This window comes from Maylandia zebra, linkage group LG4 (genome assembly GCF_041146795.1).
Source record: "Maylandia zebra isolate NMK-2024a linkage group LG4, Mzebra_GT3a, whole genome shotgun sequence".
Taxonomy (NCBI): Eukaryota; Metazoa; Chordata; class Actinopteri; order Cichliformes; family Cichlidae; genus Maylandia; species Maylandia zebra.
Window position 1 is genome coordinate 18105401 of NC_135170.1, and position 54547 is coordinate 18159947.

General features: G+C 42.5%; 1 non-coding gene and 1 gene segment (V, D, J or C); both read left to right on the forward strand.

Annotated features, from left to right (window-relative positions):
- The first annotated feature begins 1804 nt into the window (after positions 1-1804).
- On the forward strand, positions 1805-9493 carry LOC101482834 (Ig mu chain C region membrane-bound form-like). The segment is given in 6 exon segments: positions 1805-2102; positions 3451-3657; positions 3979-4269; positions 7935-8258; positions 8564-8596; positions 8716-9493. Coding segments are annotated over 5 exon segments (849 nt in total).
- An 18626-nt stretch (positions 9494-28119) lies between these two features.
- Positions 28120-40681, forward strand: LOC112431614 (uncharacterized). Its single transcript, XR_013098188.1, has 14 exons — positions 28120-29796; positions 29975-30141; positions 30242-30464; positions 30646-30718; positions 30810-31054; positions 31360-31439; positions 32698-32799; positions 32905-33107; positions 33223-33322; positions 33398-33560; positions 34554-34651; positions 34781-34932; positions 35144-35270; positions 35542-40681. It is a non-coding gene; the product is annotated as an uncharacterized LOC112431614 (transcript).
- Positions 40682-54547: the final 13866 nt, after the last annotated feature.

Consider the following 54547-nt stretch of genomic DNA (forward strand, 5'->3'; position numbering starts at 1 on the left):
TTATATCTTATTTAAAGGGAATTCACAGATTTGAAAACATAACAGGCACTCTCTTATCACGAGTTACACAAAGCAAACACTCCTGTTGTTTATTCTCTTTGTTTTCCATTTTGCTGAAAGTGGGACCATAACAGAGTCTGAACCAACTGTTAAAAGACCTGGAGAGTCACACAGACTCACATGTACAACATCTGGATTTAACTTTGGAAGCTCAGAGTGGAGCTGGATCAGACAGACTCCAGGAAAAGAGCTGGGGTGGATTGCTTATATAGATATACCTAGTACTATTTCTTGTTACAGCAATGCACATTTGACTTTTATTGTATAAAATGTATAGCTGTGTTTATTTCAGTGAACAGATTTTGTTATTAAAATAATAATCCCTACTATTCCTAAAAGGCTTCACTGACAAAGTCTGGTTGTTAACACTTCAAAGCAAATAAGAAAATTATTTTGAACTCAGTTAATCATGAAACTCAAAACTAATATATCCCTGCTGGGCAAATGAAGGGTGAGTTTGAAAATAACCAACTTCATTAGCTGCTCTTTGTTTGTTCACATCCTCACTGTATAACAAGGAGCATGACAACCTTCAGTTACAGACATACAGCTGACTGAATGTCTTCAGATGGAGACCTCATCGAAATAATGTGCCCGGAAAAAGTGCAGGACTTAAACAACGTCAGCATGTCCAGAAATACAGTTGTGCGACGCACTGAGGACTTGTCAGCCAACATTAAACTGCAACTGTCTGATAAAGCTGTGCTTTTGATTTTTACTCCATCGCAAGCGATGAGAGCACCGATGCCACAGACACCGCACAGCTGCTAATTGTTTTGCGGGAAGTGGACGAGAGCACAAGCACTTTAGGTGAGTAAAAAATATATTCCACAGTACCCGTGTGTTAATGTGCAGGTACACATGCTTCAAATATCAATAATGCGCATCAATTCTGTCACCACCCTGCTTTTGCGCACCACTTTCTTATATGCGTTTATTTTGTTAACACACAGTACACACCGCTGTGCACACGCAAAATCAGCTGATCTCATCTGATGCATATCTGCTCCTTGATCAAGTGACATTTGTCCGGATTTTTGGCACGAGCGGCGTACGATCAGGACCGCAGTTGGATGGCCCGATTTACATACCGGGCGCAGCTGATACTCACCAGAATAATTTACTAAAATTAGTTATTAAGTCTGTTTTTAAGTCCAGTTCAATCTGTTAATGTTGATAACGGTTTCAAACGAACGTTAATAGGTGTGTTGCTAAGCCTAATACCGGTAACTTAAATACCAAGCTTGAAATGTACCCGTCCCATTTTCCCCTTTATTGTTTTTTTCTCTGTACTGTAAATCTTCCGTCTAAGAAGAAATTTGAGGCTGCTGTTCTGAGAATGAGCTACCAAAGCTTTTTCTCAATAAATCAATAAAGATCCATTTATGGAAAGCTGTAATGAAGGCAGTTTTGTCTTTAATTATATTCAACAATATAACATATTTGACCACTTTTAAGTGATTTTTCTAACTTTAATACACTAAAGTTAAGGTTATATACCTAATTTCTAGTAAGTGGCCCAGCCCCTCCTATATTTTTATGTATGTGGCCCTCAGTGAAAAAAGTTTGGACACCCCTGATGTAAACTATGATAATCCCTAAATCCAAAAGATTTCACAGCAGAGCACAAGAGGAATACCATCTGGACATCACTGACATGCACTATCTGAGAAGTGGGAGGAGATCACTGTTGTTTGTTTGCACATTGAACTGTTTACAGAACTTTCACCTTTAATTCCACTCTCTGTGACAAAAACAGAATCTGAACCAGCTGTCAAAAGACACGGAGAGTCGCATTGACTAGATAGACAGAAAGATTTACCTTTGGAAGCTCAGTGTGGAGCTTGATCAGACAGGCTGCTGGTAAAGGGCTGGAGTTTATCGCATTTATACACACAGATAGTACTCTTGTCCATTACTCCCAGTTAGTCCAGGGTAGATTAACCATCTCCAGAGATGACTCCAGCAGTAAATTCTTTCTACAGATGAACGATCTGAAGATCAAGGACACAGCAGTGAATTACTGTGCCAAAGGATACACAGTGAGTTGAGTACTAGAGGACTCATACAAAGATTTGATCCTTTCATTACAATGATAGAGAACATTTGGCTTTATCTGTATTGTATCAGGTAGAGTGCTTTTAATTGATTATAATAAATTAATATTTTAGTCTCTACAAGTAAAACTCGGATAAGCAAAAAAAAAAAATCTCACTTCATAACTGTGAAAGTAACTACATTTAAATCAAGAATGTAATATTTAATATGTATTATATCAGGTGTTTACACAAGCAAAAACTCTTAACTGTCAGCTCCATTAAAGCTGGGCTTACACTGTGCGATTTGTGGCCCATTTTGAGCCGATTTTTCAGTCATGTGACCGTTTTGGTGATCGGCCAGAGTTTGGCCTTCATCGTGTGTCGTGTAGTATACGTGGGGTAACGAGAAGCGATTAACACCTCACCACCAGCTCCCGATCATCAATCGCTTGGTCGTGAGGATTTCGAACCTGTTTGAAATCCTCACGACCGTCGTAAGGGTGTCACCGCAGCTTCTCACACTGCGCACGCGCAAACACATAAATGTCGGTGAAAAAGACGGAGTAGCACGGCAGTGCAGCGTGTGATCTGGACACAAGCGATGGAGGCACAACTTGTAGAACTATGGCAAGCTCATCCGAGCCTTTTCAATGTGGCCTCACAAAATTATCACGACCACAACAACCGTGAAAATAGTTGGATTTACATTGCTGCTCAATCACAGCTGCCTGATCAGTGTTTTTCATTAGCAATTTAGCAAAGTTGATGGTGGTGGTGTGCGTGTCTGTGTGAGTGAAAGACAGAGAGCGACAGAATTTCTGTTATAACCTTCATTTTATGGACGCACAGTGTGAGCACTCGGGTCGCATCAGAGCATCGGGCGTATAGTGTGAGACCCTGCATAGTGACCTACGAACTTCTAACCCCTGCGAGTCAAGCGTGCAGTTTGAGAAGCTGAATAACGCGACTGAAAAAATTCGCACAGTGTATGCCCAGCTTTAGTCAGAGTTGATTTGCTGATGCATCCTTCTCGGCTGCTTTCCACAATATGGTTTTCCTATGTCTATTTTTTTAGTTTTGATTTTTTTTCTCTTACATTTAATGACAGCGTTATGTACACTGCTGCCTCAAAGACAAAACACAGTCTCAGAAAAGGTAACAGGTATTCAAGGATTCACATTAATTCATAGCTGTAATTCAGCATTAAAATGCAGCTTAAATTTCAAGGTTCAACACAATAGAGATGAATGTGAATTCCATTCTAGTTCTACTTGTGTGACAACAGAGAAGAATGTGCACAAATTAATAATTCACAGTTTTCAACACAGTTTTTTTTTTCTATTTTTTGTAGGGTGGGGTAATTTATTCTGAGTGAAAACTCTTTAACTATTCAACTTTTCTGTCATGGGTTTGAGGAGGTGCAAATGCAAATATTCTTTCTTCCACCTCTACTTAATCCGAATGCTGAAACCATCCAGAGATAGTGGACCAAAGCACACACAGTTAAACAAGATGGACTGTAGGACAGTGCTGCTGCTTTTGACTGTTTGCCGTGCAGGTAAAACTTTTTACTAAAAAATAAATAAATACCACGGAAAATAATAATTTTTGTGGTTTTTAATTCCTGGTTAGGATAACTTTCTATAAAATCTATTAAATTTTCAAAGAAAAGGGTGGCTAATTTCAGGAATCTTACATATAAAACATATTTTTGATTATTTATCATTTTTTTCTTTGCTACATAATTTTGCTTTGTATATTTGATGTCTACAGTGTCTACTACAATGTAGAAAGTAGTAAAAATAAAGAAAAACAAGTAAATGAGAAGGTGTGTCCAAACTTTTCCATACATACATCTGTGTACATATTTGTTTTTCAGAGGTGTTTGAGCAGAATCCAAGTGTTAAAATACAGGGTATTCACACTACTGATGGCACCAATATGACCCACTGCTTTGCCAAAGAGTTTGCACCAAAGAAACATGACTTCAAGTGGCTGATAAACGGAAAAGACGTCACCAGGGAAATAGATCTGCCATTTAAAGTTACGACTTCCGTTTTTGAATCAAGAAAGGATGGAAAGAAAGTGTACAATGCAGAAAGTTTTCTCTCAGTATATTCAAATGATGTGAATGAAGACACTGAATTTAATTGTGTGCTGACGGGAGTAGGTGAGTACTGATACTTTCCTTGAGAGAAATGGACAGGTTCCCATCACAAAACCATGTAAGCCTTATGCTAAGTCATTTTTAATCTGTTTATTTCATTCTGTTTGGCTTATAACAACTTTGCATGAAAGCACTATTGCAAAGGCAAAAAAATTGAAGGAATTTAAAAGTTTACAGAAATGCAGAATAAGTTTGACAAGACCTGATAACTATAATGCATTGTAATGCATTATCAAATGCCGTAGCCGTTTTCAGTATATATTTATATATGTGTGTGTGTGTAAAAATTTATATATAAAAAAACACCCAGCACGCCCCTGCGGGCGGTTTATCCTTCAAGCTCGGGTCCTCTACCAGAGGCCTGGGAGCTTGAGGGTCCTGCGCAGTATCTTAGCTGTTCCCAGGACTGCGCTCTTCTGGACAGAGATCTCCGATGTTGTTCCCGGGATCTGCTGGAGCCACTCGCCTAGCTTGGGAGTCACCGCACCTAGTGCTCCGATTACCACGGGGACCACCGTTACCTTCACCCTCCACATCCTCTCGAGCTCTTCTCTGAGCCCTTGGTATTTCTCCAGCTTCTCGTGTTCCTTCTTCCTGATATTGCTGTCATTCGGAACCGCTACATCGATCACTACGGCCGTCTTCTTCTGTTTGTCTACCACCACTATGTCCGGTTGGTTAGCCACCACCATTTTGTCCGTCTGTATCTGGAAGTCCCACAGGATCTTAGCTCGGTCATTCTCCACCACCCTTGGGGGCATCTCCCATTTTGACCTCGGGACTTCCAGGTTATACTCGGCACAGATGTTCCTGTACACTATGCCGGCCACTTGGTTATGGCGTTCCATGTATGCCTTGCCTGCTAGCATCTTGCACCCTGCTGTTATGTGCTGGATTGTCTCTGGGGCATCTTTACACAGCCTGCACCTGGGGTCTTGCCTGGTGTGATAGACCCCAGCCTCTATGGATCTTGTGCTCAGAGCTTGTTCTTGTGCTGCCATGATTAGTGCTTCTGTGCTGTCTTTCAGTCCAGCTTTGTCCAGCCACTGGTAGGATTTCTGGATATCAGCCACCTCCTCTATCTGCCGGTGGTACATACCGTGCAGGGGCCTGTCCTTCCATGATGGTTCCTCGTCTCCCTCCTCTTTCTTGGGTTTCTGCTGCCTGAGGTATTCACTGAGCACTCGGTCAGTTGGGGCCATCTTCCCAATGTATTCTTGGATGTTCGTTGTCTCATCCTGGACTGTGGTGCTGACACTCACCAGTCCCCGGCCCCCTTCCTTCCGCTTAGCGTACAGCCTCAGGGTGCTGGATTTGGGGTGAAACCCTCCATGCATGGTAAGGAGCTTTCTTGTCTTTATGTCAGTGGCTTCTATCTCCTCCTTTGGCCAGCCTATTACCCCAGCAGGGTACCTGATCACGGGCAGGGCGTACGTGTTGATGGCCCGGATCTTGTTCTTACCATTCAGCTGACTCCTCAGGACTTGCCTGACCCTCTGCAGGTACTTGGTGGTTGCAGCTTTTCTAGCGGCCTCTTCATGGTTCCCATTCGCCTGTGGGATCCCCAAGTACTTGTAACTGTCCTCTATGTCTGCAATGTTGCCTTCTGGTAGTTCAAGCCCCTCAGTTCTGACTACCTTCCCTCTCTTTGTTACCATCCGACTACACTTCTCCAGTCCGAACGACATTCCAATGTCATTGCTGTATAGCCTGGTAGTGTGGATCAGTGAATCGATGTCTCGTTCACTCTTGGCATACAGCTTGATGTCATCCATGTACAGGAGGTGGCTGACAACTGCTCCGTTCCGTAGTCGGTATCCGTAGCCAGTCTTGTTAATGATCTCACTGAGGGGGTTCAGGCCTATGCAGAACAGCAGTGGGGACAGAGCATCTCCTTGGTAGATCCCGCACTTGATGGTGACTTGTGCTATGGGCTTGGAGTTGGCCTCTAGTGTTGTACGCCACATCCCCATTGAGTTCCTGATGAAGGCTCTTAGGGTCCCATTGATCTTGTACAATTCTAGGCATTCCAGTATCCAGCTGTGGGGCATTGAGTCATAGGCCTTCTTGTAATCAATCCAGGCAGTGCACAGGTTGGTCAGTCTGGTCTTGCAGTCTCGGCTGATTGTTCTGTCTACCAGTAGCTGGTGTTTTGCGCCTCTGGTATTCTTGCCAATTCCTTTCTGTGTCCCGCTCATGTATTGACCCATGTGCCTGTTCATCTTAGCCGATATGATGCCTGACAGGAGCTTCCATGTAGTACTGAGGCAGGTTATTGGTCGGTAGTTGGAGGGGACCGGTCCCTTCTTGGGGTCCTTGGGGATCAGGACCGTCCGGCCTTCAGTTAGCCATTCCGGGTGTCTCTCGTTAACTAGCAGCTGGTTCATTTGTGCTGCCAGACGCTCGTGGAGTGCAGTCAGCTTCTTCAGCCAGTAGGCGTGAACCATGTCGGGCCCTGGTGCTGTCCAACTCTTCATACTGGAGACCCTTTCTTGGATATCTGCCACTGTGATGGTTACTGGACCCTGTTCAGGGAGGTCGCTGTGGTCTGCCCTCAGATCCTCTAGCCACTGAGCATTGCCGTTATGGGTTGCATCCTTCTCCCATATGCTCTTCCAGTATTGCTCCGTCTCCAGCCTTGGTGGTGCTGTTCTCTTATTGTTCCCTTGCCACTGAGAGTACACCTTTGCTGGTTCTGTGGAGAACAGCTGGTTTATTCTCCTGCCTTCTATCTCTCTGGTGTACCTCCTCAAGTGGCTGGCCAAGGCTGTGAGTCTTTGCTTGGCAGTTTCCAAGGCCTCAGGTATGGACAGCTTGCTGTATTTCTTAGGCACCTTATTTGTCGCACCTTTCTGCAACTCCGTTAGTTGGCTAACCTCCCTCCGTGCTACTTTGATCTTGCCCTCTAGCCTCCTTCTCCATGGAGGGTACTGCCCCTTGTCGCTGTTCAACTTGTAGCCAAGCATCTCACTGATCACTGTTGCCGTATTGTAGATGAGCTTGTTAGTGTCGGTAATCGTGGTTGTAGGTATTGCCCGTAGTGCTGCATTAACATCATCTAGCAGACCTTCTGAGGGTACTTCACGTAATCTTGGTAACCGGCTACGGGGGATCCAGGTTTCAAGCTTGGCCATGATCCTATTTTTCAGGTCAGTTCCTCTCGCACTCAACGATCCTTCTCCTATCGCACTTGGGGCTATGTACCCAATCTCGGGTGATGATATCTCCCCCCTGACCTGGCGTCCTGACTCCTCCTTGCCGTAGCATTTGTGTTGTACCTCGTCAATCTCTAGCTGTGAGAGCAGTCCCTTCTTTCGAATGTTGGAACACTGAGCTACTAGTTGTTTCGCCGTCATTGTGGATGTTGGGTATCGAAGAATCCATAGGTCCCTCATCCTATTCATGTAGCCCCTTCCGCCAGGGTTACTTGCGTAGTAGCATTCCAACAATGCCCTGTTTTCGTCTCTTGCCCACCGATGCCTTCTTGTTCCAGTAGCCCACTTTTCGTCAGGGTGCCCTGGTTCCTCAACACCTGACGCGGACCTTGTTGATCCGGGCGACGTCCGAGCCGGCATGCACAGCCCTAGTATGAAAACAGTTACATATTTTTGCCTCAGTTTCTCTCGCTTTATTTTGCATACATACGTGTGTATATCTTTGCTTTTCAGTGGTGTTTGAGCAGAATCCAACTCTTAAAGTGATTTCCTCTCCTGATGAGGACGGTACCTATACTGCCTCCTGCTTTGCCAAAGAGTTTGCACCAAAGACACATGACATCAAATGGCTGAAAAATCGAGCAGAGATCACCAGCAAAATAGATCTGATCACTACAGTTTCTGAATCAAGAAAGGCAGATGGAAAGAAAGTGTACAACGCAGCAAGTTTTCTGACAGTAAATTCCAGTGAAGTGAATGAAGATACTGAATTCACTTGTGTGTTTACGGGAGGTCAAAGTGGATCTTTGAATAAAACTGACAGAGACAACACACTAGGTGGGTAACTGATACTTTTCTTTGAAAAAACAAAATACTTGTAATAAAACAAGATATAACCAGGTGAGCCTTATACTAAGCAACATACAATTGATTGTATTTGTTTATTTCAGTTCTCTTTTACTGACATTAAAGTGCTATAAAGTAATATATTTTAAAATTTAACCAAGCTTTTGAAGGGATTTAAAAAATGCAAAAAATGTAGAATCAGTTTGATGGGAATTAATAGCCAATAAGATGAGAAATGACATATTATCAAATACAGTAGTTTCATCTAAGTAAAATTGTTTTGATTTTCTCCTCAGCAGATGTTTCCACAACTGCCGATCTGACTAACAGTATGTTACAATTACACACACACATCAATCTATCAGTCTACATATATCCATAACTCAATGTATTCTATTTAAACTTGTACACAAATGTCTCTGTTTAACTGAGTATCTCTTTCTGACAGAGCCAACAGTGACAGTCCACATCCCCCCCCCCCCAGCTGCACACTGACCAGTTAAATCCTCAGGATGAAATCACACTGGTGTGTCTGGTCACCAGTGCTGTGAAAAAGATGTATAAACTCGAATGGACAGAAACTTCTGCAACTACACATGGACGTTATGTTACAGGCACCAACGTCCGTGCACAGCAGAGCAAAAATGACAAGAAATGGCGAAGCATGAGTCTTTACACCACCACCAATGAAAACTGGTACAAAAAAGGTCCAAACAAAATATTCACCTGCCATGTCCGATCTGAAAATATTCAAAAATCAGTGTCCAGTTTCTATGGTGATTTGAATGTATGTGAATGTGACTACTAAGCTTTAAGTGTGATATTTTGTGCTTGTGTCATTCTTTGTGTGTGAGAGGTTTTTGTATGAAAAACCTGTGCACTTGTGATGTCAGTCACTGTGAGACAAAATCTGTGCTTTTTGTTGTCATCATCTTGTTGTTCAGCCTGTGTGAGCCAAGTTTCCAGTTGCTTGACATGTGTGCTCTCCGTTTTACTCTTTGGTATATGTGTAGATAAATGAAATGAGAGTAAAAGCAGACATACATTTTTCACTTTTTCATTAAGACTATTAAACAAAGAGGAAAAATGTATTACTGGGATGACTAGAAAAGTTTGGTTTACAAAACCTTAACTGGCAAACGGTATGGGGACTGTACTTAATTTTAGATCATGTTGATAGCTAATTGCACTACTGAGGACTCGAAATAAAATGAGTTGAAAAGTTATTAATTCACATGATTTGAGAGTTGTTTGTGAGACTTAGTGGAAGGCTTTGTGCAAGAATGCGGGAGTGAACCAGTGCAAGGTCAAATAAAGGCTCTCACAGACAGATGCTGCCTCGGGCGTATGAAACTAGTGATGGTAAATTTGATTCGTTTTACTGAATCGAGTTTTAATGAGTCACTCACCAAAGTGAATCGGATTTTTGAGTCATTTGATTCACTGAGTCAGTCGACCAGAGAGTGCAAAAAATGTACATTTTCACTCAAACTTAATTTGTTTCTCTTTTCATGTAAATCCTACTGCTAAGATGAATGATTCTAAAAGAAAACAACTATTTTATAGAGCAAAAAAGAGCAAAAATATTTCTAAAATTAAGCAATTTTCTATCAAAATTGCTTAATAAATATTTATTTATTTTTATTTTATTTTAATATATTTTTATTTTTTATTTTATTAGTATTTTCCTTAAATGTGTTACATATATATTTTCTCATCTAAATGTCCACTGAGCTGTGAGCCAGGGGGCGGTAATGCGCCTTAACATTGGTTGCCAACCAAGAAGAAGAAGAAGCTGTGAGCCAGGAGGGAGGGGGTGAGTGAGTGATTCGTTCGCTCTATGATTTAGCACAGGAAGGGAGGGGGTGAGTAGCTCAAATGTGCTGTTAGCATGTTAGCAGAGCGATGCTACTGTGAACCAAGGAGCTATTTTCTTGATGTGAGCTTCTACTCAGGGTTTTTTCTTCCAGTTCAGAGCACAAATTTTTTTGTTACGATACTGGATGTTGTGTTTTTCTCCACAATTTTAATTATAAGCTAGATACATTGCTGCTAACAGCAACAGGGATGAGTCAGTGAGTCAGTTGGGCTTGTGAATCATGATTCATGAGTCAGTAAAGTGTTTCTCGAGTATTGAACGATTCGTTCATGATTCGCGCATCACTATATGAAACTAGATAACAGGTTAGGAAGAGACAGGCCAGTGTGTGTGTGAGAAAAGATAGTTTGACAGCGGCAGGTTCCCACCACTAGGTGAAGCTCCACATGAGTTGGAAATGAGGAGTGCCGAGACCAACCTGTGTGCCTACCGAGGGGGCTACATCTAAACCATGGCCGTCCCCAATGTTTTTTAACCAGGTAGTCACACATTTTTCATAGTTAAGTCTGTGTATGGTTAAGTTAGGGCGCTCTGTTTGCAGACTGTGTAGAGGATCCATATACATTAATTATTTTTGAACTGCTTGAGGCAATAAATGAGTAAAAACTTCGTCAAACTGAGACCCCCTTTTACCTTAAATAGAACACTCAACATTACCATAATAAAGAAAGAAAAGAAAACAGGTGCACATAGATCTCCTCTAACCAAGTATACTGTACATTCCACTTCTTGGTTTATCTTAGCGATCTGAGCTGTGGTCCTTCCTCCTTCATATTCCTCTTCATATTCTTTCTCTTCTATAGAATGATTATCAGTCTTCTTAAGGTAAACATGCAGATTGTGTTTTCTGCATTTCAGTTTTATTGAAGACTAAAGTCTGTGGGTTATCTTAAATGGCTGGCATATACAAATACATTATTCACACATTTATGAACTGTTGAAAATAAATTAATAAAATGAAACTGCATTACTTAAAATTAATATGACATCATTTTCCTACATTTTACTTAAAGTTATAGTAAATAACCAAATTAAATTACTGTTAGTTCCCTTTAAATGATTCATTAAATTCAGTAAATAATATTTGGCACTTTAAAACTTGAAGCGAGTATGAATGTGAGCATTTTCAACTGTTCTAAGAGTATAACAACAATCAAGGTCATTATACCGTAAACGTTTCTTGTCAGTTAGTGTCTGGAGTTTTTGAGTGTCTTTGTGAATCCCACAAGCCACACCTGCACAAGTAAAACTGTGCAGAAACCATTATAGCTGTGGATTTATTTCCTTTTTTTTTTTTTTTTTTTTTGGCCTGTCCCGTTTGGCTCTTTTGCCCTCAGAATTGTTGTCTAAAGGCAAAGAAAGATGCCCAACGGATTTACTTTACCAAACTGACCATCCCAGCCTTGCCGTAATGGTCCATTTGATTCACCTTTTATTGTTTATTTTATTTTCACTTACTGAATACGGGACAGACTTGACTGGGGGAAAGAAGGGGAGAAAGAAAGAGGGAAAGAGAAACAGCTGAGAAGAGGGACGGGGGAGAAGGGCAAAAGACAAAAACCAACAGAACGGGCAGAGAAAAAAAAATGCATATATCAATCACCTGGGTCACCTGCTGAGAAAGAAAAAAGAAAGCAAGCAGAAGAGAACAAGAGTAATAGAATAAACAACATCACAATGATATATGGGAATATGACAGTAAATACTAAATGTTAAACATTATTGTGCAGCACAACAGAACACAGTGTGCTTTGAGGTAGGAGCCAAAAAGGGTGTAGTTTGTGCTGTCTGTCTGTTGAAGAAAACTCAGGATGTTCTGGCAAACTCCAACCTGAGGCTCCACAAAATCGCCTCTAACAACAAAGAGGTCATGGAGGCTTTCCCACCTGAAGATCGCGCAAATGACTTGAAGGATTTGGATCTGAGCTCAGATATTCTACCTGTACAGCGCAGCTTGGGACTAAATTGGAACTTGGAGTCCGACATGTTTGTTTTTAAAGTCAACAAAGAAGAGAAGCCTTTCACACGCCGAGGCATCCTATCAGTGGTAAATAGCGTGTATGACCCCTTGGGATTTGTGGCTCCCGTGACCATTCAAGGGAAGCACATTCTAAGAGAGCTCACACAACAAAGATGTGACTGGGATTCTCAGCTCCCTGAAGGGATGCAGGAACAATGGAAGTCTTGGCGGGATTCACTAAAAGACCTAAGTGGCGTGATGATCCCAAGAGCCTATACCAAAGCCTTTCTTTCAACAACAAAGAGGAGAGAACTGTTTGTTTTTTCTGATGCATCAACAATGGCTATTGCAGCAGTTGCCTATCTCAGGGTGGTGGACGAAGCAGGGAATACTCATACTGGCTTTGTTATGGGTAAGGCGAAGCTGGCACCCAGACCTGAACACACAATCCCCAGACTTGAGCTTTGTGCAGCTGTACTTGCCGTGGAGTTAGCAGATTTCATATCATCAGAGCTTGACATGCGCATCGATGCTATCACCTTCTACACTGATAGCAAAGTAGTGCTCGGATACATAAATAACGAGACAAGACGCTTTTATGTGTATGTCAGCAATCGTATTGTCCGCATCAGAAGGTCCTCTCATCCTAAGCAGTGGAAGTACGTGTCTACAGGGGAAAATCCAGCAGACTGTGCGACAAGGTCTGTACCGGCTGCCTTTCTCTCAGATACCTCTTGGCTCACTGGACCTCCTTTTCTGACTGAGCCTATGCAAGATTCTCTAGAACCAGAATCCTTTGAGCTTGTGGATGCAAACATGGACGCTGAGATCCGCCCGCAAATCTCTACTTTGCAAACACAGGCTTCTCGCACACTACTTGGGTCCCACCGTTTCTCCAAATTTTCTTCCTGGCAAGCTTTGAAACGTGCCATTGCTAATCTCCTTCACATTGTGAACAGCTTTCACACACGTAAGGTCAAAGGGACCATGCAATGCAAGGGGTGGCATTTCTGTCAGAAAGCAGGTACACCTGATCAACTCAGTTTATCAGAGCACGTCATTATTCAAACTGTGCAGGAAGAGGCATATGCTGAAGAGTTGGCCTGTCTCAAAAAGAATAAGGTGATCCCTCAGGGGAGTCCTCTTAGGACCCTGGATCCCTTCATTGACGCACACAACGTCCTCAGAGTTGGTGGTCGGATAAGACATGGAGAGGTTCCTCATGAAGAAAAGAACCCTAAGATCATTCCTTGTAAGTACCATATTGCAACATTGCTGGTCAGACATTTCCATGAACAAACCCTGCACCAGGGACGCCACTTCACAGAGGGTGCCATCCGTGCAGCAGGCTACTGGATAATAGGTATGAAGCGATTGGTGAGCACTGTCATCCACCATTGTGTCACATGTCGAAAGCTCCGCGGCCTCCCTGAACAACAAAAGATGGCTGACCTGCCATCAGATCGCCTCTCTATGGAACCTCCATTTACCTACGTTGGACTGGACATGTTTGGCCCATGGAGTGTTGTTGCACGGCGTACAAGAGGTGGTCTCTCCCATAGTAAGAGATGGGCAGTTATATTCACTTGTATGGCCGTTAGAGCAGTCCACATAGAGGTCATAGAATCTCTGGACACCTCATGCTTCATCAATGCCCTCAGGAGGTTTCTAGCTATTCGAGGTCCTGTGAAACAAATACGTTCGGACAGAGGCACAAACTTCGTGGGTGCGTCAACTGAACTAAAGATTCCATCCAATATTGATTCCACGTCTGTTGAGAAGTACCTAGCTGGAAAAGGTTGTGCATGGGTCTTTAATCCTCCACATGCGTCTCACATGGGTGGCGCATGGGAGAGGATGATAGGAATAGCCAAAAGAATCCTGGATTCAATGTTCCTGCATCTTGAGACATCAAACTTGACGCATGAGGTCCTTACTACGCTGATGGCAGAAGTGGTGGCAATTATCAATGCCAGGCCTGTCATACCAGTATCTACTGATCCAAGTGACCCAGTTCTACTAACCCCAGCCACTCTCTTAACTCAGAAGATGGGCACTCCATCAGCTCCACCTGAAGACTCCAATGTCAAAGATATGTGTAAACAACAATGGCGTCAGGTGCAGCATCTGGCCCAGACTTTCTGGAGCAAATGGAGACGACAGTATCTTTCTTCACTGCAGCCAAGAAGAAAGTGGCAGGACAGTCACCCCAATCTGGAGCCTGGGAGCATTGTACTTCTCAGAGATCAGCAGCTCAAGAGAAATGAATGGCCTCTTGGAGTAATCACCCAAGTCTTCCCTAGCCAGGACAATAAGGTCCGCACAGCGGAGGTGAAGGTATCCAGGCAAGATGGGACAAAAGTATTTTTGAGACCTGTGTCGGAGCTCATTCTTCTGTTACATCCAGACAAAGACTGAACTGTTACTCTATATCTATATACATATATAACCATGTATAACCGTTCTGTATTGTGTGTTAGTTGTGGCATTCTAACATGCCAGGCGGGGAGTGTGCCGATAGTGTTAGGGCAGCTGTCCCTTTAAGAGTTCTGATACCTGGTGACATCACAGGAAGCAGGAAGTAGTAAGGTTTAGTGAAGTTTGCACATGGCCAAGGAGACTGCCATGAATCCACATGCATCTGCCTTCAATCCTTCGTCTTTTGGAGCATCGTCTGTATGTATATTGTTTATTTGATGCTTATCTGTAGTTCTGTGTTTGTATTTTGTGACATGAGGGAAGTTTAATGTGTAACTTTGATACGTTGTTGAAACCACATGTTTAGAGCACGGCTAATGCTTATTCTTGCAGCTAAAGTGCTACGCTATGTTGATTTAGATTATTGTAGACTTGTAGGTACAGTGTATATGTAAGATTTAAAGAATATACTGTAATTATAATTGTGTTATGTTTGTTTCAGTTTCACACTTTCTACATCATTAAACCTGTGGACAAAGAGTAATGGTCTTCAGAGTCTTGATGGAAGAAAAGTGTTGAACCTTGCTGCCCGTTCCTCTTCTGTGCAGTGTGAAGAGGGAAAGACAGTACACCATCTCTAGCTTCTTCTTCTATCCTGTTAATTGTAACGCACAGTACTGATTCGGTAAAAGTAATCAATTTTTTTTCTAAAACACATACTTACAAATAATGTAATCATTAATTGTTCATTTATTAATTACTAATATACAGTATGCATTTTTAATACATGGTAAAAATGAGGAAATAGGTGCAGCAATAGTGAAAATGAAAAAAAAAGAAAAAATTGCAAATTATAAGAATACAGCAAACAAAAAACTTTTTTTAAATGTGTTTGCTATAACTGCAAAGACAATGCATGCAATAGTAATAACTCAATAGTAAATCTTCTCATTAAGTTAGATTATTATTGCTGCTAGATTATTATTTTTGGATTTTCTTGTTGTTTGTTTCTTTTATTTGAATTAATGAATCCTGTCTTTAAACAGTGTGAATTTATATTCATGAAAATACAATGGTTACTAAAATAGCACTATATTTTGTCCCCTTTTAACATTTTTAATTGAAAAATTATTTGTCGTTCATAATGGGTGAAGGCTGCACAGTGACATAGGGTTTTGAATAAACATGTGTCACAGTGTGGAGTAGCCACATTTACAAAAACGTCTTTGAGAGACATTTGTACTTGTAGAATAGAATAGAATAGAATTCAACTTTATTGTCATTGCACATGCACAGGTACAGGGCAACGAAATGCAGTTTGCATCCATCCAGAAGTGCTTTAGTGATATAGATATTGTTAGAGAGTTATCTCTGGGATGCTGGGATGATAGCTCCCTCAGGACTTAAACTCCGGTCAGAGAGTAGGGCACAGAGAGTGATGTCCAGATATACTTTAATGGAAGTTAATAGCAGCTCAACAGTACAGCAGTAGGCATACTTAACGAATGTGGGAGGGGTGGACAGACGTGTGGTTCTGAATAACAAGAAACAAGGAGAAACAATGTTCACATGTAAATATAACAATCATCAGTTCCCAACATCATGCCAATATAATGAACTGTAACATAAATAATCAGCTGAATGCTCTGACATAAAAGTCCCACAATCCCATTTAAACAGGCAGGAAACAAGAATATCTACATATCTCAGACAACAGAAAAGACCTAATGCCCCCAGATTAGGAAAGGTCGGCAATTACATGGTCTTCAGTGCCCTCTAGTGGCTAAATAACTCAACCGTAGTACACAGATCCAACCCGCAACAAATGCTACGGTGGTAAGTCACATGCCTCTACCAATCTCGATAAATCTCCTAGCATAAACCCCCTGTAATCAACGTCAAAGTACAACCCGTGCTATAAGTGGAAATAGACTCGTAGAACTGGAGGGATTTTGACTCACATTTGCACAGGAACGCACACGGCTGGAGATCGCTATTCCCCCACACTCATGGAGAAAAACATGGCTAGTGCTCCTCGGACTCGTGATACGGCAGGAGCGTCGTAAAAGCATGTGACGTCATCACCGCAGCAAATAGTAAGAACAAAGTGGAACTTATCAGCAGAAATGAACACTGCACTTATAGCGATGCAATTGAAATATAAGGAGACTTTCGGACACAGCCGCCCCCAAATTTAAGTAATAAATTTTCCCCTCAACCGAAAGTCTAAGCATCATTGGGTTTACAGTCCTCATCATCCTCCCAGGCTGAGAGTCTGACTAATCTGGCAACTGGTCGAAGATATGTCTGTCCCTTGATTGTCACCTCAGCCGCTCTCACTCGACCGTCTGGCCCTGGACAGGCCTTGACCACCTTTCCGATGGGCCACTGCGCTCGCGGTAGTTGTGAGTCAACCACCATAACCACTTGTCCCATGGTCAAGTTGTCAGTTTCACCCTGCCATCTTTGCCTCCTCTGAAGATCCGGCAGATGGTGACGCAGGAAGTTGGACCAAAAATGGTCCGCCAGAATCTGACTATTGCGCCATCGCCGTCTTCCCAGCATCTCACTCGAAGCATAAATCACCTGGGGGAGTGATGCATCTCGTCGCCCCATTAGCAATAAGTTGGGTGTGACTGGATCCGGATCCGCTACATCCGAAGAGACATACCCGAGAGGCTTTGCATTAATGATCCCTTCCACTTCGATCAGCACAGTTTGCAAAACTGCCTCTGTCACCGTATGGCCTCCCAACACCACTTGAAGAGCTGTCTTCACAGACCTTATCTCCCGTTCCCAAGTACCTCCAAAATGGGGGGAACCTGGTGGATTAAACCGGAACTCAATCCTCTGCTCCGCCTGCTGCTCTTTAATGGGGGCTTCAAGAGCTGAGAAACTAGACCGCAGTTCGGTCTCTCCCCCCCTGAAGTTGGTACCACAGTCAGATAGGATCTCATATGGCTTGCCCCGGCGTGCAATAAACAGACGCAGAGCCATGAGAAAGGCATCGGTATCTATGCTGTCCAACAGGTCAAGATGCACACAGCTCGTAGTCATGCATTTGAATATGATACCCCAGCGCTTTTCAGTGCGCCGTCCCACTTTGATGTTGTAAGGGCCAAAGCAGTCGACCCCAGTGGACCAAAAGGGTGGTTTGTATAGGCGCAGCCTCGCGGGGGGTAGATCTGCCATCCGAGGAATATCAGGACTGGCTCGCCACCTTCGACACTCACCACAGCTGTGCTGGTGCCGCTTGATTGCCTCCCTTCCTCGGAGAATCCAATATTTTCTCCTCATCTCCCCGAACACTCGTTCTGGCCCAGGGTGCAACAGCTGCTCATCATATTGCCTGATCAGTAGTTTAGTCACCGGATGCTGCGGATCAAGGACTATGGGGTGCATGGCATCCAAGTCCAGACCTTCTGCTCTTCTGAGTCTTCCCCCAACTCTTATCAGTCCAATAGCCGGATCATACTCTGGAGCAAGTGTTAGCAGGCGACACTGCTTAAGAATTGCCTTACCAGCAGCCAGGGTCTGTAATTCTTCGGGGAAGCTATCATTTTGAGCTTGTTTCAGGAGATGCAGCTCAGCAGCTGATACATCTGTAGCAGTCATGACATGGTTTTCGTGATCAGCAGCCGCCCCATGAAGGATCCGATGGGTAGCCTTAACCGCTTCACTCCATTTGCCAAAATTGGAAATTGGCACCGTTTGCTGTGGACTGCATGTGGTGGTGGTTCCACAGAATGCTGTTCCTCTCAGCTCCCCATCGTCTTCTTGACCTTCACCTTCATGGAGAGTTGGCCAGGTATCAGGGTTCGTTAAAAGGAAAGGTGGGCCCTGAGTCCAACGGTTTGGTTGACTCAGCTCGAGAAGGGTTTTCCCTCGCGTGAGGTCATCAGCCGGATTGTCCTTGGTGTTGACATATCTCCAACTTGACACCTCAGTAAGATCTTGTATTTCGGCAATCCTGGTACCAACAAAGACCTTATAGCGGCATGAATCAGATTGGATCCAGGTCAAAACGGTTGTTGAGTCGCTCCATAGGGTGATGTCACTGGGTTGAAATGCCAGCTCGGTCTTCAGTACTCTAGCCAGTTGGGCTCCGGCAAGAGCTGCACATAACTCCAAACGTGGCATAGAAATCTGTTTCCGGGGGCTTACTCTTGACCTCGCCATCATGAATGCCACGTGGACGTCGCCTTGGGAGTCCTGTGTTCGCAGATAGGCTACTGCTCCATAGGCTCTTTCGGAGGCATCACAAAATATGTGAGCCCCTCTATCCGGTCTCCCGACGTCGGCTCTTGGTGGGACATAGCATCTTGGTAGTTCCACCTGTGGCAAGTTCACTAGTTCCTTCTCCCACTGTGCCCATCTGTCTAGTAAGGCCGTAGGATGGATTTGTTCATCCCATCCAACTCCTGCCTTCCAAATATCCTGAATTAGAACCTTTGCTCGAGTTGAGAAGGGTATGAGGAAGCCCAGAGGATCATATTGTGATGCCATCACCCGGTAAACATTTCTCAGTGTGGGCAGAGAGTACTCCACAAGTCGATGCCTGTATCCAAGGCGGTCAGTGAGACAGTTCCAACGAAGGCCCAGAGCCGGTTCTTCTGGGTCTTGGCTGTGCTGGGAGAGCCAAAGCTCTGTGCTGGCTGCTTTAGCTTCCATTGGTAGGTGCTCCACCACCGATGGAACATTACTGGCCCATTGCCTAATCTCGAATCCCCCTTTGGCGAGTAACTCCCGCATCCGATCTATGAGTGTCTTAGCCTCCTCTGCAGATTGGAGACTATGCAAACAGTTATCTACATAGAAGGCCCTCTCCACCGTGTCCAAGATATCTTCATTACCCTGGCTGTTGTCCCTGACATGTCTTTGGAGGGCATAGGTGGCACAACAAGGACTGCACGTTGTACCAAAAGGCAGAACCTGCCACTCGTACACGCTTGGCTCCTCATCCTTCCTCATAGACCTCCATAGGAAGCGGAGCAGAGGTTTGTCCTCGGGCAGCAACCGAATTTGGTGGAACATTGCCTTGATGTCACCACTTATGGCCACAGTATGCTCCCTGAAGCGGAGGAGGACCCCAAGCAGTGAAGGTCCCAGAATTGGACCCGGAAGCAACTGGCTGTTGAGGCTGAGCCCGTTGTATTGGTATGAGCAGTTGAATACAAGTCTAGCCTTGTTGTTGTGGTGAACTACATGTTGGGGTAGATACCATGACTCGCCCGAACAATCCACCTTCTCAGGTGATAGTTTCTCAACATAGCCTACCACCTCCAGTTTATGCACTTCCTGACAATAGGTTTCAGCCTGCCCTGGGTCTCTCGCTATCCGACGTTCAGTACTCCGTAGCTGTGGTAGCAAGGCCAGCCTGGGTGCCCAGAGGCGAGGACTGTCTTTGCGACGGAGGAGGGGCGTTGCATATCTTGTCACTCCCTCCACCTGCACTCTGGTTGTGCGCTGCTCAAGAGCTTCAAGTGCTTTCTGATCTTCCTTAGAACGTGTCGCGGTCTTCACATTTGTGTATGGGAGTACATCTGCCTTCCACAATCGTTCTACATGTTGAAGGAGATCATTGTTTGGGGACCCAGTAAAGAGACACCGTTGCTCTTCCACAGCGAACTGGGCTACGTTAGCTGGACCCTGCAGAGCCCATCCAAGGTGGGTACAGACTGCCAATGGACCCCCAGGAGGGCCAGACCGTACAGGCTTCGTTGGGACAAGCAGATGAGGGAAGTCTGAGCCTATAAGGACTAAAGGCTGCACCCTGTCGACCGGGGCAAGTGGGAGACCCTGCAGGTGTGCATATTTTTGCATGAGTGCCTTAACCGGATAACTGTGCTCGGAGAGGCCCAGTTTGTCAGCAGTGAAGGCATGATGGATGTGGTATCTCACCTTAGGATCATGGGCAGGGGAAATCTCAAAGGAGACCGAGGCCCCTTGCAGGTGAATCACATCCTGACGAACAGTTCTTAATGGAAGTGTCTCGCCTTCCTTCCCTAGATTGAGGTGCTGCACGGCTGGTGGTAGGATGATGGATCGTTCCGAACCGTCATCTAGTACAGCAAAGGTCTCCAATGAATACTCAGCATTGTACAGACACACCTTCACAACCTTTAGCAGGACCTTATGAGGATGGTTTGGGTGATCAATGTAGATGGTGGACGTATCTGGGGCAGTGCCAACCATCAGGACTTTCCTGGGCTCCTGTTGGCAAACCTCATGCAGCACTGTAAGATGTTGCTGTTTGCACACTTTACAGGGTGCCTTCAGGCTGCACACATCAGGTGCGTGATTCCGTCCACAACGCCAACAACCTTTATCTTTGATCCACTCTGCAATTTGGGTGGTGGACAGGGTCTTAAATTTGGGGCAGAGATTAAGGTAGTGCTCACGGGTGTCACAGTATGGACAGTAAGGTTTTGGCTTAATCTTCCCTTTAATGGGAGGTGTCCGATGACCTGGTTCCAGATGAGCTCCATCCCCCTTCCTGTTGTCTGTGTTGTAATACACAGTGGAAGGATATCTTTGGCTTTTCCTGCCTTTCTGACCTTGTTTGGTCTGGTCCTGAAACATGTCGGCTGCCCTACTAGATATGCGCTTGGCCTGCGACTTCACTTGGAGCCAGGCCGAAAAATCTGGCAGGGTATATGTCTTGTCAGTTCCAGTTCTCAGTATCCCACGACTGAGGCTGTACTCAACAAACCCATCTCTGTAGCTTGCTGGGAGCTTACTCAGTAACTTATCGACATGCGAGCCGCATCGCAGTTCGTAGCCGTTTTCACCTTCCAGTGATTGAAGCATACCTACTAAAGCTTGCACATCCAGAGCAAAATTGTCGAAGGCTTCTGGGTCCCCCACCCGGATTTGGGGAGAGTTCAGGATAGATCCAAGCTCACTCTGTACGAGCTGACGAGGTTGACCATATTTGTCTTGGAGAGCCTGGAGTGCTGTAGTATATGGCAGGGGATCATGCATATATGCTTGTGCTAGTTTGTGAGCACTTGGTAGTTTTAACTGCTCCAGAAGGATTCGATATTTGAACTGCTCTGTGAGATGAGTATGGCTGCCAAGCAGACTGTCCAGAGCCATCTTAAGAAGCGCAAAATCACTTTCCTTACCACTGGCGAAAGAAGGTAGTGCTGGCTTGGGGATCCCATACGAGCTGGCGATTAGCAGTTCCATCAAGTTGTTGCCATTGCTGTCAGTAGGTGGCAACGGAATCTCGGACTGTAAAGACGGCGCCGTGGGCCCACAGCCAGCTGGTCCAACTTTATCCCGCAGGCGGGACGGTAAATCAGGAAGCGGTAGAAACTGACTGGGTGTTGCGTATGGCACTGGAGGAAGCCATCCCTGATGTTTCACCTTTCCAGGAGGCTGTGATTGTCGGTTAGGGATATTAGAGCTGTCCTCTGCTGCAGGTCGGAGAGTCTGAGTCGAGTAGGTAATAGGGGGGTGATTTCCACCTGGCTGCTGACCATACTGATGACCAGCTGAGGGAGTGTCCATAGCAGGGCTGATATGTTGCGTTGGACACTCATGGAGAGGTTCAGACACTGGCTCCAGGTCAGCCGAGGAGCTGGTGGGATGTAAGGGCTGCGAATCTGGTACTGATGCATCCACTGGCAAGATCGAAGGTGGGAAGGCATTCGCATAGCTGGTCATATTACGTTGCTGTCCGTTATGTGCTGGCTGCTCTGACAGATTCACTTGGGAGTTTACCCCACTGCTGCAAGCCTGAAGGCCCGAGTCATACTCACAGTTATTTAAAGGTCTAGCTGCTGGCAGCCCATCTTCTTGATCCCGAAGAAAAGCAGCAATGAGGGAAGCTTTCTTCAGCTCCATCTCTTTCTCTTTGAGTCGACGCTGCATTGATAGACGTCTGCTAATAGATTCTCTGGTGTTGTGAGCAGTACGTGCCTCTTCGTCTAATTGACGTCTTTGCCTTTCTTGCTGCATGTATAGTTCTTCCTTCTTACTGAGGGCTTCCCGGGCCTGAGCATCCAAGATTAAACACTGTTCCTCAGCTAGACTCTCTTCCATCATCTGCCGCTGCAATTCTGCTAGCTCCATGCCCTTCATCTTCTCTTCCAACATCGCTGTCTGCAAATCAGTTAGCCCTGCGATGATAGAGCCTCCCGAAGGTGAGTGACCACTAGCCTGGGATCTAGGTTTACTGCATTGAGAACCTGAGGCATGTGATCGTGAAGAGGTCGAGCGCTGCCTGGCAGAGCGCTGATCTATAGCCATCCCTGCCTCTGCACCTGCTGTTGGTTTATCAGTAGATGTACCTGATCTGGGTTGATATTCAACTTCATAATCATCAAAGTAAGCCGGGAGATGTCTCTCTCGCTGAGTTTTCCATCGCACGGATATGTCAGGGATATCCTGGTGCTTAAACTCCATGTCGTCCTCAGAGTAGCTATCTCTCCGGCTCGAAGGACCACCTGTTAGAGAGTTATCTCTGGGATGCTGGGATGATAGCTCCCTCAGGACTTAAACTCCGGTCAGAGAGTAGGGCACAGAGAGTGATGTCCAGATATACTTTAATGGAAGTTAATAGCAGCTCAACAGTACAGCAGTAGGCATACTTAACGAATGTGGGAGGGATGGACAGACGTGTGGTTCTGAATAACAAGAAACAAGGAGAAACAATGTTCACATGTAAATATAACAATAATCAGTTCCCAACATCATGCCAATATAATGAACTGTAACACAAATAATCAGCTGAATGCTCTGACATAAAAGTCCCACAATCCCATTTAAACAGGCAGGAAACAAGAATATCTACATATCTCAGACAACAGAAAAGACCTAATGCCCCCAGATTAGGAAAGGTCGGCAATTACATGGTCTTCAGTGCCCTCTAGTGGCTAAATAACTCAACCGTAGTACACAGATCCAACCCGCAACAAATGCTACGGTGGTAAGTCACATGCCTCTACCAATCTCGATAAATCTCCTAGCATAAACCCCCTGTAATTAACGTCAAAGTACAACCCGTGCTATAAGTGGAAATAGACTCGTAGAACTGGAGGGATTTTGACTCACATTTGCACAGGAACGCACACGGCTGGAGATCGCTATTCCCCCACACTCATGGAGAAAAACATGGCTAGTGCTCCTCGGACTCGTGATACGGCAGGAGCGTCGTAAAAGCATGTGACGTCATCACCGCAGCAAACAGTAAGAACAAAGTGGAACTTATCAGCAGAAATGAACACTGCACTTATAGCGATGCAATTGAAATATAAGGAGACTTTCGGACAGATATATTACAATATATATTAGCAATAGTATAGATATGTAAGTATATTACAGAAATGGGTCTATTATGGTATGTTATAATGTACACGGTATGAAGTATGTTGTGAATATTCTATAACTATAAGTATGTACAGGCTGTAGTGAGTACAAGCTATGTACAGGCTATGAACAGGATATAAATATGAAAAACTATACAGAATATGAAATAAATAACTTTACAGAAATCTGAGATATACAGCTATACAGAAATGGGAACTATGCAAGTTGTAAACAGTTGTAGGATTAAAGATTATCGAATGTACAGAATGATTATTTACACAGAGCTATACAGTAGTGCAGTTAAGATAAGTGAGGGTGTAGATAATTTCTACAGAGGCTATATAAAGTGCTAGTGGTTGTGAGTGGTGATTCAGTCCATGTTATTATTGTGTGTTTGAGGGTACAGTTGTCCGTTGTGGGTGTGTGTATGTTGGCTCCCTATCGAAATTTAAAGTGAAGTCCTGATATGTGGCTCTCATTCTTCACAGAAACAAAAATCAGGTAAAAAAAAAACAAAAAAAAAACGTAATTCTTTGTTTTTACATTCATCAGGTCCCAATCAGCCGAAATAGCAAAGAGAAATTAAAAATGCATGCCATGAAGCAGTTCGGGTCTTAGGAGGTTAAAGGAGTTCTGCAGAGCTGTAAACAAACTCGACACACTTTCAATTTGGCTTACAGAAGGCTAACACTCCTGTTTCTTGCTGTCTTTGTTTCACGTTGTGTTAAAGGTCAGACCATAACAGAGTCTGAACCAGCTGTCAAAAGACCTGGAGAGGAGTGGATTGCTTATATAGATATACCTAGTACTCCTATCTTTTATTCCCAGTCAGTCCATGGTAGATTCACCATCTCCAGAGATGACTCCAGCAGTAAAGTCTATCTACAGATGAACAATCTGAAGACTGAGGACACAGCAGTGTATTACTGTGCCAGGAGAGCCACAGTGAGAGACAGTAACAGAGCAGTCACACAAAAAATACTTCCTCTTTTTATTACAACTACATAGCATATCTGACTTTGTATGTATTACATCTGGTCATATTTGTATATTTATCACTAAGTACATTTATATTTATGTGTTGCCTGGTAATACCCAAATCAATATAAAATAACCACTTTAAAACTCCGAAAGCAGGTTTCAGTCCATTACAAACAGGAATGTAATGTAAAGCTTATAAGGTGTTGATCCTACACTTAATGAAGATACAATTTCAACAGTGAAATACATTTTGTCAAAATTACTTACAATAAGTCTCAAAATCTTCATGGCTTGTGGTTTCAGCCCATGTGTGTTAATTTAAATGTGTACGCACAAAAACACAGTACAGTTTGGGTTTTTATGAAAAACACTAAGCATGTCTAAAAAATAGTTTTGCACTTCATATTATCAGAACTGTTAGCGGTTTTTCAGATGTTAAGGCATAATGTAATACTAAATTTTCTGTAAATTTTGTAAATGTGTTTTTGATGAGAAATCGATGAAAATGTTACATTGGATGATTTCAGATTAATTTGAAATGTAAAGTATTTGAGTACTCCTGTGTTTGAGGTCCCCAAAATATGCAAATATTTACATGTCTTCCACCTACTTAATTGGCTGCTTCGACTCTGGAGACAATAGTGGACTGACTAACTTAAACAAGATGGTCTGTAGCACAGTGCTACTAATTCTGACTGTCTGCTGTGCAGGTAAAACTCTTCACAAAAACTCTTTTCATGTACTTATGTTTGTTTATGTTGAAAATAATGTATTTTCTTGACGGCCTGTTTATTTCTATTGATAGGTCTTGATGGGCAGACTCTGGCAGAATCTGGACCAGTGGTTAAAAGGCCAGGATAATCTCATAGACTGACCTGTACAGCCTCTGGATTCACATTCAGCAGCTATGAAATGAGCTGGATCAGACAGGTTCCAGGAAAAGGGCTGGAGTGGATTGCTCAAATCTGGGAGAGCGGTAACAGAGCATTCTACTCTCAGTCAGTCCAAGGCCGTTTTACCATCTCCAAAGACAACAACAGACAGCAGCTGTATCTGCAGATGAACAGTCTGAAGACTGAAGATTCTGCTGTTTATTATTGTGCTCGAGAACAACAGTGATTGAAATTTTTTAAACAGCTGTACAAAATCCTACAGCCATCCATCCATCCATCCATCTTCATCCGCTTTATCCGAGGCCGGGTCGTGGGGGCAGCAGCCTAACTAGAGAAGCCCAGACCTCCCTCTCCCCAGCCACCTCCTCCAGCTTATCCGGGGGAACACCAAGGCGTTCCCAGGCCAGTCAAGAGATATAATCTCTCCAGCGTGTCCTGGGTCTGCCCCGGGGCCTCCTCCCGGTGGGACATGCCCGGAACACCTCACCCAGGAGGCGCCCAGGAGGCATCCTTGTCAGATGCCCGAACCACCTCAACTGGCTCCTTTCGATGTGGAGGAGCAGCGGCTCTACTCTGAGCCCCTCCCAGATGGCCGAACTTCTCACCCTATCTCTAAGGGAGAGGCCAGCCACCCTTCGGAGGAAGCTCATTTCTGCCACTTGTATCCGTAATCTCGTTCTTTCAGTCACTACCCACAGCTCGTGGCCATAGGTGAGGGTAGGGACATAGATCGATCGGTAAATTGAGAGCTTCGCTTTTACACTCAGCTCCCTCTTCACCACGACAGACCAGTGCAGCGTCCGCATCACTTCAGCCGCAGCACCAATCCGTCTGTCGATCTCTGGCTCCCTTCTCCCATCACTCGCGAACAAGACCCCGAGATACTTGAACTCCTCCACTTGGGGCAGGAACTCATCCCCGACTCGGAGTGTGCACTCCACCCTTTTCCGGCTGAGAACCATGGCCTCAGATTTCCCGCTGCTTCACACTCGGCTGCGAACCATTCCAATGCGAGCTGGAGGCCATCACCCGATGAAGCCAACAGAACCACATCATCCGCAAAAAGCAGAGATGAGATTCTGAGGCCACCGAAGTGAAAGCCCTCCGCCACTTGGCTGCGCCTTGAAATCCTGTCCATAAAAATTATGAACAGAACCGGTGACAAAGGGCAGCCCTGGCGGAGCCCATCACCCACCAGGAACGAGTCCAACTTATTGCCGGCAATGCCGATAATAATACCAATACCAAGCTCTTGCAACGGTTGTATAGGGATCGAATGGCCCGTAGCAATGGGCCAGACACCCCATACTCCTGCAGCACCTCCCACAGGACACCCCGAGGGACACGGTCGAATGCCTTCTCCAAGTCCACAAAGCACATGTAGACTGGTTGGGCAAACTCCCATGCACCCTCAAGTATCCTTGAGAGGATAAAGAGCTGGTCCAGTGTTCCGCGACCAGGACGAAAACCGCATTGTTCCTCCTGTATCCGAGGCTCGACTAGCGGACAAACTCTCCTTTCCAGCACCCTGGCATAGACTTTCCCAGGGAGGCTGAATACAGCCCTTTATGCTATATTTATCTTGCATCATAACTGTGGTATTATGACAATATTACTTAATCTATTAAGACTATTACTGTAATAGTGACTGTAATAATGTCTTCATTGCACTGGATTGAGAACTTCTTTACTTTTCACACAATTAAGCTCTCCACTGGTGTCTCCTGTGGTGCCATCATGAATGTGATCTCACTATCAACCAAAGTTGAAATGATAAGTTGAAATGGTCACAGGCAGTTGTTCCTATATCAGGGGGTCATTTAAAGCGTCACCAGGCATCCCAGCTGTTTAAATAGATTAAAAGCAATAAATGCAGTGTTTAAGTGACATAATATATTCAGTTTTCTTTGTTTTGCTAAAAACATTTTATTCCACTGATTATGTCCAAAAGCAACTATGGAAGAGAAAATGAACAGTCTACTCAATCATAATTTAAATTGAAAAAATTAGATGCAAAAAATATTCAAATTAGCATCAAACCTTTCTTCATATTTACCATCAGGCATGGACAGGCTCACATCTCTTCAGCTTAAAGAGCAACCTTGTTCTCCGTAGCTCTGCTATTAATGCTGGTTGCTGCATCTTTTGTGGTGCTTTGCTGTATTCACTCTAACAAACATCTTAGAAACAATATTAATCAGATGAATGGTGAATATAGTGCTGACTTCTTTTTTTTTATATGGAATCAGAACGATGCCACCTTGAAACGAAACCGAAAAATGGATTGAAACCAAAAAAAAATATTGTAACTGAAATAAATGTACTGAAAAATCTTGTATTGTAACCGAAAAAAAATTGATAGTGAAAAACAATTAATTGAAACTGTAATTTTTTTGTTTTTGCTTACAATTTTTTTTTTTTCGGTTTCAATCCATTTTTCGGTTTCAATCCATTTTTTCCATCCATCCATTCGCTTCTGCTTATCCTTTTCAGGGTCGCGGGGGGCGCTGGAGCCTATCCCAGCTGTCATAGGGCGAGAGGCGGGGTATACCCTGGACAGGTCGCCAGTCTGTCGCAGGGCCAACACACAGGGACAGACAACCATTCGCACTCACATTCACTCGCACATTCACACCTAGTGACAATTTGGATTACCGTATTTCCCGGACTACAAAGCGCACCTGAATATTAGCCGCACAAGCTAAAATCAGGGGAAAATCCTGTTTTGTACATACATTAGCCGCACCTGACTAAAAGCCGCAGGTGTTTCAATGTTGACTTATCATATGTAAGAGAATATGCACAAAGGGAATTGTCAGGAAAGAGATGGCTGTTTGGAGACACACCCCTTTTATTAATATTTTGAAAAACAAGTTATGGGTACATATTTGCACATGTAGTACATAACAGTAACCTACAGCACACCAGGAAAATAGATTCGGACTACCTTTTAGGCTCAGGTGCAGTGACACGGCTTTAACAAGAAGAAAAGTCAGTCATTCACCATCTTTCTCTTCTTCCTGCGCTCTAAAACCACCAAAGTCCTCTTCTCCAATGTCGGAAACGAACAGGCTCAGGATGGCTTCGTCATCCGCTCTGCGTCATCCACTCTCCGCTTCTCTCCTTCGTTGTCACTTTCAAAACCAAAGAAATCCTCGTTGTCAATGTCAGAGTCAAACACCCTCTGAAGGGCCGTGGCGGTGTCCTCCTCTCCATCATGCAGCAGTCCAGCCCTTCAAAATCCGTTGGTGATCGTGGATGTTTTCGCACTTTTCCACGCTGTCAGAATCCACCGGTGGAGTTGGGCATAACTTGCTTTTCGCAAGTTTATCGCCGCTCGTCATCCACGCCTCCCGCTGAATGCGTAGCGCTACTTTGAAGTTTGTTTTTCGCGCTACTTCGTACGGCACTACGTTGCCTGGCGGACGGACATGTGACTAACATACCACTCTTGAACCCCGATCCTTCCGCCAGGCAACGTAGTGCCGTACAACAGCGGAACAAACAAAACAAATCGTCTTACGATATCACAAAAATCATGGAAAATCCATAGAAAAGCCGCACCTGACTAAAAGCCGCAGGGTTCAAAGCTTGTGCAAAAAGTAGCGGCTTATAGCCCGACAATTACGGTAATCAATTAACCTATCCCCACAAGCTGCATGTCTTTGGACGGTGGGAGGAAGCCGGAGTACCCGGAGAGAACCCACGCAAACACGGGGAGAACATGCAAACTCCACACAGAAAGACCCCGGCCTGATGGTGGAATTGAACTCAGGACCTTCTTGCTGTGCGGCAACAGTGCTAACCACCGTGCCACCGTGCTGCCCAATCCATTTTTTTTCGGTTTCAATCCAGTTTTCGGTTTCAATCCATTTTTTTTCGGTTTCAAACCATTTTTCAGTTTCAATCTGCTGGCACTGTTTTGGCCTCCGGAGGCGCGCTTGAGGGGGCGGGGATTCCGACCCGCATGAATTTGCATACATTATAGAGTCCGTTGCTCGTGCTGACCAAGCTGCCATTTTTCTCTTTTTGCCTCTTTCAATAATGGCTGCATCAAGTTCAAGTGGACCCTCTAAACCACAGGTAAGTAATCATTTTCCGTCGTCTTTCTTTGCTATTTCACTCGACTGGACATAGGTGTAGTTTTTATTAGCTAAATCTGGTGAAGTTGTGGTAAAATGCCAACATTAGCCTATTCGTTGTAGCAAGCTAGCTGGCAGCTAAAATTTGCTAAATTCAGTGATGCCCCTGTCTCTTTCAGGAGTTAGAGGCCCGTGTTATAACGGCAGCACAAGATATAATCAACAGGTTAGCTCAAAGTCTTCAGCAACCTAATACCACATGTATACCAAATGCTGAGCACTCTCACGAGCTCTCAGTTGGACAAGCCGAGACCCCAAAAGATACAGTGCAGGCGGAGATGGCAAGGTTAGAAATTGTATTGAACCATTATACTTTTAATCATTTGGATTAGTAAAAAAAAAAAAATCCCTGCATTTTGAAAATTATTTCTGCTTCTCACATATAGGTCATTTCCAGGATTTTTTACCAAAAAAAGGGGGAAAAATCGCTTTTCCTCACTCCAAAGTAGCACGCTGAGGCCTAAATCCAGCAAGCCATTCAGTGTATATATATATCTAGTGAATAAAGGCTGCACCAACACTCCTTCTGCTACTGAGGAGCTGCAGCTGAGCCAAGCAGGGCTGGGAAAGAGATCCCTCATCTTGACTGATGATATGAGCCATACAATGGTAATGTAGTTAAACTTATATAAGAGAAATGCATTTACATAAAAAAAAAAAACATGTTCTATATCAAATCATAATGATAGACATGCAAATGATAGTTGGTTTGGGTCATATATTAGCACTGATAAAAATATTTCTGAATTATGTAGTTTTACCAATTGTGTCCCCTTATGTACTGTTTTAGATTAATAAACTGATCACTGAAGAATATCCCAAAATGGATGGAGTGCAAGGATGGTTGTTGCACAAGTCATCAGGTGCATAATTTTCCTCTTTGAAATTATTTTTTTAGATGCTAGTGAAAGTTGAAAATGGTACAATTTTTTTTCTATAAATCTGTGTATTTAGGTGGTCAAGGTAGGAGGAAACTTGTAGCAATTCCTCCTGATGTAAATGGCTACACAGGAAGACTGATCCGCAACGTTTCCAGTGCAGGAAAGACCCTCTTGTATGTTGTTCCGCTGCAGCAGGACCTTGATCTTACTCCTCTTCCATCAGATGCAGCTGAATTTCAAACCATGCCAAAGGCTTCTTGCCAGGTGTGCAAGGAAAGTATGCCTCTGCATGAAGTCTCAGTCAACAGAACAGGAAGATGAGGTGAATTTATGTTATATTGTGGAATATTGCCTTATTAACAGTCTATAAATATTTGGGATATTTGTGCACGTAATTATAGAAGGCTTTTTTTGTGTGTGTGACTATTCTGTTTTTGTTAATGTACATTACATTGTAGTAATTACAATTGTACTTCATAGACTGATGTCCAGCTTCTGTCTGTCATGAATTCACCAAGTTTTTGTAGAGAGATACTCTTGACATGAAGCAGGTGATAATGTTCAATCCACATATTTACAAATCATTGTTTCTTTTATGTTTTAACAGTATTTTTTTTCTCTAGGACATGAAAGAATGCCCAATCTGTGTTTGCTGCTTTCCAGTGAATGAGATTGCCCAGCATGCAAGCCTGTGTGGTGAAAGGTTCATTCAAATTTATACATATTAAACACATTTTCCTATGTTTACATCGGATTCCTTTTTAAAATTTTTAAGCCATTACAGTTTTGAGCTCAGTATGTAGTTACAGTAAATACTTACTTGGTCCACATTTTAATGCTTACAGTACATTCAGTGTTGGGAAGGTTACTTTTAAAACGTATTCCATTACAGAATACAGAATACATGCCCCAAAATGTATTCTGTAATGTATTCCGTTACGTTACTCAATGACAGTAACGTATTCTGAATACTTTGGATTACTTAATATATTATCATGCTTTTTACAACAATGTGAATGTACTATTGCTGTGTGATTTATTACTATTACTGAAGGTCCGCGACTCCGAACTGTAGTAAAGGGACCTCTGACTAATACGGCGGGGTCCCTGTCGGCTCGTAGCCGAAAAATAGCTTTACTTTGTTGTGTGGGTCAACTTTTCTTGCACGAGACAGAGAGAGGCATTGAAAGACTGCTCCAACGGAACTTATTGTTTTCGGAGGAAAACACGAACACAGCGTACAGTCGAGTCTTAATAGCTTATTTACAACTGGGCTCGTCAGGCACTCTTATTGGCTGCAGTGGTTATTATTATATTTACATGCTTCCAGCTCTCGTTTTTTCTCGATGACTGCTCGTACGTTTCCACTCCCCTTTTTCTCCCTCCTCGCGCTCACAGACACATAACGTGTATGGCAGTCCATTCTCCCTGCAACACGGACTACACTGCCCATGATGCTACATTCTTTAGAGCTATGCTTGTAGCATTCTGCCTGTTAGCTTAGCACAACAACAACAACAACGAAAAGGCGCTCTCTCACCCAGGAAACACACAGTCCCAGAGAGAGAGAGCGTCGCCCTGTAACCATGGCAACCGTAATGCTGCCGCCTGGAACAACAGAACGTAGCTGTCAAACAAAACCCAAACAGTCCTGACCCGCGACAAAATGAAACAGGAAAGTACCGCAGTGTAATCCATTTATTTCAACAAAGTAACTGTATTCTGAATACCACCTTTTTAAACGGTAACTGTAACGGAATACAGTTACTCATATTTTGTATTTTAAATACGTAACGGCGGTACATGTATTCCGTTACTCCCCAACACTGAGTACATTTGAAACACACAATGTAATCACCGTACCTATTAAGCTCAGGACCCAATTTAAATGGCAGTAAAATCAGTTAAAAGACATCATAAGTTACATCACATATATTTTTGCTATTGTTCATAATTTTTAGACCTGAGGACACTTCCACTCACATGACAGACGTTTATGTCAGTACTGACTCTGAGTGCAGTGTGCCAAGCAACGGAACAGATCCTTTGACTGATTTAGTCAGGTATGATTTATATTATTTGCCCTTTCAGATTATCTGGTTTTGTTTATAATACATTTGCTTTCATTTTAAGAAACAAAAATCATTTTATTTTATTTTTTTTCTCAGTGAAGCAGATGTGCTACAGTGGCTTTTAAGTCAGGTGGATACCAGCAAAAACTTTAGGATTTGCATCACTCGCAATGATCTTGTTCAAAGAGGCTTCATTCAGTGGCAACGACAGAAGAAGGCTTCCCCTGTGAACAAACTCCACGTGACTTTTATCGAAGCAGGAATTGATACTGGTGCATTAAGCAAAGAAGTTTTGACTGGTATAGCTATGTACATTGTACTTACAGTTCAGATATTGAATATGGCCAAATCAAATTAAGATAAAGTATAAGGTTAACCCTTTAAATTATTTTGTCTTTCTGTATCTCTATGTAGAAATGATGCATGGTATTGAGACTCGACTGTTTGAAGGCAGTGGCAAGAAGGGAAAGAGTCCTGTCTACTCTATCAGTGATTTAGAAAGTAGTTTCTACAGGTTTGTCTGTTTTTATACATTTCCCAGGATTATGTAGCATATGAAGCATGTTAAATATTTCTTTGTATCTTGCAGAACTGCAGGAGAAGTGTTTTCAGTGAGCCTTGCACAGGGAGGTCCACCACCATGCTTCCTGAGAAGCTGGTGTTATCAGTTTCTTGCAACAGGAAACTTCGATGTTCTTCAGCTGACCAAAGATGATGTGGATGACACAGAATATAGGTCTCTAATCGAAAAGGTGAGCTGTGTTTGTACAGACTAGTGGAAAAGTGCTGATTGTTTGTGTGTGTATACAGTGTTGGGGAGTAACGTAAGACATGTACCGGCGTTACGTATTTAAAATACAAAATATGAGTAACTGTATTCCGTTACAGTTACCGTTTAAAAAGGTGGTATTTAGAATACAGTTACTTTGTTGAAATATATGAATTACACAGCGGCAGCGTTACGGTTGCTATGGTTACAGGGTGACGCGTGCTCTCTCTGCGACTGTGTGTTTCCTGGATGAGAGAGAGCCTTTTGGTTGTTGTTGTTGTGCTAAGCTAATAGGCAGTGTTACAGTCATAGCCCTAAAGAATGTAGCCTCATGGACAGTCTAGTCCGTGCTGCAGGGAGAATGAACTGCCATACTCGTTATGTGTCTGTGAGCGAGGAGGGAGAAAAAAGGAGAGTGGAAAAGTACGAATTGTCATCAAGCAGAAACGGGAGATGAAAGCATGTAAATATAATAATAACCACTGCAGCCAAGAAGAGTGCCTGACGAGCCCAGTTGTAAGTAAGCTATTAAGACTCGACTGTACACCGGGTTCGTGTTTTCCTACGAAACATTAAGTTCCTTTGCAGCAGCCTTTCAATGCCTCTCTCTGTCTCTCACTAGCAAATGTGACCCAGACAACAAAGTAAAGCTAGTTTTTGGCTTCGAGCCCGACACGAACCTGACATATTAGCCAGAGGTCCCTTTACTATGGTTCGGAGCCGCGGACCTTCAATAAGAGTAATAAATCACATTTATGTAGTTGTAAATAGCATGATAATATATTAAGTAATCCAAAGTATTCAGAATACGTTACTCTCATTTAGTAACGTAACGGAATATGTTAAAAAATACAGTTTGGGGCCTGTAATCTGTAGTGGAATACATTTTAAAAGTAACCTTCACAATACTGTGTGTATAGTTGCATAATTTCTAAAACTTGAAATCATTTATTGTTTTGTTTTTGTATGTTTTCAGGTGGAAGTGGCAGACAACCTGACAGACCTCACTGAAGACATTGTGAGCTGTGGTTACACAGGACTTGTGAAGTTGGACAGACGGGACAGTATAATAAGGTAGTATATTTTAATAGACAATATACCAACCAGAAACATCTGAAAGTAATATTTTGTAAGTTAAAACCCTGGTTTAGACCACCATACCCCATCAGTTTCACTAATGACTGTGTTTGCTTTTCTAAATAGATCAATTGTTGTGCATGCTACGGTGCGTCTGACTCCAATGCTACAGCAAATCAGAAATGGCATGAAGATCTACAACCTTCTGGAGGTGATTGGAAGGTATGAAAGTCTGTTCAAACCTGTTTGTTCCCAGCGATGAGAATGATGATACAGCGGTAAATATGTCTTTATTTATTTCAGTTGTTTTGTTTTTACAACAGATTCTAAAAATACATGTGATGCAGTAATAGCCCTGTGAGGACTTTTTTGTTTCAGCCTTTATTTAGGTTTCTCAGATTAATGACTATTGATGAATATATATATTTGTTATTGTTTATTTGAAATCACAACACGTGACACCCCCCCACCCCCCCAAAATCTCTTTAGCCGGATGCTGATTACATAATGAGCATCCTTGAGCCTGAGCTGAGTGAGAGGGGAAGTCCAAGGCATGCCAAAGAAAATGCCATCATCAACTTCTTCCAAGACTTCCTGGAGAACCTTGAAACCTCAGGTTTGTGCCGTCGGCCAGTTACTGGTATTATCATCAAACCAACATTAACACAACAGCTGTTACAAATATAGTGTTGTAACATTTCTTTCAAACGTACTGTACTCTGCAAAATTGTCATCACGGAACTGAAATCTCTGTAAAGATTTGTTTATATGTTTTGATGTTTTATACAATCTACCACATGTCTAAATGACAAAATTGGTTTTGCATATTAATTAATTTTGTGGCATGACAGTTAAAGATTTAAAGTAAGTCAAATCTGCTTCTTCAGATCAGGATAAAGACAAAAAGAGCTGTGAGTATGGGATACAAGTCCTACAGGACCAGGAACAGGACCAGGAAGAATACTGGATTTCCAAACACCAACCACCGAGAATGTCTGTCCCAGCGATTATGCAGTGGTTAACTGGACAAAGACACAAACCATGCCTTCCTTCAGAAAGGGCAAGTTTTAAAATACATGTAAGATTTGAGCATCAATGCAAAGATACGATGCCTGGACACTACATATGTTACCCACTTGTAAGTGCCTGCACAAACACAATCATCTTTCCTGTGGCACACATGAACTCATACACCGAGTTCACAGAAGTTATGACAACAGCTGTCACAATGGGGAGAGATTTCAGCCGTGTGTAGTTGACACTCAAATAGCATGCCATCACATGTTATGCAGTATTGCACTGTATTTCTACTATTTGTGTAACCCTTTAAACCTATTTCAGTTCTTGGAACAGAGTAAAAAAGGAAAAAAGATTTACAGTTAGATTATTTTTCCATGTTGTTTCACTTACTTTTTGTTCTTATAATGTTAAAAACTATGTTCACAAAACGGAGGAGCCCATTCAGAAGACTGCTGTGACCAGGAGATATTTTATTTTGTATTCTTATGATCACAGTTATAATTAGAAGTATCAATCATTAATCATTTATCATTGTGGAATCTGAGGACAGTATAATCTTTGTTTTATATCTATGGTAATCTGAGTAAAGATTAATGTATGCAGGTTATCATCATTGTAATCAAGTCTCAAATGGTATCCACAGCATTGTATTCACCGTCCATAACTGGAGGGTCCAGCAGGACCTTGTTCTAATTCATTTGCAGGCCTACATCAGAACATGCACATAGAGAGTTATGTAAACACGCACGTTTACCCTTATTTACACAGGGAGGTCATGTCAGGACATTCTCTAGTTGGACACACAGGCTCACAGAACTGCACAACATGCCATGTCACACACTTGTTTTTCTCTAAAGTATCATCTGATGTTTGTATAAAGAGAACTTTGGACTATGGGGAGACTGTTATCATTTCCAGTAAGGTCTAACTGTGTGATGGGTTATATAAGGATGGGGAACAATCCACTCTTGAGAGATCTGTGGCTGTACGCTTGTCTTCCCATGCTTCTGTCTTAGAAGTGTGTAATAAAATCACTATTCTGACATCTACTGAGACCATGCAGTCGTTTGTCTTCTCCTCAAAACTCGAATCATGACATTTCTGGGATAAATATCTTGACAAAATTTGAGAACTTTGTGTGATTGCTGGGAGATTTTTAGTTGGGTCGTATTTCCTTCTCTACCTGGAAAAGGCAGAGATCTGTGCTTTATTTGATGTTGTGTAAATAAAGCTTTTAAAAGTTGGTTGAGTCTCTCGTATAAGGAGGGAAAACGATGCATGGTAGATTGTCTGGATTATTTTTGTATGTGAAAACTTTGTAGTTGTTAGGGAAGTGAATGTGAGAGTGAATTTTCGCTGGCTTTGCGTGCTTAAAACTGTTGCAGTGGACGTTTGTGAAGTTTTGTTGTGAAAGGACGATTAGAGTGTGTGTGTGTGTAGGTGTGTCTGTGAGAGAAAGACAAGGTGGGGGCCGAGTGCTGTGTGTGTGTGACTTTCTGCATGACAGAAGAGGAAGGAGAAGTAAGTCAGTTGATTTTCTGTGAAATAATAATAGTCAAGAAAAAGGGAAAACAATAAAGTGTGGAAGTGTGAGTGAGATATTGTCTCTGACTGGGGAAGCAGTGAGAGTAGAGGTCACCTTATTCCCCTGCTGGACACAAGAGAGAACATGATTTGGAGTGTTGTGGAGGAAAATGATTAGTAATAACATCAAGCAGTTTTTGTGTTTGCAGTCAAGAACATATGAAATTTTTACTTGTGGGGTTTAAAGTTAGTAAAGAGTTAAATCTACCCTCCTCAAGACTAGGAGTGAGTGATAAATACGGGAAATGAAGCAGGATTTATAAGGTCTTCAACTGATCCTTGGTTCAGTTCAATAATTTAGGCAGTTATGTTTATACAAATACTAAATGTATGTTTAGTGTCTTCATACAGGTGTTTTTTCTTAACCTGGAAACCTGAGTACGGCAGCAGAAGACAGGCCAAGCTTTGGCTAAAAATTCACGGCTGGACACCAGAGTTGTCCCTACCCCTCCCGGAAAAAAAAAAAAAAAAAAAAAAGAGAGAATGAAGTTTTAGGCAGGTTTTTCTCGCTGAACTGCTCTGGGTGCTGTGTCCCTGAATCTCACCAGTGTTAACCTCTGGCGGAAGACATGGAGAAAAGGAAAAGATGTTCCTGGTAAATGACTGAAACAAATAAAACCACACACAACCAGAGAAAGGTATGAGAAGTGTGAAAAACAGACACATGTGCGTGTTAGAGAAATGCCTCATTTGAGAAGAAGTTAAATTAACCCATACACTGCATTTCGTTGCCCTGTACCTGTGCATGTGCAATGACAATAAAGTTGAATTCTATTCTATTTTATTCTATATACAGACGCACCCATACATGCAATGAAGAAACAGCTTACATACATGTGCACGTACATGCAAGATTAAAGTAGCGACACTTAACATACACCTGTTTTTTAAATGATATAGTTTATACATTACTGACAAATAAACTCTCTGGGTTGCAAGACAACAACTTAACGTCAAAAGACAAAGGCACTGGTCTGATGATTAAGTGAGGACACGACAAATTTAGTGGTTAAAAGGGTCGAATTGGGACATGTTTTGTTGATTGTTTAAGACAAATGACTACTGAATGGTAGAAAATTCCTTTTTAGGTTTCTAAACAGGATCTTAAGAATTTTAACACGTACCTGTGTTGTCCTGTCAACTTGAGGGGTTATGAGTTGATTATGTGGTGAGAAAAACCAAAAAAAAAAAAAGGGGGGAAAGGAGACCTCGTTGTTTCTCCCCTCTCTGGATAACACAGCCAACACAGCACAGTCAACACAACATCATTTTCCTGTTCGCCTGTTTTGTTTTGTTTTTGTTTTTTCTGAAAGCCGAAGCTGACCTGGACTCCTACCCTCCCCTCTACCATCGTTGCCCTCTCCGCGACTATCTTTGACCCTTTGACCCCTGAAGGCCACAGCAGCTGGACTCACAACAACAACTTGAGGATGTCAACAGTGCTGCAAAAAAGCGATCTCATGCAGCAGAGACGGAGAGCACTAAACCTAAAGCCCGTTACACTACACGGGGGAAATTCCCAGACTGCGTCAGCTGACAGAGCCGTGACGAGACGCGCATTAAGCCCGGAGGAAAAGGGAGGGTGAGCAAAAGAATGCTGACCTCTGAGAAGAGCCGAACAGCAGAGCTGCAGAAGGCCGTGGAGCAAAGTAAGGACAACATAAACAGACTCCAATCTGACGTGGAAGGAAAAGACTCTGAGGTTTTTGTCCTCAGTAAGAGCTCAAGGCATGAGAACAGAAAATTGAGCATGGCTCCGGAGGAGCTGGCTGCTAATTGAACTCATCAGTCAGACTTGGAGTTTCACATACAGGACTTGTAATCAGGCGGAAGCTTGCTGGAGCAGGAGGTCGTCAGACTTGACGCAAAGCTCCAACAGCAGGAGTAAACCCTGAAAGAGCTACAGAAGCATAAGGGTCAAGTTATAAGGAGAAGATGCAGGCAGCTGCAACAACGGATGCAAACAGACCCAAAGAGGAGGGCAGGACCCTAGGGCATGCTTCAGGCTGCTGGTTTACCTAAACTACAGAACAGGAAGGTGATGAACACAAACATACACCAACACACAAACACACACTTCTGCATCCGCCGACTTAGAATGAAGAGAAACACACACATGAACACTTATGCACTCGTTGAGGGAGTGAAAACTGATACATACCCATGCACCAAAATCAAAATGTTGATTTAATTCACTAAGAAGTGACACACAATGCTCCAGCTGCTGCAATGAAGAATGCTTTACTGACAAAGGCTCAATGCTGCACACAACAAAGTCAAATACAGAATTTGTTACAATAATAAGCCCAGAGGGCATTTGTGTGGTCTGGGGAGCAGAGTCCGGAGTGGTTTGGTTATGAAAACGATGCCTGTGCGAGATATCTGGGGCTTAAGGCCTCGACTCAATTGTTTACTGTACACTAAAAAGAAAAGAAAACAGCCTGAGCAGTGGTGCAGAGTGAAAACGATGAATTAACAGTGTGAGTCTTATTTCAGAGCGCCACATCATTGTGATGGAGATTTAATAAAAGGAGGAACACACGGACAAAGAAGAAGAGAAAGGGGGGGGCAGCCCTTGAACACGATTGCCTGAGGTATTAAAGTTCTGTACTAAATTCTGGTTTCCAGTGTGAGAAAAGTCACGCAGTGCCAGTAGTAGAGCTAGGTTGAGTGATGATTCTAAATTACTGTAAGTAAATCATCGTACACCCGTTCAAGTTTCATGATAACGGGGATCTAGACTTTGTTGAACTCTAGGCAATTTGAACAGGTAAAATTTGAGTGACCAAGTAGCAGTTGAATAAAAGTCATTGAATAAGTGTTGAAATAAACTGGCAGAATTAAGAGAATTAAAACATTTCAAGAGCTCAAATTACTTAATATGGAAACGGTTCTATTTTGGTTCACGAACGCAAAACATATAGGTTTATGAATATGAAAAGGTTGAGGTGGTGTTGACTTGACTCTGTGTAGGTTTAGGTTGGTATTTTTATTGATGGGAGGAATATTCAGTGACAAGTCCTAAGACCCGGGCGTCTGCATTTTGTTTTTGTTATTTTTCATTTTATTTTGTTTTATATTTTGAACAGTGCACTGATTTTTGTTTCTGAATCTTTTCTTTAAGCAGATCTGCACATCGGAAATTACAAGCATTACACGTCGGCGAGAAAATTGTTGTAAGTGAGTTTCTCCGCATTGAAATGGGTTCTGGAGGAAACACTTGTGGGGACAATTAGAAACGAGAGTCCCTGTCTAAAAAAGGATTCAGCGAGGTAATCCAAACTCAAGTTCTTGTTTTCTTTTTGAGATGACGTCATTTTGCTGAGTGTGGAAACTAAATGCGACGACAGGTTTCACTATCAGCAAAGAAAGAAAGAAATGAATGAATGGATGAATGGATGAAAGACTGGAAATAAAAACAAACGGACTGACTGGTAAAAGATGACAAGACTAGACCATGACTCAAGGTTAACCACCTCCACCTAGATAGGATAAAAGGGTGGATGAATTTATGTGTGTTTCTTTTTACAGGAGTAGAAGGATGACAAAATATTCGAGGAAGAGTGAACCTTTAAATGCCATTTTTGTGTCTTGTGTTGTTTACAGAGGTAACTGCGCAGCGTTACCATTTACATTTTCTTCCCTACAGGGTTACAGTTTTTAATGTTTTTATATTACAGTATTTCTGGGCGGATGTGTGAAGAAACGGTGTTTATGGGTTAGGAGTTGGTGATGCTATTACACTGTATTCTGGTGAGAGTGTTGGGTGAGACACACCCTGTTTTGAAAACTGTGATTCTTTTACAGGAAATGTTTTTATAGCACCTATGGAAGGTGGATGCCTGACTGCGGTCAATGTGCTGCTAATGTTTGCTTTGCTTTGGTGAGAAGGGTGCAGTAGAAAACAGACAAGTGACATGAAAACAAGTAATAATAACAAATAACTAATTAGGGGACAGTTTAACCTAGAGCCCACTACCTGGCCATTAGGGGCTCTCTCTCTTGGAGTAATATTGCCCAAGTGTGAATAAAACAAATTGTGGCAATAAAAGTGATTTAATGGTTGGAGAAACCGGAACATGATACTTGTCTGTTGTGCTGAATCTTTTATTACTCTTATGATTTGCAGGTGGTTGTAAATAAGCTGTTTACTTTAACAGGTTTGCTTTTTAGCTGAATTGCAAAATACAACTAGAATGATTAATTGAGACTAATCGCAACTAACCTGAAACTGAGGAGGTTCTATATAAGGAAGAACTAAAACAGGAGCTGGCACAGACACCAGACGGGGACACGGAGATATGGGGATTCTTCACAGCAACTGGGGTCAAGTGTCATGGCCTTGGGGCTCCTTGAGAAGATGGATCCCATAACAATAACCAAGAAGGGGTTGGCGAAAACTAGGAACACCAGAGACCAACGAGGTTCGAGAGGCTTTTGGCAAAAAGGGGGACACGGCGGTGACAACGGACATCAAACACACAGATCTTTGTTTGAAAGTGGGGCAGAATAATCCCCAGATCTGTGTAACGACTGAAGGGTGGTCTAACCCCGGAAGTCGAAGAAAGAAGAATCCGAGGGCGTTTCTTCACTCCAAGAGGAGGTGGTAAAGGGGCCTGAAGCGTGACAGGCTGAAACTCGAGTCTGAAGCTAAAAGAACAGCTGGGTTGTGGGAAAATTGGAAAACAACGGAGGTGTTGGGGTTGATAAGTGTCATAACGTGTTTGTTTGGTTTGGAAATAAATCCTGGTGTGAGTTGGGCTGGCAAGCCAGCCCAAAGAGGAGGAATGTGACCAGGAGATATTTTATTTTGTATTCTTATGATCACAGTTATAATCAGAAGTATCAATCATTAATCATTTACCATTGTTGAACCAGTTGACAGAATAATCTTTGTTTTATATCTATGGTAATCTGAGTAAAGATTAATGTATGCAGGTTATCATCATTGTAATCAAGTCTCAAATGGTATCCACAGCATTGTATTCACCGTCCATAACTGGAGGGTCCAGCAGGACCTTGTTCTAATTCATTTGCAGGCCTACATCAGAACATGCACATAGAGAGTTATGTAAACACGCACGTTCACCCTTATTTACACAGGGAGGTCATGTCAGGACATTCTCTAGTTGGACACACAGGCTCACAGAACTGCACAACATGACATGTCACACACTTCTTTTTCTCTAAAGTATCATCTGATGTTTGTATAAGGAGAACTTTGGACTATGGGGAGACTGTTATCATTTCCAGTAAGGTCTAACTGTGTGATGTCATCATGGGTTATATAAGGATGGGGAACGGTCCACTCTTGGGAGATCTGTGGCTGTACGCTTGTCTTCCCATGCTTCTGTCTTAGAAGCATGTAATAAAATCACTATGTTTGTCACCTACACGGACTCGGCTGTTTTTCCTTCTTACCCAAACTGAACCAGACGTAACACTGCATTCATAAAAACTTGAGTCTAAGATTCAACTTGTTCGCAAATTAAATTCTGTAAGTCTGAAGAAGTTTAACTGAATTTTGTTTAAATATATTTTCTGTATATAAAGCATGTAGTACTATTTTGTTACTGAAAAGTTTTCCACTGTGAAATTGTAAATTTATTGATATCGCAACTGTTTCGCTGAAAATAAATATTCTTACACTTGATGAATTGTTTTTTTCAGTCATTAAAATGATATCATTTAATTGTTTAGAGTATTTATTGGCATGACAGGTTAAACAAATTTAATCAACCCAGTTACAAAAACATCAGACATGAGATGCTTAACTGACTGTGGCTACTTTAAACATGAAGTTATAAAAGGTAAAAACAGTATTTGATGCAATTAAAAAAGATATAATCTGAAAATACATCTTAAGATTGATTGATTTGCTATTCTGTCATTACAATACAAATAATGTGGTCAAATCCTATGAGAAAGGCTAACTGAGTGGGTTCTGTTGTGTTACTGAATGAACTATGATGTATTTCAGCACTCTCATAAAGGTCTCTTCTGTTGTCAAAGGAGGGACTAAGAGGATGAATGGCTTCCCTCAGTCCTGCCATCTCCTCAGGCCCCGAAGGATACTGTATTGGTGGAAGAACTACACCACCACTCTCTGGTCAAGGTCCAAAGAGAAATGTTCTTGAATGTCCTGAAAATCCACTTGCTTTTGTTATGAACAGTATAACTATAGTATGCAGCAATTAAAAAAGTATGTTAAAGTCTTTAAAAACAAAGACAGGTGCACATGTTAAATATATGCATGTCATGAATTTCAAGGTACAAAAACATAAGCGTTATAAAACATCTGTAATAGCATATTTTATAGTCATACCTCAGTGTTTTCTGGTGGAGCCAAAGGATTTTGAAGAAGTCCAATAGTCCAAAGTTGATTAGGCGTAAGATTTTGTTCTGTTCGCAGGGCATGATTATCCCACCCGTTCTTGAAAGTGTCAAGGTCCTTCTGCAGACGTTCCACAAAGATGTACTGAGCACAGAACAGGTGGAGGCTGTTGGAGGGGTCGAGCAGGCTGTCTTCCTCAAGGTTGTGAAGTAGCTCATAATAAACACTGGTTACAGCCATCCAGACATCACGCCACAAGCGCTCAACTCTACAACATAAAAAATATCAAAAGAACACAGTAGTTTACAACTCCAGTCTTGTACCTGTTTTTTATTTACTAATGATAAAAGACCCATGTATTTAAAAATAAATGAATAAATATTGAATAAGACGCTGGTGAATGTGATGATTGATTTGGGTTTACAATATATATATATATATATATATTGCTAAGTCCTGTATATAACTTACCTTTGATTGTGAACACTTTTTCCTGAAATGTAGCTTGCTCTGCCACAACCACGAACAGTAAACATGCAATGAGCAATGCCAACATTTTCGACACCCTGGTCTCCTCTAACTCTGCATGACGAAATAGAATACAAACAAGTGTTCAGAAGGTTGAATAATAATATAGCATGTATCAAGGTTGTACATTACCTTAAAGGAAAGCCAAACTGTTCAACAGAGCTCACAAAGAAGCCTAATGCAGTTGATGCCTTGTTTTTATTTCCAGCACCAAGGTACATTATCTGGAAAATAATTTATGAATAAATGATTTTGTTTTGAAGAAACAAACACAATATCTAACAAACTAAGAACACCTGACAGTTATATACTTTCTTAAAGTAAAATAAAGACAACTCAACACTAATGAATGTAAATTTCTTGTCAAAGGAGTGGTAGAAGAATACGCCACTTTCTCTCTATAGGGTAGTTAATTAATTTTGAGAAAAGAAATTGTGATTGCAATGGAATATTGTTTACCTTTCGCGAATAGCCATCAATCCCAGCAAATATAATTATGCCATATCTAAAAAAAAAGAAAAAAAAAAAGAAAAATATGAAACACACACACGTCCAAGTATAACATTAGTCCACAAGTCAGAATTTATCAACTTGTTTTTTTCTTTGCTTACTAAACAGGAATTTTTTTTTTACTTTGTAGAAATAGAAATTTACCTGGATGCTCTAACTGTTAACGTAAAATGCCTTATGCTCAAATCATAAATGAAAATAGTTACAGTGTATCCAGAGTGCTGAACATACAAACACGTACTGTACACAAACCTGATGAGTTTGTGGTTTGTATCTACATGGACCAATGAGAGGGGACCTTTTACAGAGTACACTCTTCTTGCAACACAGCCGACAGATGCCATCCTTTCTAGGATTCCTGCAGCATCTACCCTATGCATCGATGCAGACACTTGCTCCCATTTGACACGGTATCCCATGGACTGCAGTTCCCCCATCATCATTCGATAGCCGATGTGTGGCAGTCTCCTTTTAACTGATCTAACAAGGCTGTCCAGCTCATCATCTGTGACACTGCTATATGATGCATGAAATGAAAGTCCATACTCTTGCATCCGACGAAATAATGTCCTTTTGCTGACACCCAGAAGCCGAGCTATACTTGTTGATGAGGCTTTGCAAACATTCTTCTGATATACAAAGTTTACGTTGTCCTCTCGCTGTGTATACAACATCAACAAGAGAAGAATGTGGGTGTCTCTCTCCGTATTGAAAATTTATCAGTCTCAAAAGATTGGATAAGGCATTAAGAATATCTTGTGGTACTGCTAAAATATTACCAAATGACCGTATAAGTCTCAATTCATGACTGATGACATAATGCAAATAGTCCATATCTACAGGTCTGCGTTGTAGAGCTCCATGAAGCTTTGTTAGCAATCTTTCATAGAACTGCCTCCTTATTAATGGTACCTGGAACAGAAATTGATACATTTGCTAATTGTGCACTAATGACATATTAATCTATGCATACGTACATGAACACAACAGGAAGATAAACAAATTAAATCATTTACATAAACAAGTACATCCTTTTCATAGGACTTTTAATGACCTTTAGTTTAAAATACATTTGTGATTTAAAAATACTTAAAAATGCAAAATATGTGAAAACTTTTTGTCCAGATCGGAGCAGAATATTCATATTTAAAATTAATTTAGTTACAAATGGCTTGGTACAGCACCCTTTTTACACTGACAGACAGGCAACTATTTTGTTTTACAGAGTACGGCAAGCAAAGATGTATAAAAAAAACAGGTGACCTGCAACACTGCCATAAAGACATTACTTCCAACCCTACACTTGTCTTACCGTTATGTGCCTGGAATCTGCCATTGCTTAATATGTTATCATCACCACTGGCCATCAGGAGTAAGGCTCTGGCACCCTTGTAGATACTTTTGCAGTTTGAACCTCAAATCCCTGTACTGCAGAATCCATTTCAAAGTTAAAGTGTTTGTTTATTCACAAAAGAGACAGGGGCATCACTGAATTTAGCAAATTTTAGCTGCCAGCTAGCTTGCTACAACGAATAGGCTAATGTTGGCATTTTACCACAACTTCACCAGATTTAGCTAATAAAAACTACACCTATGTCCAGTCGAGTGAAATAGCAAAGAAAGACGACGGAAAATGATTACTTACCTGTGGTTTAGAGGGTCCACTTGAACTTGATGCAGCCATTATTGAAAGAGGCAAAAGAGAAAAATGGCAGCTTGGTCAGCACGAGCAACGGACTCTATAATGTATGCAAATTCATGCGGGTCGGAATCCCCGCCCCCTCAAGCGCGCCTCCGGACGCCAAAACAGTGCCAGCAGATTGAAACTGAAAAATGGTTTGAAACCGAAAAATGGATTGAAACCGAAAACTGGATTGAAACCGAAAAAAAATGGATTGAAACCGAAAAATGGATTGAAACCGAAAAAAAAAAAAATTGTAAGCAAAAACAAAAAAATTACAGTTTCAATTAATTGTTTTTCACTATCAATTTTTTTTTCGGTTTCAATACAAGATTTTTCAGTACATTTATTTCAGTTACAATATTTTTTTTCGGTTTCAATCCATCGTTTCGTTTCAAGGTGGCATCGTTCTGATTCCATATTTTTACAGGTGTGTCCAGTATGCATACAAACAAAGAAACAAACAAACAAAAAAAATGGTTTACTGATGGCTCTTTTCTGGTTATGGCATGAGGAAAAAGACTAAATAACATTAGAGGACTCCTCTTTTTTTATAGTCTATTTTGTGAATGCGCATTTATATTTTAACGAATAAAGAAAGTTATTTTATATTTTATTATTAAATGTGCAATGTCTTCCTACACATCAAAATCTCTCTTTCTCTTTCTCTATACATATACATATATATGTATACTTTAAAAATGTATTCCACTACAGATTACATGGCCCAAAATTTATTTTGTAATGTATTCTGTTACGTTACTCAATGAGAGTAACATGTTCTGAATACTTTGGATTACTTAATATATCATCATGCTTTTTACAACTACATGAATGTACTATTGCTGTGTGATTTATTACTATTACTGAAGGTTACTCACCATAACAATATGAACTAGATTTTTAAATCTTAATATAAAATAAGTAACGGTAGAGTGGACATTAGGTAAGGCTGCAAACTATAGAAAACTATTCCGCGCGTACATAAAACAGGTCCGCGGCTCCGAACCGTATAGTAAAGGGACCTCTGGCTAATATGTCGGGTTCCGTGTCGGGATGTAGCCAAAAACTAGCTTTACTTTGTTGTCTGGATCAACTTTGCTGATGAGAGACAGGCATTAGAGCCTCATAATGCGTGTTTTGTTTGTGTTTCCACTGGTGTGGAATTACCAAAAATATGAAATGGGAAAAGACGGCCATGTAATCCATTTATTTCTGCAAAGTAATTGTATTCTAAATATCACCTTTTTAAATGGTAACTGTAACGAAATACAGTTACTCATATTTTGTATTTTAAATACATAACACCGGTACATGTATTCTGTTACTCCCCAACAATGCACATGAACAGTTTGAAGGCTGAAGATTCTGCTGTTTATTATTGTGCTCAGGACTCACAATGACTGGAGCTGGTCCAACAGTTGTACAATATCTTCCATGTATCAACTATGAAATAATTTGTTAAGGAAAATATGAATTGAATTTGGAATGAAATCTGCTCATGAGAACACTGTCATGTTTAGATGATAATAAATGACGATGAAGACTAAGTATTCTCATTTTATTTTCTGTTTGTCACACAGTGACTGAAGTATTTCAGAATTTCAGTCACTGTGAAATTCTAACATGTGTGCAGAATCATAAGCTGTCATCATCCTTCTGTGTTTCTTGAAAATATTTAACATTTTCATCTGTTTCGCTGGTTATCTACTTTTGTCCAAATTTTATTTACAGCACCTTTTTACAAGCTTCCCGTGGTTTTGTCCCCATTGAGGGAACACAAAGACTTCCATCCATCCATCCATCCATCCATCTTCATCCGCTTTATCCGAGGCCGGGTAGCGGGGGCAGCAGCCTAAGCAAAGAGGCCCAGACCTCCCTCTCCCCAGCCACCTCCTCCAGCGTATCCGGGGGAACACCAAGGCGTTCCCAGGCCAGCCGAGAGATATAATCTCTCCAGCGTGTCCTGGGTCTGCCCCGGGGCCTCCTCCCAGTGGGACATGCCTGGAACACCTCACCCAAAAGGCGCCCAGGAGGCATCCTTGTCAGATGCCCGAACCACCTCAGCTGGCTCCTTTCGATGTGGAGCAGCAGCTGCTCTACTCTGAGCCCCTCCCGGATGGCCGAACTTCTCACCCTATCTCTAAGGGAGAGGCCAGCCACCCTTCGGAGGAAGCTCATTTCTGCCGCTTGTATCCGCCATCTCGTTCTTTCGGTCACTACCCACAGCTCGTGGCCATAGGTGAGGGTAGGGACGTAGATCGACCGGTAAATTGAGAGCTTCGCTTTTACACTCAGCTCCCTCTTCACCACGACGGACCGGAGCAGCGTCTGCATTACTGCAGCTGCAGCCCCAATCTGTCTGTCGATCTCCGGCTCCCTTCTCCCATCACTCGCGAACAAGACCCCGAGATACTTGAACTCCTCCACTTGGGGCAGAAACTCATCCCCGACCCGGAGTGGGCACTCCACCCTTTTCTGGCTGAGAACCATGGCCTCAGATTTGGAGGTGCTGATCCTCATTCCCGCTGCTTCACACTCTGCTGCGAACTTTTCCAGTGCGAGCTGGAGGCCCTCACCCGATGAAGCCAACAGAACCACATCATCCGCAAAAATCAGAGATGAGATTCTGAGGCCACCAAAGCGAAAGCCCTCCGCCACTTGGCGCAGGCCCACCACCCGCAGGAGGCGCCATAGGGGTCGGGTGCATTGTGTGCCGGGTAGCGGCCAGGAGCGGAGGCCCTGGCGGACAGACCCCCGGCTGCCAAGACTGGCAATAGGGACATGGAATGTCACCTCTCTGGTGGGGAAGGAGCCTGAGTTAGTGCGTGAGGTTGAGAGGTACCGGCTAGATATAGTCGGGCTCACCTCTACGCATGGCTTGGGCTCTGGAACCAGTCTCCTGGAGAGGGGCTGGACTCTGTCTCAGTCTGGAGTTGCCCCTGGTGAGAGGCGGCGGGCTGGGGTGGGTATTCTAATATCCCCTCGGCTTGCTGCCGGTACGTTGGGGTTTTTCCCGGTGGATGAGAGGGTTTGTTCCCTGCGCCTTGGGTCGGGGAACGGGTCCTGACTGTCATCTGCGCTTATGCGCCGAGTGGCAGTTCGGAGTACCCAGCCTTCTTAGAGTCCCGGGGGGGGGGGGGGGGGGGGGGGGGTGCTTGAAGGTGCTCCACCTGGAGACTCTGTTGTCCTGCTGGGAGACTTCAATGCTCACGTGGGTAACGAGACCAGCGAGACCTGGAGGGGCGTGATTGGGAGGAACGGCCTCCCTGATCTGAACCCGAGCGGTGCTTTGTTATTGGACTTCTGTGCTAATCACAGTTTGGCCATAACGAACACCCTGTTCGAACATAAGAGTGTCCATAAGTGCACGTGGCACCAGGACGCTCTAGGCCGTAGGTCGATGATCGATTTTGTAATCGTATCACCAGACCTGCGACCATATGTTCTGGACACTCGGGTAAAGAGAGGGGCTGAGCTGTCAACTGATCACCACCTGGTGGTGAGTTGGATCAGGTGGCGGGGGAGGACGCTGGACAGACCTGGTGCACCTAAACGCGTAGTGAGGGTGTGCTGGGAATGTCTAGCAGAGGCCCCAGTCCGCGAGATCTTCAACGCACACCTCCGGCAGAGCTTCAACAGCATTCCGAGGGAGACTGGGGACATTGAGTCCGAATGGACCATGTTCAGTGTCTCCATTGCCGAAGCTGCTGCATTGAGCTGCAGCCGCAAGGTGGTTGGTGCCTGCCGTGGTGGTAATCCCCGAACCAAATGGTGGACACCAGAGGTGAAGGGAGCCACCAGGCTGAAGAAGGAGTCCTATCAGGCTTGGTTAGCCTGTGGGACTCCGGAGGCAGCCGACAGGTATCGACAGGCCAAGCGGAATGCGGCTCGGGCAGTGGCTGAAGCAAAAACTCGGGTGTGGGAGGAGTTCAGAGAGGCCATGGAAAAAGACTTTCGGACTGCTTCGAAGAGATTCTGGCAAACCGTCAGGCGTCTCAGGAGGGGAAAGCGGTGCTCTACCTGCACTGTGTATAGTGCTGGCGGAGCGCTGCTGACGTTGACTGAGAAAATTGTCAGGCGGTGGAAGGAATACTTCGAGGACCTCCTTAATCCTACTGACACGTCTTCCGAGGAGGAAGCAGAGTCTGGGGATGAGGGGAATGACCCGCCAATTTCCAGGGGCGAGGTCACTGAGGCAGTTAAACAACTCCTTGGTGGCAGAGCCCCTGGTGTTGATGAGGTCCGCCCCGAGTTCCTGAAGGCTCTGGACGTTGTAGGGCTGTCCTGGTTGACACGCCTCTGCAATGTTGCATGGAGATCAGGGGCAGTACCTGTGGACTGGCAGACCGGGGTGGTGGTCCCCATCTTTAAGAAGGGGGACCGGAGGGTGTGTTCCAACTACAGGGGGATCACACTCCTCAGCCTCCCTGGGAAAGTCTATGCCAGGGTGCTGGAAAGGAGAGTTCGTCCGCTAGTCGAACCTCGGATACACAAAGACTTCACTCAGAGGAAAAGCAGGGGTTGAAATTGTTTTTAGGTGCACACGATTAATTTTCAAAGTTTAGCCAATTTGACCCATTTTGGCATTTGACGACAGCAAAAATATATCCCAAAATATTATCATTTTAGTCTTGAACGTCTGAAATTACTTTTCCTTTAAATGACCCAATATGCACAAGTCTCAGTTTACCCATTTTACATTTTTATACTGTTGTACAGGTGCTAAAGGTCTCTGTACATTGAGCCTGTTCCATCAAATTAATTTGATGTAGAGATCTCTTCTAGCATCCTTCTACAGTGATGGTCTGGTGACTGGCCTTGTTTTCTGGTTTCCTTTCTTTTAGGTAATTAGTGGGTGGAGCTCACCCTCTTATAGATGTGGCACACCTGAGCAGGCCAGGATCAGGTGCACAATAAAGCAGATTTTCCAGAGCATCTGGTGGTTCCTGTCCTTCATGTATGCTTGGCTATGAAAGCATTTAGTTTTTTTTGTTTCGCACTTGCTCACTCTTGCATCCTCTGTGCATTCAGTCATTGCAAGCATGCTATTTTTAGTTTCTTTATGTTATTACACTAAAGTATGTAACAGCCTCTCCTATTGTTTGTACCAGAAGAATTAAGTCTTCATTATTAGCAAATTAGGCAGTGAATAGAGTGACAAAGGAGTACAAATCTCACAAGAAGTACTACGACTATTTTATCTATGATAAACAGCATTTTATTTTTTCTGACTTGCGCTTACAGTCATGCTAATTTCATTGTCATGGTAATGACTAAAATCTCTCCTATTTTCTTATTTATTTATAAGAAAATTTCCTATGAAGGAAAAAAAGAACTTAAATTTTAATTTGATTTCAAAAAGCATTTTTGCTGAAATGTAGAAATGTTTGAAATGATATAAGGTTCAAAATGTAAAACATGCTTAAACTTGTATTTAATTAATTTCTGGCTCAAATCAAACATTATAATGTGGTTTAAATTTGTGTGGACTCTAAACATGTTGAGAAAATGATTAATTCTAACTGAGTTCTTCCAGTGAGGAGGAGTTAATGCAAAACAGCAATGTCTTTCATGTGTACTTATCTAACAGCAGAAAGGATGACAGAGAGCAGTGGACTCACACTTTAACAATATGGACTTCAGGGCAGGACTGCTGCTTTTAACTGTGTTCTTGGAAGGTGAAGATTTTTCACTTACAGATATAAATATTTTATTGTTTGAGCCTACTCCTGTTATAGTAAATGACCACTTTTCTTTGTTCTTTTTTTAATCCGACAGGTGTCAATAGTCAGACAATAACACAGTCTGAATCAGTGGTTAAAAGGCCAGCAGATTCCCACAGACTGACCTGTACAGGCTCCAACATTGATTTCAGTAGCAGGTGGATGGCCTGGATCAGACAGGCTCCTGGAAAAGGACTGGAGTGGATTGCAATCATCGAATATAACAGTGCTTACATCTATTATTCTCAGTCAGTTCAGGGCAGGTTCACCATCTCCAGAGACAACAGCAAAGAGCAGCTGTATCTGCAGATGAACAGCCTGAAGACTGAAGACACTACTGTTTATTATTGTGCTCGAGAGCCACAGTGACTGGAGCTGGTTGAATGGCTGTACAAAATCCACCATAATGTATGTTTGTTAAAAATACAACTTAAGACTATTCTCTCATACCCCAGAGACAATGCTTGTATGATTTTGTTGTTAAAATCATTGCCAGAAACAGAAACCTCAACTTTTAGTATTCTGAACAAAAAGTAGTGCTTATCAGAATATTGGAGGACAGTCAGTGACACATCGTTCCGTAACTTTTCAATTTGGCTATTTTGTCTATTTTAAGAACAGAAAAAACAAAGGAGAAACTCTGATTGTCATGCTCATTCTTTACCTTTGCTCAACATTTAGCCTTCACTTACTCCTTGTGTCATTAATTCATACTGTCCTGTATTCTCCTTCTTCCAATGCCAAGTCACATCTTCCTTAAACTCTAACCATGCTGCAAGCTGCACCCATACAAATATGCAAAATGTCTTCATCTTGTGTATCATTTTAGGAGGTGAGGGTGAGGAAGAGAAACTGAGCTTTGCATATCTGCTTATTCACTGTCAACTAAACTCTGTGTCTGTTTCAGCTGCTTGTGATCACACTGAATCTTCTCTTATCAAAACTACTAGTATAGAAGGAACAAATAAAATTGATAATAAAGTTGATATTAAACCATATTCACTAAATAGGTTTGTTTTTATAACACAAATGTAGGTTTTGGACTCATAGGGTATGAGACGAACACACAACTCATCCCGTCCTGTACTCTTTTTCGTTAATGCCAGTGCACAGCCTTCTGATTCCCACCCATTCTGCAAATTGTCACTATCACAAATGCACAAATTATCTTTATCTTGGGAATCTTTTTGCTGGGAGGAAGAGAGGAAGCAAAATGTTTATTCATAGGTTCTTTTTGGTCATTGATCAGTGATCATTATTACCAATAGAAGTATGCACTAAAACAGAAAAAAGCTGGCTCTACTAACGTCACACACAAGGCAAGCTTTACAAAAAACAACTCCTCATTAAGATCATTGTTTTGTAGCAGAAAAAAACCACATGTACAAATTTAAGGGCTAAGCCTTTGGAGTGTGTGTTGAACAGTTATGTTCAACACTAGAGAGCATGCAATGACAAGCCTTTTACCGATTGAGAATAACCACATTTGTTTGGATAATGAGTTCAATTTCTTAAAATCCTTTAAAAATAACCTGTATTAGGCTACAAAAATTTTAAAAAGCAACACATCATGCCACGATCTAAAGAAAGTTAGGAACAGCTAAGAACCAAAGTCAGTGACATCTGTCAGTCTGGGACTGTGTGTTCTAGACATAACAGATTCGCTCAATTGAAAAAAGAATTATAACAATACATTACATTTAAAACAAATTGTCTATATACTGCTAATACCTTAAATGGATCAAAACATAATATATTCACGAATATGCAAATAATAGTTACTTAAAAGGGAGTGATGTCGCAGAGTGATGTCTGCCTGTCAGTGAAAAGACAGATCAGCTTAAAGATTTCCTCTTTAGCATCAATCATGTTAGCTCTGATACTGCTGCTGGCTGCTGGATCATGTGAGGAGCTTTTAGTAAATTCCCTCATATAAATATATTAGAAATACTTAATTGTCAGATGAATGATGGATGTAATGTTAATTTCTGTTTCCACAGGTGTGTACAGTATTGATCTCATTCAGCCAGACTCAAGGTCTGTGCAGCCTGGACAGTCTTTTTCCATCACCTGCCAGGTTTCTGGTTATTCTATGGCTGATAGCAGCTATGGAACAGGTTGGATCAGACAGCATGAAGGAAAAGCAATGGACTGGATTTCTCATCAGTGGGGTGGAGGCACCCTTCGGCAAAATGGTGATTTAAAGAACAAGTTCAGCTACAGCAGAGACACTTCTGCCAGAACAGCAACAATAACAGGACAGAATCTGCAGACGGAGGACACAGCTGTTTATTACTGTGTGCGTGTTAGTGACACAGTGATCCAGAACACCAAGAGACCTGCACAAATACTCAGAAACCTGCAAGACATGCATGGTGTAAACTTGAATATCAACAATGACATGAAAAAATGACATGAATTAACAGTCACTGCTCACTTCTTCCCTAACACACAACTCCCAAGTATATTCAAGTATATTCATTTGATTAAATGTAACACACAGCTGTGTG